This window comes from Trachurus japonicus, chromosome 12 (assembly GCF_045865225.1).
Source record: "Trachurus japonicus isolate A0001 chromosome 12, Traja_1.0".
Taxonomy (NCBI): domain Eukaryota; kingdom Metazoa; phylum Chordata; class Actinopteri; order Carangiformes; family Carangidae; genus Trachurus; species Trachurus japonicus.
In genome coordinates, this window is record NC_140918.1 from 9,080,498 (window position 1) to 9,152,586 (window position 72,089).

Consider the following 72,089-nt stretch of genomic DNA (forward strand, 5'->3'; position numbering starts at 1 on the left):
GTGATAAGAAAAACAAATAATATTGCAGCAAAATGAGAGTAATGAGTTGTCACAGACAGTTACAGAGCTGGAATAGCACTTAGAAGATTAAGGTGTAACTATATTTTTCTATATAACTGTCTTGTCACGACATATTTGTCTCAGGTGGATAGTAAGCAATAATGTTGCAAAAAAAAAAAAAGTTTATCAAAACTCTTTTTGAGAAAACTTGCTAAGTGGATGTTTAAGCCGTTTAAATGAAAATATTAAAGTATTTCTACTGAGCCCCGGAGGAAAAGCTAAGAGGACCATGAGCTGGGATTGTTTAGTCACAAGTTAGACAGGAATAGAGCTGAACAATTAATCACAATGTGATCAAAATTGCAATGCAATATTCAAATGACAGAAGCTGATTTTGTTTGAGATAAGCTCTAGGCAACAAATGATTTTTTTTATAAGATGCAATACAACATGTTTGTTTGGTACAAGACCCAATTGCATATCACAATATCTGCCTATATAATGCAAATATGATGTTTTTGTGTAGCCCCAGAAGGGAATAATGTAAAAGTAGCATTGGTCATGCTCACAAACACCCACATGCCACAATAATACACAGCCTTACAAAGAAAGATGTCATCATGCAGGACATTTGATGCCGAAATGTGATCAGCTCCACAAGATGAAGGGTTAAATCTGATTAGGATTCAATGAAATTATGGTAAATAATCTCATTTAAGATGGAGTGGATAAGGCTATATAATGAAGCAGATAGGGGACGTATAATATTCACATCATATAGTGCCGCAGTGAGACAGACTCTGCATCGTCATTTGCTCTAGACAATTAAACGCGAGAGTGAATAATGAGTAGATAACAAGGAGATGGTTAAAAATACAGTCCGTATTCAAGTGGGATTACGGCTGCCCGCAGTAATATCAGTGTGAAAACATTGCTCCCATTCTCTCTCTCGGCGTCGAGGCCCAGATGTATAAGACCATGAAGCATTGAGTCATGAAGAAAAGGATAGTCTGGGGGCGGCGGATGGAGAAATATTTCGTAAGAGCTGACTCGCTTTCAGAAAAACAGACTCCCCGAGCTGAATTAGTCACACCAATACATCAGTTACAAAACATTAAGAGTCACATTTGAAGCGAGCCCCATCTAAAAAAACCTGACATTACAGTCCTGCATCAGCCTCCTGCGAGCCCCCAGTCCGGGGCCCCATCTGTCATAATCACTCACATATGTTTTGGGAAAGAGCCTGGGGGCCGTCCTCTAACGGCACCCAAACACACCCAGCCTCCCCTGATTAATCCCTCACACACACACACACACACACACACACACACACACACACACATACACACTCACTCTTTGCCATGACACTTCTGATTGGTCTGAGTTGAAGAAACAGCTCTAACCCGCTCCCACACCCCCACTACCATATGCCCCATTCATAAAAATTAACATGTGAGAAAATGCACTGTAATCATGCACACAGACGCAGACAGTGTTGATTTCTCACAGGGGTCGACTTGTGTGTTGCTGTTGTTGTGCAAACTAAGTGACGGAGTTTTAATCCTGAAGCTTCTCGTCGTACCGTACGACTCCGCCGGCTCCTTCGGTGACACCTGCTGCCTGTTAATTGGAAGAGGTTGAGTGTTTTGTGGAGACGCTGCTGTTCTCTCACCTCTGCTCTCCTCTCGGTGACACACCCTCTCCCCTCCTCCGGCTCGGCGGCTGCTCGTGTCACCTGCTGCTGCTGCTGCTGCTGCGGCGGCCGACTGTCATCGACTTGTTAGCTCCCCCGCCGGGCGCCCATTTGGAGGCGACACATGGACGTCACGACGGTGGAGGCTGGAGACGCGTTAGCAATTTAGAAAACCCTGGAAGGAGGTAGATGAGTATCAGTAAAGGTGCGAGCTGTGATTTGCACTTGTTTTATTTCTTGGCCGTTGATCCTCCTTAAATCTGCTGTGTGAAATCTATCCAGGCTGGTTTTGACACACTCATAAGGATTCAACTCAACTCAGCTTTCAGTTCCAGTGCATCTGGACGACTGACACTCAAGTTTCAAAGTAATAAACTTCTCTAGTTGAGCTTTGACCTTCTGCACTTCCTGTAGCTCTGTGAACGCTGATGGCGCAATGAGGAGTTTCTGAAAACATTTCAGGTGCATACATTCAGCTTTTTACCATGAAATAAAGTGTCTCGAGGCTTTTCTTTCCAAGCAGTTTGTGTCTCAAAATAAATTAACCAAAGAGCTGCAGTCGTAAATGCAGAGTTTAACTGGACAACAGCTGCTGGCAAAGACAACAAGGTCAGTAACATTATCCAAGACCTAATCAGAGGCTGTGGGCGTCGACATCAGGTTTTCTTGAGGGGAGAAAACAAATTTTGAGTTTTTTCTTGCAAATCTTTGACTTAATAACATGTACAATATCAGACTTTTTTTTCTCATACATTTTTAACTTGCTTGTTTGTTTGCTTTTTTAACCTCTTCCACTTCACCCGAAATTAATAATTCACCATTCATCATTTTCTACTCACCGTCATGCCAAGGAAGGGTTCGGAGAACTTTCGGAGTTATCAAAACGCCTTTTCATATAATGGCGGCAGATAGAGCTCACTTTTGAATGGTCCAAAACACACACTATGAAACATCCAGATACCTCCATACTGCTCGTCCGTACTGACCCAAGTGTCCTGAAGCCGCCACATGAAAAAGTTGTTCGGAAAAAATGTATTTGACCTCTGTTTTTATCCTTGTTGTAGCAGTAGCTCTCAGTGGCTCTGTTGATGTTTGTGCGCATGCCCGAGATTTGCTTCAAGATGTTCGTTTGTCGTTGTAAACCATTGGATGTATGATGTAAACACGGAAGAACATCTCGCAGCAAATCTGCCAAATCCATCGCCATTATATGAACATCAACAGAGCCACTGGGAGCTACTGCTACAACGAGGCTAAAAACAGAGATCAAATTAATTTTGTCCAAACAACTTCTTCATGTGGCGGCTTCAGGACACTTGGGTCAGTACGGACGAGCAGTATGGAGGTATTTGGATGTTTCATAGTGTGTGTTTTGGACGATTCAAAAGTGAACTCTAGCCACCGCCATTATATGAAAATGCGTTTCCAGCCGGACCCCCCCCCCGGAAGTCCAAAAGCGTTTTGATGACTCAGAAAGTTCTCCAAACCCTTCCTTGGCATGACGGTGAGTAGAAAATTGGTGAATTATCGATTGTGGGTGAAGTATCCCTTTAAAAGACCCTAATATATCAATGTACAGACTTATTTTTTCATCTAGTTTATGTCAGTGATGTTGCTGTGTTCAGGTCTCAGCAGTAACCGTGTGAGTACAGTATAATTATTACTACTAAAACTGAAGCCTCTATTGTTTCGGTATAAATATACAGGTATTCCTGACTCCTGCTTTCACCCATTACACTGTACTGTAGCTCTGATTACCTAACCTGCCTGTGGGTGTGCGACGGCGTCAGTGGTTTTAAATGTATAGTTGCTGGGGAGTTTCAATAATTCACTTGGCCCTATGTGTCAGAGTTGTGTTGTGAGCGGGGAGGACTCGTGGGCGTAAATATTTGATGTCCTCCTTTCTATCTGTGAGCCGGTGCGAAGCTGATGGATAACCCCTGATGTTTGTGTGTGTCAGTGTTATTCATCAAACTAATGTGGGAGTCAGAGAGAAAGACGCAGAGACTCATCCAGGCCGTCTCGGGTCAGACAAGTTTTTCTTGCATTTTTGTTTTGTTTGTTTTCTTTTTTTTTTTTTACTTGAGCAGTAAGTAATCAATTCCCCACAGATAAATCATGAATAATTTATCGAAAACCTTTCCTCTCACCTGTAAGGGTTTATCTGTCACTCAGGAGAAGCTACACAGCTTGTAAATGGAAACAATGGGAACAAAAACAACAAATAATACATAGGATTAAACTTTAATGAAACCAAGCACGTGAAGCAACACCGGCGAAAAACCAGAAGCTGTCAGTTCAGGATCAGGATCAGGGGGAAGTTTGGGCTCTGTTTCATTGCCTCCGCATTAAAAGGTAGTTTAACGATCGATGCAACACAAATCTGCTCTTCTGCTCTTCTCCAGCCAGCGCTCTGTGTGGGGTGTTACTCCGGCTACGGCTCTGCAAAGCCCTCGGTATCAGATGATATGAGGGTCGTATTTCGCTCTGACAGGCGTGAACTCCCGATGTGGTCCGCTGTGACCCAGGGCAGCTCCCGTCTGCTAGCCCAGTTTAGGTTTCAAACATGAGGGAAGAGGAGGGGAGGGCGCCGGGCGGTGGGGATCCTCTCTTGAACTTATGAGGAAAAAGAGCCACTGGGAGTAAAAGTCGCACGTTTTATCTCTGTACACACACATCTTCTCCTCATGAGTGCTGCTGCTGCTGGTGGTGGTGGTGGTGGTGGAGCTTCCCCCCCTGAAATCATTAAGATTTTCATGGAAATTTCCAGTACAACAGTGTAAAATCACAACGTTTTGTCACATTACCTCCACACACGCACACACACACACTTTCACACTCCAGCCTGTGATCTGCTGGTGTTGTAGCACTGTTGAGTGTCAATACCAGAACTGACTGAGGCTTCTTATAAGCACACATCTTCTTCTTCTTCTTCTTTCCCCTCAGGATGTGTGTGGTTGGAAAGTGTTGATGATGACTGTTTAGGTTTTTTTTTTCTCCTCCAAAATGTTTTCATTTCCCAATTTAAGCTTAAAGATGCTAATCAGGGCAGCTCCCCGGGAACGAGGTCACACACACTTCACTCCAGATGAGTGTGTATATGTAGTACGAGCCACTGGGAGAAAGGCAGAGGACACGAGATGTGTGTGTAGAGGACATGAAAAAACAGCCTGTTCCAAAAACCTTAATGTGAGTATTAGACAAAGTCTGCTGGTTTCCTGCTCTGGTCTGGCTGCGATGTTTCATGCAGAAGAGAAAATCCTCCCAGCTGGAGCTCGAAATCCTCCTTCCTGCCCGTGTCCACCGCCCGACTGTCTGTCTGTCTGTCTGTCTGTCTGTCTGTCTGTCTGTCTGTCTGTCTGTCTGTCAGCAAAACAACTACGTGACTGGACGAACGTAATCAGGGAAATCAGTGCGTTTCAGCCATATAGGCCACTGATGAATCATAGGAATGGATAATAGAGTCTGATTGTGGTCGGCAAGGAATGACTTTCTATTAAGTTCCCTTATGGCTCGTATTAAATCTCTGGCTGGATGTTGCTCTTGAGTTTGACATTGTCCCTTATTTTCAGCAGCTTTTTCCCTGAGCTCCATCCTCCATCCTCCTCCTCCTCCTCCTCCTTCTCCTCCTCCTCCTCCAGTATGTGACTCAAATAAACAACAAACAGAGACAATGATTTTCTTGTCCAGCCTCCTCCTCCCTTGGCCACACACAGTTTGACCCGTCTGACCACTTCTTCTCCCCAGATTGCATAAAAAAAAAAAGAAGTTGGCAAGTAAAATGTTATCAGGATCAACAGGACCGCGGCCAAAACTGTCAAAGTACAACAAGAGGCCTAAGAGAAACAAAAGCCAAACAAAAAAAATCTGATTTTCATCTCATGAAAAGTCTAAACTGGGAGCTGTCTCTCTGTTAATGCAGGTTTCGAGTCCGAGGCTCCTTTTTTACTTCAAAACACATCAGAGCGTCTGGCTGAGACTCGCTGCTGCCTCGGTAAATACAGTCCGCATCGCTGCAAATGAGACCATTACGATATTTCCTGCAAAAAGAAACACATACCTCCGCAATCACCGTAGATGTCAACATCGGCTCCCACAGACTCGACGGTGTGGAGATCACTGACGGCCTTCTCTGCAATATAAAAGAGAAAAAAATGTTTCCATTAGATGCAGAACCGGGATCAGTCTTTGTGGAACTGATCGATCTCTTTTCATCAGTGAGTCTCTCAGCCTTTCCTTTTACGTTTTGACTGTCAGCAGCCGAGCCGAGGCAGCAGCAGCAGCAGCAGCACAGACAGCAGGAGCGTCTGAAAACATCAGGAGCTTTTTGTACTAAAGTAAAACTCCACTTTTGGCTTCCTCATAAAAAGCACTGCAGGTATTTTGTTCTTCGTTTTGAGTTGTTGTGTCCTCATCAGGATAAACAGGAACATGAGAGTGATTACAGTCGCATGAATGATTATTTGGTCTGGAAAACTGAAACTCAACAACAACCACAACCAAAGCATCCTAAGTTAAACTGTCAAGATGGTTAGGGCAATATTGTAACGAACGACAGACGGCAAGTATTGACCTTTCATTATGTTAAAGGGATAGTTCAAGATTTTGGCAAATTGGCCCATTGCCATAATCCCTATAGGAGTAGGTTCGATACCTTTAATTGTCAGTGCAAGCTATTTTTAGAACGGCGGAGCAGAGCCGCAAGCTGCTCAGACCTACGCTACGGAGGCTAATGGGATTTCTTGGTTTCCCTCATCCAACTCATCAAATACACAATCCAACAACTCCAAAACGCTCTGGTGGACAAGTTGTGACCTGCACATTCACCACACTATAAGATAATAACAGAACGTTACCAGACAGAGTTGTTTTAGAGGTCCATGAGAGCGTTTTGGAGTTGTTGGATTGTGTATTTGATGAGGGAAACCAAGAAATCCCATCAGCCTCCGTAGCTTAGCTCTGAGCAGCTCGCGGCTCCGCTCCGCTGTTCTGAAAACAGCTTGCACCGACAATTAAAGGTAACGAACCTACTCCTAAAACTATAGGGATTATGGCAATGGGCCAATTTGCCAAAATCTTGAACTATCCCTTTACAGTAACTGCAGATATGAATTAAAGGTTTTAGTATTAGTACTAGAATACTACTTACAATAATAATTGTGTTGATCAGTCTTTCTGCTTGATTGCATAAATAAAAGTGATCTAAGATAAACAGACAAACTTTATCTTTACATTGCAGTTGCAAAAAGGTGATGTATCGCAAAAGGATACCAAAGCAACAGAATATCACAAAATGTTTAAAATTGCAATAATATTGTGTCATGAGTAATGGTAATAATATCATATTGTGGGTCCTAGTCACAAAAACAACTAATTATACACTGTCGCCCATAAAGTTGGAATAATTTTGTTTCCAGACTCTTTTTATTTCCACTTATACACATCAGTAATCACCTTTGACGAGATGCAGTGATTACATACTGAGTCCCAGTTACCAGTTCTGATAAGATACACATTTTATTTTATCTATCAAGATTAAATCACATTGTCACAGTCATTAAAAAAAATATATTTTATTCAAACTTAATGGGCAACAGTGTATGTTAAAGTTTAATGTTTTACTCTGCACTACCCTTATGTGCAGTAACCTAATTATGACACTGCCATGATTCAACCTGTGCATAATTCATGTTATAAGTATTAATTATGAATATATGTGTAGAGTATATCTGAATTTTTGAATATGGGAGGTTATGTTTTTCTTTTTTCTTTAGTATTATCGTTGTTTATTTTGAATGGAGCTATGTAAGAAAACAAGTTCCCTCTCTGGATTAATAAAGCACTTGTGATTCTGACGCCCACTCATTATTAGGAAATTACAGAAGCATGACCCTGCGAGGAGTGTGAATGTTTTTGTTTTTAGTGTGTCTTTGTTGTTTGAAAGAGGGAGGAAGAGATTTCTTGCTTCTTGACACCCCATTAAGTTTTAACTTTGTGTTTACTCTCATTTCACGAGGCCCATGCGAGATAGCGCAGTCTAATTAAGCATTGCTAATTCATCATTTAAGACAAAAACTCCCCCCAGCCCCCCCAACACAAACAAGCACTTGTACACTTGGCTTCATTGAGTCTCACAGACTTGGAAGTTTTACTTATGTGTTGTTTGATTTTTCTTTTTTCCCCCCCAGTGGTCCTGTGAGTAGCTGCTGCCTCACATGTCGATCACATGTGTCCGACCTTCAGCTCTGACGCAGTTTTTTCACTTTCATGCACAAAAAGCAAGTTGTTTCTGAATGTCAGTGAACGTCAGCAGAAACAGCACCGAGTATCCCAGTGTACTGGAAGTGAGGCAGGTTTACAAGGTTGGAAAAAAAGAAGGGACAAGGAATAAAAAAAAGTGGCAAAATTTGTGAAGCATCTCTGCTTATTATTTTGTTAACAGAAAATATCTTTCTGTCAAAACGTCTGGAACATGTTTAATAAAAACATCTGTTCAGTCACAGAGCTGGATGTATCTGCAAAACATTCACTGACATATTTAATTTGTTTTCCCACACAATATCCACTCTAGGAATAACATTGACTCATAGCAACTAAAGGTTGATTAATGTTGTCATGGTTACGTTAAGAGACACTTGCAGGTTTAGGTTCATCTCAGCCACAAGTTCACTATAGTAAAATGATGCTGAATAATATTTTATATAACATTTCTTTATGTGCATTATGTTGCACTAATGCTTATTGATTGCACCTTATGTTGTTTATTTGTTCATTTATCCATTTTATCTTTTTTTTTTAATATATTCTGTTGGTTTCATTAAAGTTTTGCCAAATCATTTTTTGTTGTTTTTCTCTCTCCCCCGACATGTTTTTACCCTATTAATCATCAACTATTCAATATAATGCTTCATAATAAGAATATCTGAGATAATTACAGACTTGTTCTTTAGGAGATGTCAGTGGTTCATACAATCATTTATAAAGTGTACATGAATAATTAAGTATTTAGTTAAGTCATTTATACTTCACTCACACATACAATGATTTAGACATGTATTAATGGTCAGTGAGTGTGTTAATACATGGTTTATTATAGATGAGCTTATGAATCAAGGGTTAAAAATGTATAACTGTTTATAATTTATATACCAATTTGTTTATCTATTTGTTTATTTGAAAAGGACAGAGAATGAGAGGCATCAGTATAAATAGCAGTTATCATGATTGCTAATTCCCATCCAATTAGTAAGAGTGTAGGAATAATGGTTCACAAATCAAGTATTCACTAATGCTTAACAGTGTGTGGTAAACACAAAACGCATTTGGCAAAAACAAATTTGTAACATTTACATATGATTTGTAGGAAAAGGGCTTTGAGATGTAAACACATGTAAATAATGAGTACATTTCATAAGCCAGTAGGAAAAAAACAACCTCAAGCTCAGACTCATTGTTCTCATGAAAAGATCAGAAACTGTGCTTCGCCGGCAGCCAGCGTGGTCTTAATTCTGTCTGTCATATTTTCCAAAGAAGTTTTCACATATTCTTCCAGCCGCCTGGATTTTTATTAAGTTTTTTTTTCTTCTTTTGTCGTTGCTGAAAGATAAATGGTAGATTACGAGGCCACTGACACTGCACAGAGAAAATCTAAATACAATCAGGCCATGGAAAATATTGCTCTTGTGCTATAGGCTCGCATGAATGTAGCGCTTTAGAGAAGTTAAAGTTGTAAAGTGTCTATGTTAAGAGTCACGCTGTGGCTGTGTTATATAGAGGCCCCGTTTTTTGATTGGTTTAAATGTTTAAAAGCCTCCCACTCAGAGTGAAACCGCTCTCAGGGACAAGGAGTCCAGATGCTTCTCGCTGTTTGATCAACCTACCAGCTTCATCTGGCTTCCAAGGCGGTGGATCAGCTCTTTTTCTAGCGTTTGGCCCTAGAGTGACTGTAACAGCAGCACCGCAGCTGTATAGCTTGACATAATGAGAGCAGTCTGAACCCCTACAGTAAACTGAGGGGGGGTGGGGGGGGTCTCCCCTCTCCCCTCTCCCCTCATTATGTTTCCTGCCGCCGCTGCAACAAGCTCATGAAGTTTGAAAGAGTCGATGTTTTAAACGCGACGCATGTGTAATAACGACTTGCCTTTATTTTCCCGGTGTCCTATACGTACAGGAAGACACAGTGATTGAACGTTGCTGCTGTCTCCACTCTGTTGTTGGCGGACAGGGGCGGCGTGGTGATTTAGGGGCCCTCCGCTGTGCTCGGGGCTTTAGGAAATTGATTGGAGGGGCCGAAGCCTACCGGTGGCACTTCATATATCAACCACATCCTCCTGACAGAAAATCACATGGGTTTAGGTTCAGACTCCTCTCTAGACGACGTTTAAAGGATGATCAACATTTTATTATACATCTTCATACACTCCTGTGTATCATCTCTTACACGTTCATTTAGATAATGATTTTTTTTTTTTTGGGGGGGGGACTTTAATCTTGTCTAAACTTATGCCAGACATATTTTTCACCTAAAATTTGAAGAGGCTTTATACATCACTGTGAATGTAACACCTATTATGAGATATGAGCTGCCCAATTTCAGTTAAAAAAATCACTATGGGTCATGTTTCACAAAGACATTATCAGTCAGAAGCTGACAGACAAGAGCTCAAGGCTCATATAGGAGGTGTTATCTCTGTGTTAACACATTCTCAGATTGTGAATGGAGCCAAGATAGAGATTTAAAAAAAAAACACAGACATACACACGTGATTCATAAACCGAGCACGGATACATGACTGCTGCTGTCGGTGTGTGCTTGATTCAAACAGTTGATAGAAGATATCTTTAGAGAAGACTGTCAGGAAGGGAAGATGACAAAGGACAGATAATGAGCGAGTGGGACAGGAAATGTTCATTCCAATGTCAAACAAAAGGAGAAAATCCCACTGGAAATTAGTTTCATTGGACAAATCACTTTAAATCACATTGTTTGAAGTAGTGGTGTAATTCTATATGATGAAACGGCTGCAGATTAAACAGGAGCCAGCAGAACTCCTTAATCTTGTTGACTGATGCCCTGTAGACCGTAGATACCTGCTTTAACCAATCATGGGCTTACATGGTCTTTGGTTTTCCCCACATGTTGATGCACAGAGCCCTATCAGACTGATAGAGAGAGTTTGGAGGATGGTGTCTCTTTCATTTGACTTTCCAAAACCAAAAACACTAAAGTAAAAGTCTGAGGAAACACCTTCTGTAGGAGGTCAACATAAACACTAACAATGTGCAAAATACAATAATATACCTCGTTGTTAAATTATGTTTTATGCCTATTTGCACGAGTATTGCATTGTTCCTTTTGCACTAGGAGAGTATATGTATTTCTATTGTTTTAGACATTATTGGATATATGGTCTAACACCCACGAGTCCTTCGCCCATATACTTCCACATCTGGGATGATTGCAGCTGTGTTGACTGACAGCTGTAGTATTTTCTGGCTACTGTCTGTATACCAAACTATAGACTAACAAACAGTTATCCTGTAGCCAAGTTGATGCTACAATATATTTCTGTGCATTTCATTTGCTAATCACACCGATCGACCTCTGTGTTTCAGGTCTGGAAGATAAAAATCTAAGCAAGGTTTTGTTAGCTCGTCAGCTCTTAAATTGGCCATCAAGTTCATTTGTAAGAGCTCTCTCAGGCACCTCTCGTTTCAAAATGAGAGACCCACACAGTGTTTTCATGGCTTAATTAGGTACTTCCTGCTAAAAAGCAGACAAAATGAAACGACTGCCTTGAAATGAGAAACCTGCCTCTGTGTAGCCTATTTTGGTCCGAAATAATAGACCAATTTGTTTGAAAAAATTACTGAAAAAAATATCCATTTGGGAACGGTGAAGGTTAGCAAACAATCAATTTGCGCTCCCGTCAGTCTGAGGGGTCAAAATCCAAATCTGTGGATGAATATATCCCAAATTATTGTCTGAACGTCAAGGTTATACTTCAGACTGCATGTGGCTCGGGCTAATGAAAACTATGTTTGTGCATTCTCACCACACCGTCTGCCCTTTTCGGTTCAAGCCCTGGGAGAGCGCAGCGGAAATGGATGAATGGATTACATGATCTGAATCAAAGCAGAGACAGAGCGAGACAGGGACAGAGAGAGAGAGAGAGTAGGGAGAGAGAGAGAGATGACAAGGTGAGAGAGGAGGGATGGTGAGAAATAAGAAGGAAGGAAATGTGAGGTGAGAAAGAGAGAAAGTGAACCTATGTAATCCCTCAGCTCGGCTGGGCGTTGTTGCCGAGTTGAATTCTCCTCTGGCCGGGGCCGTGGCATCCAAGAAGGATCATGCCATAAAAATGATACACAGTGGGGACTTTGGCCATGGCCAGGGGAATATACATTATACATACCCCTGCTTTCATTATGACTCAGACTGCACACAGCAGAGTCCTCTTCTCATCTACCTCCCCTTTATTGCCTCCATTTCTCACACGGAGAATTCATTAGAAATTGACTGCGTGACAAGTGTGCGGAGCTTAAACCACTTAATGGATGCAGTCAGAAGATAATAGACATTGCTCTTTGTGTGTGTATACTGTATGCATGTGTGTGGGGCAGTTGGGAGTGTCCTTACATGTGTGTTTTCCAGTGTTGACTCTTTTGTCTGCAACAGATTACGCGAGTTTGTCTTCTTTGTTTCACACATTAACACCCAACACTTCCTTGTTTAAAGTTGACTTTCTCCGCAAACAAGCTGAAGGTGCTTCACCTGCCTGTAATGGAAATATGGACAGATAAGAACAGTTTCTCACACATACACACACACACCTACACACACACACCTTATCACAAGGCTTCCAGGTAACTGTGTGCTCATCGTGTTTCCCCCCACAGTAGAAACACTGATCTTTGGTTGCAGATTGCAAGCTGTGTTTACATTGTGCTCTCAGGTTTGAATGGAACGATTGTTGGACAAAGGAAACTCCTCCTCATGCACTAGTTGGCATTAAAGGGGCAGTGGCATGAAAAAACACAATTAAAGCAGGAAACCAGGTAATGGCAGATGACAATCAGACATCTGATGCACCTCAATCTTGAACAATGTCACGATGCCTGGAGATTAAGTGCGAGTCAGTTGCTGCTGGTGAACAATAAACGTACATATTTTATTCTTATTGTCACCTAAAGCAAGAAATAACAGGAAGGCATTAAATCTACTTATATATGACATAACGCCACCAACCAGCAACAAAAGAAAACGTGTCTTTCTGTTTTCATAGACACCTCTCGGGTGAACACTCATAAATCTTTACACGCCGACAGAAAGAAAAATGACTAAGCACTTATTTACAATGTGTTTATTTACTGGGTTGTACCTACTTATACCTATTATAAGCTTACAGGAGCTGTTTGTACATTTTGCAACTGCTACATAGACAATGCTAGTATTACCTGTTGCTTACTTAGCAGTCTCGCCAAGAGCTTCAGCCATGTTTGCGTTTATGAGGTTATTATATGCCATCTGAGAAGCGATATGTCTGCACGCTACAGTGACTCGGTATCGGAAAATGAAAAGACTAGCTGGTTAGCATACTTACTAAAAAACTTTAAATACTGAATTAATCATTTACAACACATTAATACTGATTACCGTAGTATGTAGTTTATAAACACAGTTAAAAATGTTTTACTCATCATTGATAAGCACTAACTATATTTATAAACTACAATGTAATGAGTATTCATGCGTTATGAATGAAGAATTCAGTATTTATTACTGCTTAACTCATGCTTAATAGTGGTTACTTTTTATAAAGTGTTACCATAAATATAAATAAAAGAAGACGAAGAGACTTTGAGAAACGGATTTTGGTGCTGAACTCTTAGCAAAACGGATAAAATAAATAGATTATCTCAGGTATGCTATAAACTTGAGTGAATGTGTACCGGCCGTGGACTGAGACCGAGACCGAGAGTCATGGGGCTGCGAGAACAATGAGACGTCTGGAAGGTGAGCTCACTCCTTAAAAAGACAGGGTGGAGCTGGCGATAGGGATTGCAGATGGATTTAACCCAGACTGACAGGGTTACAACAATGTGGTCAGACTCTGGTATGTCACAGACTCATACACTTGCACAAACATACGAACCTACACAGGCACTCGCTCGGTTACATGGAAGCGGTTAGACGATCCTACTTGAATTGAGCGGGGGCCTCTTTTCAGAGATACTTATCACTGAGAACTCAGCACAGCTAGTTAAACACTCCTCGTTCTGTAGTGCTCGTCCCTTAGAGTAACCAGGGAGAGGAGGAGGAGAGACTGTGTCGTGTTTTCGTAGGCATGCCGCCCAGGCTGACCTCCCTCTGGCATCCAGCCAGGGTGGAGACACTTGACTTAATCCAGCATGATGAAGTGGTGAGGCTATGCAGTCATACTGGACTCCAGCGCTGGGTGGTTCGACAGAGATGACAGAACCTAAACAATCATGAACAATGACGTCTGACTCAGTGGAGCAGGGTCGCTGACTCTTATGGGACAGGACGGGTGTAGGAGGGCATGTCCACGTCTCCTTGGCTTCTACTACAAAGAAACCACTAGAGTATAAACCAAAGAGATTTGGAAAGTAGATTGAGTCGCTCTTTTCTCCTCTATCACAACAGTATGTTTCACATTTATACAATTAAGCCACATACTTGAGCTGCGACAGTGGGGTTTTGTTATCCAGAAATCAGAAAGGTACTCCGGGTTATAAAGGTTAATTACAGCAAATGTGGGTCGGATTTCACCAGACATTGCATTACACAGGCCCAAAACAATCAGGGAGAGTAGGTAAAGAGGGCCAAAAAAGTAATGATACATTAATTAGAAAAGACAACACAGCAATGATGGTAGAAGAATATGTAACTACGGTGTTATACAAGAGAAACTTCTTCATATTGTGAACCACATCCAAAGTAATTGTTACAAACCAGACTATACGCCCCTCACAAAAACATATGAAGTCTGTATAGTTGTGTGCACTGTGAGTAATAAATGTTTGTTGTCTGAATGATCTTAAGTGTTTTCCCAGATGGGAAGAAGTTCAAATAGTCCCTGGGAGGAGTTACTCACTGCAAACAGCTGAGTAGACAAAGCCGGAGCGAGAGCAGATCCATCAACCGAGCTGATCCTTCACCTCAGTGTGGGTTCACAACCCTGCAACCATAATTTACTATGTGCTATATACATTTATGTTTACTCTTGCGTTATAACAGACCGCAGCTTTAAATCATTCTTCAAAAGTTGCGTCGGGGTTTAATAAGTACGACATTGTGAGCAACATATTAGGATCGTATGGCTGTGATGGTGAGACATGGAGTACAAACCAAGAAATCCAGATTGAGTAACAGATCCATATGTTCATACGTGGACGTGGATCAGACACAAACACTCAAGAAAGCAAGGTTTCTGGGAAAACATCCAGAATTGCAATAATGGCTAAGTAAATAGCAGAAATACACTGATCTGATAAACTTTCGAGGATTTAAGTGCATTGATGGAAATAACTGCGTTATAGAATTACGGTGTAACTAACGGTGCTACTTTTTTCAGTTAACGAGTAATAAAAAAAGAAACAATTTCCCCTGTTTTAACGCCGTTACCGTTCTTGACAATAAAATCTGTCATTACTCGCTGTTACATGACTTAAGAAGTCTCGTCACAAAATAATACACCCGTTAAAGTATACGTTATATGCACATTGTTTTTCAGTCCATCAACTAGTCAGAAAAAATCTGTTTATCTGGAACCACTCAGTATTCCTCTGTACACGTCTGACGCAATAGTTACTTTTCTTGGTAATTAGTTACCTTTATAATGTAGTAATTCAGTTATTAACTCAGTTACTTTTTTGGCAAACAAACTAGTAACTACTGTATAACTTTTTTTTTTTAAAGGATCGTGCCCAACACTGATCACCACAGAAACACAGCAGCGTTTTGAGATTTTCCCACTCAAAAAAACAAACAAACAAAAAAACACCACTTCCATCTGGATGAAACTTCGAAACAATAAAAAATGGATGCAGATTCACTTAAATCCCTATGGACGGGCTCTAAATTTTGCTCTGAAGTCATTGCCATACCTCCAAAAAAGTTCTGAAACTTTGAGAGGTGCATTTTATTTCACCCACCACGTTAAAAAAAAAAAAGCCTGCAGCTGCAAGCCAACTGTTTAGTTTTGATTCAAGACTGTTTTCTTCTTTTCATCTAGTCCCAGAAGAAGAAGTGTGCGACAGATGGAGCGACAACAAGGTGCAGCCAGGCCTTGCTCAGCATTTATGTGGGAGATGATAAACAATGGCAATTGGAACCGGCGACCCACGATGAAAAGGTCTGAGCCAAAAATAACAATGAAGCAGCTTTTGACGCCATCAGCCTGAATAGTAAATAGTTCCTGGTACTTTTTTGGTCAAAATGCACCTATTGTGGTTCAGCTTTTTTTTCCCCTTTTTACTCGACAACCCTGCATCAGCAGCAACTCCATGGATTTTTCCCAAACAGCTCAAGCTGGCTTTACAAATTGTTCGGCATAGGCAGAGAAGTGACGCTTGTCCCTCAGCGTCCGTCAGCTCATCACCATTCAGACCGCGCTCTCAGCCCTGTCCACAATGTTTGCATCTGTCTCTTATGGATTCTGTTGCCACACAAATGTTTTTCTCAGTGGGAATCTGTGATGATGGATGGTGCAACTTCAGTCGTGGTCATTAATATAGAGGTTTTTTTTGTTTCTTTTGTTTTGTTTTAATTCCTCAGCTGCTCCCAGACAGTATGTGTGTGTGTGTGTGTGTCAGTGTGTGTTGCAGAGGTAAAACAAATCACGGCAATATGAAGAAAGCTGTGGTGAAAAGAAAAAAATCAATTGAACATCAACAAACAGCGTCATATGTGCTTGTGATATATCATCAGGCATATGAATGTGTTGTGATCACACCAAACCTCCACCTCCACCACTTCCACCACCACCAGTCAACAACACTCAAGTACAACCACCATGTGATTTATGAGGCCGGTGCTGGACGCTGCTCTGCAGGGTAATGCATTAAGCTCTTATCTGCCTCTCCTGTAGAAGGCAGCCCTCATATCATTTAGGAGAGGAGAACAGCCTTATAAACCACCACTACTAGAGATTCATACACCCACAGACCCGCAGAGAGAGAGAGAGAGAGGAGGAATCCAACAAAAAATACTTTCTTATTGATGGGAAGTCCATTTGGCTGGGAAGTACGGTACAGTAGGTGGGAAGTGAACGGCTTTTGAAAAGCGTGTGAAATGTGAAATGTAGAGTGAGGTCAGCGAACAGAGGGTGAGTTATTAGGGGAGAAATAAAAACACACACAGGTCTTTGAAGGAGATAAGATATGAAAGGTTATTGAAACTTTAAAAAGGTGGAGAAAAAAAAAAACTTGCCATATCTGCAGAGGGGAATCTTTGGAGATGCTTTGTGTCTTCAAAGACATATAGCAAAAACATAACCTGTTAAGTCTGATTCAATCTAACAAGCTCAAACATAATCCCTTCACTTTGGTCTTCCCAGAGCGAGGTGTTGGCTGAATACTAATGGAGCGGAAAAGGACACACATTAATGTTCTCTGAACATCTTACTATCAGTAAACAAGCTGAGCTTTACAATGGAGGTTATGTTGTGAGTTATACAAAGACCGACACAGGCAAAAAAAAAAAAAAAAACATGTCAGAAAAGATGCTACAGGTTTTTACGCTTTTCATGTCTGCAGCTGCTGCTTCTTGGTGAAACACATAAGGAGATACAAAAGCTCAGCAAAGCCAGTATTTGATGCTGCTGTGACAGTCAGAAGCCAACAGTTGGTCCAAAGAATTTATTTCCATTTATTTCCTCTCCAGTGATGACAAAGTAAGGGAGGTGATGAACCCTAGAGAGATATGGCTCCAGTTTAAGCCTTTACAGTAGTTTTAATTTTGTTCACTCTCACAGGTTTTCATCATGACGCTTTTGGACTGTCTGTCCACTGTCCATTAACTACTTTTGTCGCAGTTACTATAATAAGGGTTAGGGAAAATTGGGTTATACTGTAGTAATAACAATTTTATATTCAACTTGGTAATTATTAATTTTGTTGAACGATTGTGGATTACAAAAACAGCAAACTGCTTTAACTAAGCTAAACTCTCACATGGGAATCAAACACGGTTCTTCCGTGTCACATTCCTGTTTAACTGACCCATCCATTCGCCCCAACCTCCTCCTAACATCACACAATTCATTGCAACTGAAGTGAATTGAAGTGAACTGAATGCAACAAAACCACACTTACATCATAATTACCTCAACTATTAGACGCCACCTAACAACAAAACATGTTGCAGCTGGTGGAGACCAAAACAGAGGATGGACTTAATAGTGAAATGAATGATTACGTTGCTTAGTAACTGCAGAGTGTGTAAGACATGAAGAACTAAAGTTCACAGGAACATTACAAGGTGCGTTTAGTTTGTGGTTCTTCAAGCGAGTGAAACTGTCATGTCATCTATAGCCGTGTTTCCACTGCAGGAGCTTTGGGGTAATTTTACGGGGCCAGCCCCGTTGGTGCGTGTTTCCACTGCAGGAACCTCCCCCACAGGGCCATTTACAGGAACTTTTACGGGGGCCAACGGAGTACCTACTCCAGGGTAGGTACTCCGTTCGGCCCTGAAAAGCTCCTGGGTGGGGCTCGAGGTTAACCCGGCACTGATTGGCTAAAGCTAGAGCAGGCTCTGATGCTACCAGAAACCACCAAAACAACGGGCATTTTTAAAAAGGGGAGCAGAAGGGGAGCATTAGCCTAGCAGACACCGCTGTAAACAGCAGGAAGATGTACACAAATGGACCGACGGTGAGGTGCAGACATTGATTGCAGTCTACAGCACCGAGGAGATTCAGAGGGGGTTTGAGTCATCGCGGCGAAATGAAAATATCAGCGCACCTCGACACACTGGGGATCCATCACGCCGCAAAACAATGCCGTGAAACTTATGACGTCGCCGCGGGGTCCGACTCTGCAGTGGAAACACGGCCAGTGAGAGGGCCGAGTGAGAGGACGGTTCCTGTAGAAGTTCCTACCCCCTCCCTTTACCAGGAACTCCTGCAGTGGAAACACGGCTTATGTGGTATTTTGTGCCTAATGCTGTATTTTTTATAGGCTCTGGTTAATACAGAGACTAAACATGACCTGCAGGACAAAGATGCAGACAAATGAAAACTTTATAGATATGTCTGCTTTAACTCACCTTAAAGGAATAGTTCAACATTTTGGCAAATTGGCCCATTGCCATAATCCCTATGTCCAAAACAACTTTGTCTGGTAACGTTCTGTTATTATCTCATAGCGTGGTGAATGTGCAGGTCACAACTTGTCCACGTGAGTTTGATGAGGGAAACCAAGAAATCCCATGAGCCTCCATAGCATAGCTGTGAGCAGCTCGCGGCTCTGCTCTGCCGTTCTAAAAATAGCTTGCACCGACAAGTAAAAGTAACAAACCTACTGCTATGGCTATAGCGATTATGGCAATGGGCCAATTTGCCAAAATGTTGAACTATCCCTTTAAGTATTAACTTATGCTCAAAACTAAGGCTACTACGTTAGAGGTCAGATGACACAGCTACACATAACTCTCACATACATCTGGTTTGTTGTATTAAGATCGATGATTGATTCCCAACAGCAAAAGCTTTGCACTGCAAAACATCTCACTTGTGAGTGGCTATTCTTACACTGATCGTACACACTGTGCAGATGTCAGGGAGACTCACAGCTTTTTTCTTCAGCGTTCAGGGACTTACGAAGGTGACTGAAGTCAGATGCTTATAGTCTTTTTTTAGTCCCTGAACAAACTTCTTCTGCTGTCGTCTTCTAGCTCGAAGGAAACATCAAATATATAGTCGTACGGCTCAGAGAGAAGCCAGCAGCAAGAGCCACCACCTGCAGATGGGGATAATTGTATCCAAAATGGGATAGTGATATCATACTGGAAATAAATGCTTTAAATGTGGCGTTATTCTTTATCAGTTTGTATAGCTTTCCTCTCCAGTCTCCAGTGCTGTATTGAAGTGGATGTGCAAGAGACAGGAGGTAAATGGAGGTTTCCCACATTCATCTTTGTCAAGCGCCGCCCCTCCTTCATTTCCTGTCTCCATGTCTCTTCCCTCTCCTTAATTCTCCCTCTCACCCCGGTGCCTTTTTCTGGTCACCAAAACTACGTAGCAACATACTTAATGGTTAGTTCATCCACATTCCTCACACAGATAAAACCCATAATTAGAGTCGTCTGAGTTCCTCTAAATTCCCCCTTGTCTGTCTGTCCCTCAGGTGCAGGAGAGTATGGAGCTTGATCTGCTGATCCGAGGGCCCCAGCAGGTCTGGAGTGGCGTTTCCCTAGTGCTGACCCGATTGTGTTGTGGGCCTGGAAATGGAGCAGATGTCTCCAGATGGTTGACCGTACACCGTATACTCTTCAGCTCCGTCTGGGTAAACACAGACAGAGCAGATGCGCAAAGAAGCATGAGGTGTAATTGAAGTAAATCCAGGCTGAAGCGGGAGAGTCTCGTGGCAGACATACAGTACAGTATAGAGAGCGGGCAAGACGCTACATGAACTTCTACAAGTGGTGCATCGTTTTATGAAATCTAAATGATCTGGAGGACCAAAGAACGAAGTGGAAATCCTCTCTTTGTTCTCAGAATTTTAATTATAACATGAGATATAACTAATTATGAACCGTACCTGGACATTTCATCACCAAAGTCGACATTTTGGTGTCCTTAGTCACACGCCTTCAAAAGTAAAGAAATAATTAATAAAAAAGAAAAAACATTATCCCTGTTGGTTGGTGTGTTCAAGGACACTGTGACATCTGAGACTTGGCAAAGCAGGCTGCAGAAAAGTACTTCATGGATGAGTGAAAATGGATAATGAAAATTTGACCGTGTTATCATGAAGAGTGACTCAGGATAGAATTCAGTTGAGCAAAAAATAAATAAAAAAATCTGTGTTTAGATTTGATTTATCTGTGTACTTGCTTAACACCATTGAAAAAAGACATTTAAGTTGTGGCTATTTCTCTGCAGTAACAGCGACTCTTGGCTGAAGTGTAATTTGATTCAACAGCTGTGCTGAGAGTTTTTAAGGTCATTTCTAGAAGTTAACTAGCTGGGTTATAACGCTGTTAGCCACTCTGAACAGCCATTATTTCCATCCTGATGTTAATTCTTATGCCTAAACATTTATATTAGCCCATCCCAAGTCCCAAGTGATATGATTACTATAATCCTTGTATTAAACACTATGGAAATCCTGAACAAATACATGAATGCCACATGAATCTCTTTAGTGCTTATCTAATTGTGCTAACTGCTTCCAAAAATCTATTCTTTTTCTTTGACGCTCTTAGATAGTGGTTTCCCCGTGGCTGCACATCCATCTGCAGTGAAGAACTGATTTCCAGAAATCCTGATTATTTTATGCAGGTATAAAACTTTAAACTTTATTAATAAATTACGTGGCAGAGCCGATATCAGATCAAGTATCTTAAAAAGTATCAGAGACTTCCAAAAACAATGTCTACTGTGAATCATTACTTCAAGCTCTATGTCCAAAAAATAAGCTCAGTGGTTGTTTATATTTTTTTCTGGCATGAAGTTCAACTTCAATCACAGAAATCAAAATAATTTAACCCACAGAGACGGTACTTTATTCCAAAATAAATACACATTCAACGCTGCAGCTTAAGGGCCGATCACTGTGCAGAGGTTCCCTTTTGTTTGCAAGTGGTGCAAGGCGTTCAGATGCTTAGAAGAGCGGCGTTCAGGGATTTTGACTGTGGCCTTTAATGTGTGCGCACCCAGTGTGGTGACTCATGCTCACATGATTCAGCTATGCCTGGAATGTAGGTTTCATTTGTGTTTTTGTTTAGAGGCCTTTTCTCGCCCAGATCCACCTGATTCACAGCTTGAATGACCGTATAGAAAAGCATCTCACCATTCAGCAAAAGTCCGCTCGTCAAAGAAGAAGCACCGCGGGCGTTTTTCCTTTTTCCACCGCCGCTGCCAAAAATAATATCTCACACTCAGCCGTGCATATTCCTATTGACTCTGAATGTACACCCTCTGCACTTACAATAGAAATAGGTGTGGGAGCGCGGTATTTAAAAGGTCGGTGCAGCAGCCACATCGAGCCATGCAGAGGTCTTATTTTTCTAAGGAAGATAAGTTGCTACCACGTTAAAAGATTCTTTTCACTTTGAACACAAGTGGACACAGATAATTGTGAGTATGTAATCTAAAACTTGTGCAAAGAGGAAATATTTCACACTGCACTGACACGGTGTATATGACTAGATGGTGTCCGTATGCACTCATATATAATAAATCCACTGTTCGCTCCAGGAAACAACACACAGCAAAGTCAGAGCACGACCTTTCCACAGCGGCCTTAGAAACGGGTGAGCTGATACTTCTGCAATACAAGAGCTGATGAAATAAACATGAAGGACTCCCACAGGACACGTGAAGCAGACGAAGGCAACAGCATCTGTTCGACAGATACACACACACACACACACAGACACACAAATGAAACACCAACTTCAGCTGCTCATAAAACTTCCTGCTAATCTCTTACTCCAATAGTAACTGACTTAAGTATCTGTCATTGTAAATATTACGCTTCAGCTGCATTTCAGTGTTAGACGAGTGTTAAGGGAGGATGTGTGGCAATAAGACACTTTGTCAAAACAAGTAGGGCGGGAAGAATATTGTGCAGATTTAATCTAATTCCTGTTATTTTTTATTTTGGTTTTATGTTGACGCTTTGTTGTGTCTACCTGAGAGCTTAATGCCGTCGCTCCTAATGGGTCCCACAGGGAAACAGGAGAGACTCGCTACTATCACTTTACTATTGTTGTCACACACTGGAATACAGTGTCAGGCTTGAACAAACGCCTTACACCACTTTATAAAAGATTCAAACAGAGGCTGACTGCAAACTGGTTTTTAAGCTGACGAATGGCGTGTGCAACACGTTGACCAATCACTATTTTTTCATCTTTTATTTTCATGTTAAAGGAGACATATTATGCTGTTGCATATTTTAGAACATCATTATTATGTCATAATGTCATATGTCCATGCTGAACCCCTGCAAAGTTGCACAACATAAGCTATAGGGGTCCTGCTATAATCCACCAATGAGATTTCACATGGTTTCTAGAAACCTCCATGAGATTTGAGCAAAACCTGATGTCAGGTTTTACCGTCCAATCAGGAAACTGCAAGGTATCTGCCCAAAACATGCCCACGCCCATCTATATGGAAAATCGCAACTGTTTTCCTTCCCCAAAGAAGATGAAGAACCGTAGGTCAGACTCGGGGTCCAATACGTACTGACACAACTCCTAGAGCTGGCCATGTTTGTAAAGCCGACCATGTATTTAACAATGCAAGGTAAATAAGCACACGTGGGCCTCCACTGAGCAGGCCAATCAGAGGAGAGCAGGGGAGGGTAACAGCCAAAATGAAGCGTTTCACGAAGTGGCTGCATAGCTGTTGAAATTGGGATTTTTCTTGACATCTGTACGAGACAACTAAAGCCGGGTTCAGACTAGACAATTTCAGGCCGATTTTGAAACGATTTCGTCGTGGCCGACACATTTCCAGCGTCGGGAACGACAAACGGATGTGTAGTGTGACATAACTGACGACCAGCAATTTTACGTCTGCGACGCTGTATGACACCCCGACGGAAAGTCTAGCATGTTAAAATTTTATGAATTTCTTTGCCTAGTCTGACATCTCCTACGACGTAAACCTTGACGTTGACCAATAGGATGACAGGGCGCCCTGAAGCATTGTTTACACACAGTGAATATGTGCTTCATGTGCGCAATATAAGTGAATGGTTTTGTGGTGAACACATCCGTTAATATCGCCCACGTTCTCTGTGAAGAACAGTCATACTGTCTTCTTCACCAGACCCAGGAAAGGCTCCACGATAATTTTTTCCTCTTTTATTTTTCGTGTCTGAGCAAAAGGCCGCTATCACACACAGCGCTACAGTATCCATGATTGACAGTTTGTTGTTCGCCTCCCCGATGGCCTATGAACTCGCGCAGGGTTGTGATTGGTCGTGAACAATGATTGGTTGGGGTGATACTTGTAGTGTTGCCAGTCTCCCGACCAAGACACGGCAAGAATTTATACCACTATGATCATTTAGTCTGACATGGGGACCAAAAAGACAGAAGACAAAAAAATCTTGTCGCTGAACCTGGTTTAAGGAGTGTTTGGAGTTGAAAATCCTGCAAAACTGCTCTGTAGGTGTTCAAAACTCACACACTGGTAAGCAAAAGCAGTAAAATATGCACAACATGTCCCCTTTAAACTCATTTCTCCTGGTTGATTTTTGTCCACCCTCCCTCCAGCTCTTTAATGAAGTCCGGCTTTCTTCTCCATTGGCCGCATCTCGCATTAATCAACTTTCCGTCTAGCTTATATAATACGGCCATTGTACATGACAGGCCCCAGAATTTAATCTAGTAAATGAGACGCCCTTCACAGCCGATATGACAGGACCATCTATACTGTATGCGTCGCACTGCTTTTCCTTGAACCACTGAGCCTTGAGCGGCGGGTCACTCAGCTGGAATGGCTACGACGGGATAAGGTCGGGAGTTCAAACGCGCGGCGGCTCATCACACGTTACCGCGGCGTTGCGAGGGACGTGCTTTGAAGACGGCGCTTGTGTTTAATGGGGGGGAGGCTCCAACCCTGTCACTTGTCAGGTTAGGGAAAAGATATGAAAGAACGTATGCAAAAAAGAGGCGGCGGCCTGAGCCAGAGATGCACCAGCCGAGCCGCCGTTGCAGGTGACACCTCACTCACTCACTCACCCGGTCAGAGATGAAGCGAGGAGGACGGACAGACAGACACCGCAGGCTTCTCTCTGTAAACTTGCCCCTGAATGATACTGTCAGTCTCTGCGTTTACTTTTGTCAGCGTGGGCGTCAGGCTGCTCTGTAGGTGGATTAGTCTCTGTTTGAACATAACTCGCCCCCGGGAAGAAACTGCAATGAAGTGGATTTGGTTAATGGGAATCTGTCCATCACCATATCTCCACTTGCTGTACATTCAATTACCGCGCTGCCTGCCTGCCTGCCTGCCTGCCTGGCTGCCTGTAATTATTTACTGATCTGGCCGACAGAGCTTTCAAGTTCAAATGGGTGCATGAAGGAGGGTGGGTGGGTGGTGGTGGTGATGGTGGAGGTGGATCGGAGGGCAACCCCCTGAGCTCATTATAAGAGAGGACGGTCATGTGTCATTGGAGTTCATTGTGCTGCAGTGCCAGCGTCCCTTATGACTCCAGCTCCGAGAAGAGGAGGAGGAGGAGGAGGAGGAGGAGGAAGGGGGGAACTGCAGTGATTAACCAGGGTGATGAGCTCGCAAATTGAATCTCTGTTTGCTTTTGTAAACTGTTTTTTTTTCCCACTTTGTTGACGTAACCCCTAAACAAATATCAAGGATTTGTTGTTTTCTTGACAACAGGACGGAGAGTTGAGAGTTGGAGGTTGCGACTCGAGGCCCAAATGAAGACAGACACATTTTGCCCACACAGTCGCCGCCCTCTGGTCAGGCTGTCAGCATCAATCAGTGCACGTAATATTTTAATAGGCCGAGGTAACGTATAGCCACTCATCTGCAGACCGCTGACATCCCACTGGCGGGCGGCCAGGTGGGTTTCCCTCTCCCAAAGTCCGCCCCTCTTCTCTCGCAGTGTGTTTCCTCCATTCTTTCTCCCTCCACCCCTTCTTTCTTCCTCTTCTTCTTCTTCTTCATCCCACCCTCGGTCTCTCGTTACAGTCTTATCGCAACTATTAATCTCACACAAGTACTTCACTCAGCAGGTCTTATTGTGAGAGCCACCTGCCCAGAAGTGGAGATGGAGGAGGGGGCGGGTAATGAATACGAAGTTCGCTGCTCTCGCTGCATGAGTGACCGCCGTTTTCTTTTCTTTTTTCTTCGTCCTTATAGCTCATAATTTCTCATGCACGCTCACCCACTGACCTTAAAACTTGACTTGTTTAAACTTGACTTTGTTGGCAGCTGGATGGCGATGGCATCATTTTTTTTTTGCTTTTTTTTGTTTCCATTTCGAGGCACCGTGATGGTATGGAGTTTGAATAGCTGACGTAACTCTGCAATGTTTCTTGTCATAACAACCTGCGGCCCGGCCCGGGCCAGCTGGCAGCCGGCAGCGGGACCGGATGCCTGTAATCATTAAACAAACTATACTCGTAGAATTTCTCATAACAGTTTTTCTATTCAGACTTTTCATGTTACACATGAGTTGATTCTGCTTTTCATTTCACCCGTCTCTAAATCTCTTCTGGCAGAAACCATCAGGAATGACACTCCTACTACATGTGTCCCTCGGTCCGCTACTTTCAAAGAGCTTGTAAATAGCCCGTAGAGAAACACCCCCCACCCCCATTACAGTATTTCTAACTTTTTCAGGGGTTAGGGAAAAGATGTCTTGTTTTAAACATAACCGCCAAGCACATTTTTCAGTTTATCCAGTGGGATTTCAAAGCGTTTCATAAGACCACAAGCGGTGGAGGTTTCCCCGAGCCACAGAGCGTGAGTATATACTTCACTCAAGTGAAAACATGAAAAATCACCAAATCTGGAGTCGCTCCTCACGTCTCCATCTGCAAATATCATACACTTTAATAATCTCTGCTCTTCTTCGCCTACGCACTTTGTACACACAATCCCATTAATACATATGCGATGTGCAATTCACATGCAGAGATAATCAGAGAAATGTGTTGGTGTAGAGATGAATCCAGTGCTAAGGGGATATAAAAAAAACAACAACAACATGTAGGCCAGGGGAGCTTGTACATCTACACTACTCTGAATCCTCCAAAGTGGCAGAGGATAAAGCTTTTGATGCTCCTGGCACAGGAAAAAAAAAAAAGCTCCAAACCCACTCTTTGTTCACTCATGTGGAGGCTGAAGGTGCTTCAAAGCTGCATCATCGCCAACGTTTAGGAGGTGTAGCGGTGTAGCGGAGATCTTTCACCTGTGTGTCTGGATAACACCGCTGTGACCAGTTTTCCTTTGAGGTATCTCACAAATAACAGACTCGCTTGTCCTGTCTTGTCCAGAGGCTTTGTCTCATCAGTCCAGTCTGTCGCTCAGCTCTATTTCCTGCTCACTTTGACACTGCGACAGGAGTGAGTCACCTCCTCTCACGCTTTGCTCCTTTGCCTCCGTTATATCACGATCAGAATTAGATTGGCTGCATCACTCACGGATGTTGATGGGGCTTCATTATTAGTGAGTCCCTGTGACCCACAGGTAGTGACTTGAGTCGGAAATTCAATGAGTGGGTCCCCGAGGAAATTTCTCGAGAAACTGTAGTGTTAAATTCCTGTTTGATATTGGCACAGTGCGTTATGGCGATAATATGAATATGGATATATATGGTAACCCTTTAATTTACAGGCCGTTAATTACGTGATGAATAATGTCAAGAAATAGCCAAGAAATAACAATGAACTGCGTCATAATGGCTAGAAATAGCCAAGAAATAACGGTCAATTTCATAGAATATCGAGAAATATAGCCAAGAAATAACGATTGATTGCGTAGAAATAGCCAAGAAATAACGGTCCATTGCAAGGACTTGGTGGAGAAAAATTTTGGCCTTTCCCAAAAAAAGCATAAGAATCTTTTGCCTTTTTGAAAAACATGACATTACTATGAAGCTGACCGCCATTTCTAGGCTATTTCTTGACATTACTACGCAATTAATTGTTATTTCTTGGCTATTTCTTGACATTATCATGTAATTAAAGGGTTACCCCACTATCTTCTGCCTTATTTCCATTGCACTTTGCATATGCACCACAGCAGGTCACCCGTAGAAAACAAAACACCTGTGACCATACTCCTCATGTTTTAGCTTTAAAACTCTTTGCTGTGTTTAGACACTACTGTAGTTTTCAAACAGCTATACAGCAACACTACTGGTCCTATTAAAGTTAATAAACTCTGGAGTTGTGTGACCGGCAGAAACAGAGACAGTGATTCAGACACTCAGGGTCGCTCTGGGTTTGGAGCTCATAGCCCTCAAACAACATGGAAAACAAAACAAAAGACTTACTGCACTTGATGCGTCATTCAATTCTGTGTTTGTCCGTAACATTTTGTGCAGCTAGATTAGACAACCTGCTTCCTGTTCACACCATTCACACACACCCCCAGTGTTGCATTAATGACCATGTGTGTATGTGTGTGTGTTTTCAGGTGTGTTAGCATGGGAACATACTGCCATTTGTGTGGATGTAGCCACAGGGGATGTGGATGGATGCTAACAGCAGTAATTATTCCTGATATAGATTCAATGATGACGAAATCACTGGCGTCGAAACATCCTGAAGTCGTGATGCTAATTTATTTTTTGCTGTGGGAGATTTAGCAAATGTCGTGCTTCCCCCTGTAGGGTTTAGTTGCCTCCGCTGGTACAGTAGGTGGTGTTTGTGTGCAGGAGGTCAGGACGTAGGCAGGAACATCTGTTTGCCTCCACTTTATTTTGACAGTGTATTTAGTTTGGCCTGGAAACCTGTTGATAACGTCGACGTCCTTCCAACAGCATCAACCGGACGACCTTCATTCATTTTTTAACAGCGAATTCCTCAGTGTTTCCACTTTCTTGTTTTGATTACACCCTCATCTCTGACATTTGCTGTTATGAACGCCGCCACCCACTGATGACCTCCGGGGCAGAATGCATTATTGAGGAGTTTACAGTGAATCGACTGTGGTGAATTCAACCAGCCTTTAAGTCTGAATATGTTTGCCCTGTGGCTGAACGATCATGCCTCTTTTTTAATGAGAAAACAAAGAGCGAAATTTACTGGCACCTCCACATGCAGCTACTGTATCTGCTTACACATCCATCCACAGGCACTGTATGTGTCTATGTGTATGTGTTTGTGCTTCTTGAATCCACCGACACACATTTAAATCTGATCCTTGGACCTCTTGTCTGAGTGTACTCCATGACCCCAGCCCCCTGCTAAGGCACCCTGTCGGTGGGACAAAGAGCGTGTTGTTATGTGAGGGGCTTTAGATGTGTAATTACCCCCCAATCTACTCCGCAGGCTCCATAAACACACGACTACATACCTCGCACCTGAAATCCACACTGAGCCGAGGGAACCGAGAAATTCTTCAAACCCGGGACATAAACACGAGTGACAGCAAAGACTGAGCAAACAAATCTCCTCTCTCTCTTTCCCCTTCAGCTGCACTCTCATAAAAATGAGAAATCAGATCTTAGGAGGCAAAAACAAAGACTTTTTTTTTTTTTTTTTACAGTTGCATGCACATTATGTGCTTCATTAACTCTTAGCATTGGTATGTGAGAAGAAGACCTCCGCTCAGAAATTAAAGTAATTATCATTTCTCTCCAGCACCGCTCCCACTGAAGAAACTGGGTTATTTAATTGTGTGCCTGCTGGCTGCAAGATCCTGATATTTGCCTTGTAATTTGCATATTGAGCATTGCAGGAAAATGGGTGACCTTTTCCTTTTTGACCCCGAGGCTGATCGTTTACATTCCAGATTCACATGTGAGAGGACGGGCCGTGGAGGGTGAGAGGGGAGGCGAAAGGGTGCAGGAGTTAAAATGAAAGAATGGGAGGGAGGAGGGGGGGGTTGTGCAGTAAAACCGCCACCACAATAAATCACTGTCGTCCTGGAAATCATACACACAATTATGATGACGTTTGCTTTTTTTCCCACAGAGATTCACTCAGGAGGGTTTTAGCGCACCGTTGAAAGGATGAAGATTGTTGTGTGTTTTTGGCGTGAAAGATCATTTTCTGTTTACCAAAGAAAAACAACATCGACAGTAAATGAAGTGTGGGGGATGATGAAACCAAAACATTTGCACGAAGATGCTTTCCTCTGAATGAGCAGAGCTGAAAAAGCTGGATCAACCAGTCGGTGCTGGCACCCAACAAAATCTCAAATTGCATTCACACACGCAAGACTCACGCAAAGCACACAAACACCACGACAACCGCAGTCACACACCTGCAGCCACTCGCACACAAACACACCATGAGACATCTTCATTTTAAAGTCATTCAAAGTGGCTCATATTGAGGAGACACGCTCTCACATGCGTGAAAGACACATGACCTCCGGGGAGGATTTGCATTTAAGAGAGATCAAGGTTTTAAAGCCACGGCCTGACGTACAGGCATTTTCAAGGCTCTAAGATTTGATTCTTCTCTGATCATTTCCTCCACACTGCCGCGTGTGTGGGCAGCAGCTATGTAAATTATGCTATATATGTGTCTTATAGAGACAGAGGGAGCTGAAAGGAGGGAGATCACAGGTGGATATTGATCATGAGGCCGCAAACATGATGCAAAACGGAGGATTCAACTTTGCAACTGCCACATACCTTTCATTTAACAACTGTTTAAATGTTAAGGAGCAGTGACAGTGACCTTTAATGCAAAAAGAGCAAGACTGTATTTATATTTTCAATTGTAAATAAACGCATACTCATGACTCTGTGAGGCTGAGGTTTGAGCCAAATCCATTGTCCATTTTATATAACTTGTGATTGTTTCATATCCAACTTAATGTGTCGAAGTTAGGGAAAGTATTCACAAACTATAGACTCAATCAGTTTTCATTTTAGTGAAAAAGCAGCTATGAAAATCAGTAGCAGAAGTTGATGTAGAGATCCATTAAAACCATTATTTCAGTTCAGTTGAAGTCATTGGAATTACTTCAACTAGTAAATTACAGCATTTTACAAATTATGTAAAAAAAAAAAAACTTAACAAAACTTTTCCCACAAACATCCAGAGAAGATTTTTTTTTTTAAAAGAGCAATGCATTATGAAAAAAAATCCATTATAACTTGAGAGGAACAGAGACCTTTAGAAAACCGAGAGTCAAACTGACGGGATGTTTTTAAATTGTGGTAAAAGGAATCAGTTTATGGAACAATCTCAACAAAGAAACCAAAGAATCTAAAACGAACATTATGTAAGAAAAAACAATTATGTTGAAGTAATAAAATGAAATGTTAATGTGTCTTGTTCTGACAGGTAAATCATTTTGGTATCAGATGAATTATAACCCTGGAACAAACAGAGGGGTGTGAGTGACTCCTTTTGGCTGGCAGCTATTTTAGTTTTAATTTTATCTCTCTTTACTCTGTTAATTAATGACTAGTGAAAACGGTAGATTATAAAAGCTTATTCTTCTTTCTGCTCCTTTTCATTCACGATTTGAGATTTTCTTATTAGCATTAAAGTATACAGATGAGGTGAGAGTGACACATTGTGGTTTTGAAGGCATTTGTTGGTAAATCAAAGCATAGGAGGAATTAAAAAGGTGCTAAATAAAAAGTTAAGGGGTCGACCACAGTTGAAACAAACAGAGGAGACATTAATATCTACAAAACTTCATTTGCAATCGACCTGATTAATAAGATATCTAAATTCTGAAGGAACATCGCGTCCCACAAGCAACCTTCAAATTGTACCGAGACTGTATATCACTTGGATTTGCATTCATGTTTGCCATTAATAATGTTATATACAGTATATATAAATGTGTGTATTCATCAGTAACTCCGTGATAGATTGATTTGCCATAATTGAAAAAACACCTTGAGTGTGACGGGATTAATTTCTGTCTATTATGCCTGATTGATATTTTCATTTTCCTCCATCCTGCTTGCTTCTCCTCTCTCTCTCTCTGTGTTTTTACCTCCGGATGATAAATGGTCGCACTTCCCCGCTGCTTTTATTCCTGTCATTGCCTTTACAGCGCTGGCCCCTGACCTCCGAGATCAGTCATGTTTCAAGCAGAGTGTGACTGATCCCCCCCCCCTCCCCTCCTCCCTCGCTCCGCAGCCTCTCCGTCCTCAGGAGGAGGAGAGACGGGGGCTGACAGCATCGGCCCATCCCTCACGTCTTGATGTGGGGAGCCTCGACTTAGTTGAAGTGGTTCCTGTGTTAGCATTCCTCCGCATTCCTTGACTGGACTTGACATGGGTGTCACGCTTCTGAGCGCAAGTTCAACCATGTCCAAGGTGCTTATTTTCGCCCACGAGATAATTTTCCCTTCATAACAAAAATACACACAGCCGGCTTGCATTCCTAAATATGAGGTTAGAATATCACACCCACCAAATACCAAAAGCGCTCTCACTGTACTGTATCTCTGACAAGAAATACTCCACAGTGTGCAGCACCTACTGATGTCTAAATGATGGCAGCTATAAGCTTTTTCTTCTACTTTATAGGAGAGAAAGTGTGACAAATCAGTAGTTACAGTTTATGAGCCGTGGTTGTTTTATGAGAGGGGGGTATTTTAGTATATAATATAAGGTGGTGAGTGATGACTCACGCCTGCGAACGTGGGAATGCGGCGAGATATTTACTATACAGCAAAGTTGTCACTCGGCAGCGGCGAAGTTTATGAGAAGCCACCATTCTTTTGCTGAAAGTGGAGACGATGGGAAACATAAACAAAAGGAGAGGTGCAAATGTGCGACAGATAAACAGAGACGGGTCTTCTGGGAGAGTGAAGAGAGAGAGAGAGTGGATAGACAGATAGACAGACAGAGGTGATGAGAAACGAGGCCTGAGAGATATGGACGCTGCTAAAGGTGGTTACATGTGTGTTGACTTTCAGGAGAGGCGGGCGCCGCACAAGGCTCCACTGTTAGAGGGCCGGGACGAGGGGGGAAGCAGCAGCTGTCTGGCCGGGCAGGCGGGCAATGATACACAACAACCCCCCCCCCCCCCACCCCAACCTCCCCTACACACACACACATACACACACACAAACGCTGCTGCTGCTGCCATCCCCACCCCTCCCTCAGCTGTCAGAGCCTGGAGAAATGGTCAATTCACATACAGGACATTGGGTCAGTGTTCAAGGACTGATGGGACATGGATATACAGGAAGGTGTGTGTTCCTGACAACATGCGTGAGAGCAACACACACACACACACACAGAAGCACACTTGTGAGCAAATGCATGGGCATGCTGAGAAACCACATACAAGCACACTCGTTACATTTAACGCGCTTCAAAATGCACCTCGTTTTATTTCCTCTACAGCTCAACTCAATACAACAGTAAAACTTGATAATAATCAACTATTAGTTAAGCATTAAAGCTATTCTTCCTGAACTGATGTAATTTATGATCACAGTTATACATGTTTAACTCTCGATAAATAAACTTGTCTATAAAGTTTTTTGTGTTTCTATGACTGTAGTTTCAAACATAACTTATAAATGTTGAATCCATCACTTATAAAGTAATATATCGATTACAAACCAGTTCTTTAGGAGCTGTCAGTCTTTCACAAGATCCTTTATAAAGTGTAAGTAAATGATTAACAAACTATTAATGCATAATGTATTATACATGTAATGATTTAGACACATATTAATGGTTAGTAACTGTGTTAATAGATGTTTTATTAACAAGTATTAAGACTGCAATTTGTCATTAATTCAGTAAGTTACTATTTGTTAGTTGTATACTTTATAAAACAAAATGATGAATGAAGTATTTGTGACTGAACTATTACTTAGTTAATAGTGTGTAATTGTTGCCAATAATATAACTGTATGTATTATAAATCTTTATATGAAACGATCTGAAAGGAGATCGTGTGCCTTTACTCTTTAGGAAACACTGCAACATAATCGTCCAAGTCCCAGCTGCTGAAACTACAACCTGTGAGTTCACGTATATCCTGCACACTGTCAACACTGACTTTATTAAAGTCACTGTGTTTGGGTCGTGCACCTCACTCAGGCATCGGATTTGCAAATGTGAATCAACACATCTTTATACTGAAGCCGCAGGCTGCAACAGCCAATCAAGAGCAGAACCGCATCACAAAAACACCTGAGGCCCATCTCAAAACACCTGAGACGATTAAGATGAAATTAGATAAAAACATCTTTGAAATGACACAAACAAAGTATGTCAGACCCAGGAGAACACAAAGGAGAAAGAAACAGATGCTGGCTATGGGACTTTGGGTCCAGTACAGTTAGGGCTGCAGCTATCGAATATTTTAGTAATCGAGTACTCTACTGAAAATTACATCGATTAATCGAGTAATCGGATAAAACGTATTTTTGCTTGGTTAAAGAGCAATTATGAATACACAAGAGAAAATAACATATTTCACTCAATAATGAATGACCAATTGGTTTCCTTTTGTAGAATCAACTGTTTTTATTTCTTAAATTCACAAGCAAGTATTTTCTGGTCTTGAAACATTACTAAAGAGGCGACTGCTGCTAACATAAATAAGAATAAATAAAACACAAATAAAAATAAATTAAATTAAATTACTTTCAAGATATCAAAAATAAATAAAATAAAATTACTTTCAAGATATCAAAAATGTTTTCTGTGGAGATGCTGCAACATGGAAGACGTGCTGCTGAGACATTTTCTGTCTTTTTGTCGCCTTTTTCTCCCTCAGTCAAACACCCACGTCCGCCCCCCCGTTAAGGTTTCTACCTAATCAACGGTCTCACCGCAACAGATGGTTCACGTCATGATAACTTAAGTATTTTGGCCATTCAAGCTTCCACAGTCCATAGTCCTTTTCTTTGTTTGATATTTCAAGAGACTTTGGTTAAGTAGCCTAACCATGGATAGCTCCTAGGCAGGATTGTTCTGCTGTGTTGTCGCCACTCGCCACCGTCCCCCCGTCATCGCGGCCATCGCCTCGCCGCCGCCGCCGCCCCCCTCCCCATCTCCGCCGTCATCCGCGGCGAACGGCCGCGCGGGGGGGGGGGCGTGCACGGTTACGTTCATAGGTTACGTTACGGCGCACGTTGTGCCACATTGAAAGTCCGTGCGGCCGCTTGAACTACAATTAAATTAACGATTCCTCGAGGCAGAAAAAAATCCTCGGACCATTTTTTGTAATCGAGGTACTCGAATTACTCGAGGAATCGTTTCAGCCCTAAGTACAGTCATCAACTATGTTTCATAACAAGTGAGGATTTCTTCATAACCTGAAAGAAGAAGTCATACCTGCTCTTTAATTAACAGAGACGGACAAAAAGTATTAGTCAGTATTAAGGGGTAGTTCAACATTTTGACAGTGTAGGTTCGTTACCTATAATTGTCGGTGCAAGCTAGTCACAACTTATCCACGAGAGTGTTTTGGAGTTGTTGGATTGTGCATTTGATGAGTTTGATGAGGGAAACCAAGTAATCCCATTATCCTCCGTAGCGTAGCTCTGAGCAGCTCACGGCTCTGCTCCGCTGTTCTAAAAATAGCTTGCACCGACAATTAAAGGTAACAAACCTACTCCTAAAACTATAGGGATTATGGCAATGGGCCAATTTGCCAAAATGTTGAACTATCCCTTTAAGAAGCACATGGCAAATATGTGGCTCTATGTTAGCAGATGATACATATCTCACGGAAGCAAGTGAAAATAAAATTAAGTTTGGGTGAAACTCTTGACACACTGGCTGTTCCAGATAAATGAAATCCTTTCAGTCTGTGCTTTTCTTTTTTTTCCATTCTGACAGAACCGTCTGCAGGCCTGACTTCTTTGTCCACGACAGTTTTCAAGGCTCGACACTTGTTAGTTTTGACAGGAGGCATTGTGGCGATGTGAACAGTGATGGGGAGCAGAGGGCACGGGTGGCGTCTGCAGAGAATTCGCTGCTTAGTCTTGTCAAGATGGAGCCAGAGTTGCGGAGTGTGGACATCCAGCTGCGGAGGGGGGATGTAGCTCGGAGAAGCACGATGTGTCCGTCAAGGCAGCAATTTTTAGAAAGTAAAAAAAAAAGGAAGTGGAGTTGAGCTGAGTGTCATCAGCGTAACATTTATCAAAGAAGATGGTGGAGCTAACGTGTGCATAGCGGAGGAAAATTTAGAGGAACCCTGTGGAGACTGTGAATACAGAAATCTTCTCATAAGAAGGGGTCAGGGTAGATAAAAACAAGAAAAGATGTGGAGGCTGAAGATAACAGACTCTGTTTGATAATACAGCACAAGCCCCTACAGAAAATCAGTAGAAAACCCTGTGATGTACCATATCACCCACTTTCTGAATGCTACTTGGTCTATAGGCTGAAAAATTTGGACGTGAAAACATCTGGTGGGCGACTTTTATTGGGATGAAAGAGAGAAATAGATGATCTATCTCATGGGAAATGCGCATGGACCCAGGAGGGGTCCTTGAATACTTTTTTTGTTTGTTAAAAGGATAGAGAAAGGTCTGTTTACATTAAAGGAGGCTCATGTGAAAATATCATCGTGCAGTGTTGTGTAGGGAATGAATTGGTTGAAAAAGCAAGATATTTTCAATGTAAGCTGCAATTTCAATGGAAGAACCCTTGAGGCAGTCGGCAAATCTAACAGGAGAGTGATCTCAATACAGTATTGCGCTGTGTTGTGATTAACAAAGACAAATCTATGACCCTGAATCCTTGCGATACAGGGTTTTTGTAAAATCTGAGCATGAAATGAAGAAATTTAAAAAGCTTTAAAAAATGAAGAAGAGGCCATTGAGTGCTGTTGAATCAAGGTTATACAGAAACTCCTTGTCTGTTAGCAACTATGAGAAGAATTTGGTTTATCTTGTAAAAAATGGCGTAATTCAGACTTGGTGACGTCTGAACATTAGGGTTGTTCGGTATACCGGTACTAGAGTGGTACCGGGGTACTGACGCATTTAAAACGGTACCATACTGCGCTTAGATGGGACCGGTACTTTCATTTTGCGCCGCCGGCAGCGGTGACGTCGCCGCGTGAAGTCGCCGCATTGTAATTTGAGCCGCGGCGAGCGAGTGAGCAGCCACAAACGAAGCAAGGTGCTTTTTTTAATTACCGTTACAGCGCCACCTGTCTATGTGCTTGTGTTTATGTGTGTGTGTGCGCCGCGTGAGAGAGAGAGACGGGCCGCTACAGACTCGTTAATTAATGCAAACACTGTTTCGTTTCTACCACGCACCACCACTGGCAGGCATGCATGCTCTCTCTCTCTCTCTCTCTCTCTCTGTGAGTGAGTGAACACAGCGAAGGAGCGCTACGCGGAGGAGGAGGGAGGGGCGGGGGGGGGGGGGGGGGGGGGGGGGGGGGGGGGGGGGGGGGGGGGGGGGGTCAGAATCAATTTGGTCTACGTGAGGGAAACAATAGGTGTGTGTCTGAGTAAAAACGTTTGTGTTTCATTCTATAAACTACTGAGAACAATTGCTCCCAAAAATTACAACTGGTCAAAATAGTCAAAAAAAAAAGATGCAGTGTTTTGAGACCTCAAATAGTAATGCAAAGAAAACAAGTTGATATTCATTTTTAAACAGACCACTAATGTTTTAATTTAGGAAGAGTTCAGATTAATATAGATGGAAATTTAATCCTGCAGCAGCAGTAACTGTTTACTGATTTACTGATTATTTACTGATGCTTATGTTATAGTTCTAAGATTTTCTATTAAAATAAGGCCAATAATGACATTTCTCTTTTTATTTGGAAAAGTACCGAAAGTATCGAAAAGTATCGAAAAACATGTTGGTACCGATACCGGTACCAAAATGTTGGTATCGTGACAACACTACTGAACATTAAACTTTCGCGACTGAGTCGATGGCATCAGTGGAAGAGATCCAGCGGTCGAGGATGAGTGTTGTTTTCCTCAGCCGTTTCTCTGTGCTACATTTGATTCTCATTTATGATTTCTTTCACAGTCAGTAGCAGAGTGGTGTTTTATTTACATAATGATGGAGGGGGAGGGGGAGAGAGTGTGTGGCATCCAGTTCTCTACAGAGTTGGATGAATTGTTTGAATGGGGAAATGCAGGTGAAGCTATTTCTATTCAAGCGTCACCTACACACATACGCAGCTCTGTTAGAAAATCACAAAGACCTCATGAAAGCAAACAAATACTCATCTTAAAGGGATAGTTCAACATTTTGGCAAACTGGGCCATTGCCATAATCCCTGTAGTTTTAGGAGTAGGTTCGTTACCTTTAATTGTCGGTGCAAGCTGTTTTTAGAACGGCGGAGCAGAGTTGCGAGTCGCCCAGAGCTACGTTACGGAGGCTAATGGGATTTCTTGGTTTATCTCATCAAACTCATCAAATACACAATCCAACAACTCCACAACGCTCTGGTGGACAAGTTGTGACCTGCACATTCACCACGCTGTGAGATAATAACGTAACATTACGAGACAGAGTTGTTTTCGAGGCAAATGCAGAGACTGCTTGCCGAAAAACTGCCCCCGAGGGGAAAGCGCATCAGCGGTTTTGCATGAATTTACCTCCAAAACAACTCTGAGCTCTGAGCAGCTCCGCCGTTCTAAAAATAGCTTGCACCGACAATTAAAGGTAATGAACCTACTCCTAAAACTATAGGGATTATGGCAATGGGCCAATTTACTAAAATGTTGAATTATCCCTTTAAAAGTACTTTTTTCCCCCACATACATTAACCTTTTTTGTTAATTACTGTTTGCCAGATGACGGACTTCTTGTCATTACATCTATTTGCCACATTGGTCTTGTTCTATTTCAATTCAAGTGACATTTAATAATTTTTATCTTTATCTGTTGGCTTCTCAGTGGAAGCCGAGGCGATACTGCAGTTTCTTCTCCACAGTGATATCAATTATGTTATCAGTCTTCCCAGAGCACTGCAGATATGAAGATTAATGGTCTAATGATAATTGTGTAATGATTCTTGCAGCTATTATTATTATTATTAGCCATTTCTACTTTAGGAAATCTCTCTGGTTATCACTCGAATGGATCGCCCCTGGCAACACACACACAAAAAGTGATATCTATTGCAAAAATAAATGAGACCAATGTATCTTCACAAAGTAAACATTGATTTGTTGAAAAGACACATATTGGGTGTTCTAGGGGTATGTTTTTGTTTTAATGAGTTATCCTTATGAAGAATAAGACATATAGCTCAATAGTGAAGTGACAAGAATAAAATTGATCATAACTAATACGAGACAGAGTCTAAGAGGAGAAAAATCCTAGTAAATTCCTACTGCAGGTTTACAGGAAGTGAAACGTACAGGAGAGTGGGAAGAAAAAAAGCGAGGTCAGGCGAGTATGTGGAAAGGAAGAAATCAGCTGGCAGGAAGAGAAAGATAAATGACTGTGGTTTGGGAAAAAAGAGTGGAATTCTCCTTAACAGTTAAAATACCAGAGGAGGCCGAAGCTGGAGGAAACCTTGAAGTGGAGTGCAACATCTGTGCCGATGGAGCAGAAAGGTTCAGAGCGCATAAAGTCAGGAACTTCCTCCAACCCACGACAAAACACAGACGACGGGAACGAGGAGGCAAATGACTGCAAAAGGGTTTAACAAGAGACGGAGTTAAAATGTGGGTTCTGTTGTGTTCAAATTGGTATTCGGGACTGGAAATAAGAGTAAGACATGTTTTGGTAAATTAGGTTCAGACTCGATGCCTGCTGAGGTTTCATTCTTCTCTTTCCACTATATCTTGTATCACTATTTTCTTCTTTTTGAACCATCCTGAGGAAGATTCACAGCAAAATCTAAAACCTTGGTGCATTCTAATCTCTCCATTAAACTCTGTGTGTTTAATCTCAAGGTTTTCTGCAAATTTAGACTTTTTTTTCCTACGTTTATTCAGGAGGGTGACACATAAAGGCCAAGCTATCATTTTTAAATTCTCTCTATATATTTATATATATAACTGTGATTCACACATGGCTTATTTTTTTTGTATGTTGTACTCTTGTAGAGAGCTTATCTTCAGGTTTTATTGCAATCCCTGCAGAGTGCCTATTTCACTGCATTATACACTTAAAGCTGTTTACTGCAGCATCTTACAGGATACCTATGAACTGCTCTCGCTGCCTCTCAAAAGCTCCATTGATCAGAGAATAGCTACAGAATGTGGCCAAGCCTGTAATGTTTGCCATTCGAGTTTTCAGACGTTCTTTCTAAAGAAGTCTTTTAATATCTGCACTCACACTTTAATAGGTACACCTTGCTAGCACCAGGTTGGAGCCCAGAACTGCTTTCGTGGCACAGATTCAAGATATTAAGGTCAGCAGCAGATCAGCAGATCGTCTCGAACATGTCTACCCATACCTAAATACTTGCTTAAAAGTTGCTGTCATGTGATTGCCCTTTTTATTTAAGATACATTTTGTGTTTCATTACCCGTTACATGACGAAGCCAGGCAGTTTTTTGTTTCAGAAAATGCAAGTTGTGAAGCCTGAGTTGTTTTGGGTTGATGATGAGGTAAAGTTGGAATGGTTCTTCAGAAAAGAAGTCTTTACTATAGCTACTTTTATAAAAAGTGCTTGGTCAAAAAGAAAAAGTGAATTATTTATGTGAATTCCATGTGGTTTTGTTTGTTTGTCTGTGCTCTGATGATTTTGCTTGTTGTCTAAATATGAAATGTGTCTTGTAAGCCCTTATAGGCTGGGCGCCTTAATTGGTGCATGACACTTAAATATAAATTCATTCATTCATTCATTCATTCATTCATACAGTATGTGCCTTTACGAGCAGTTGAACAGCACCATACTGTACCTGATGGTGGCGTTGTCTCTTTTGCAAGCAGCTGCAAGAAAGTTGCCAGTGGCCAAATTGGTCTTTTCTGGGGTGTCAAAAGCACTAAATATATATATAAAAAAAGTTTTGAAAGCTCTCAAAAGTGTGAAGTGGACAGGCTGAACCAAACTGTTAGAGTTTGGTTCCTGAGCTTTTCTCATCTCACCTCTCCAAAGGACAGTGATGTGGTGAATTATGGAGAAAGTGGAGGTGTAGAAAACGACTTCTCAAGGTTGAAATTCAACATCAGGAGGCTGAAAAGCAGAAAGTGCTGCAACCCCCGAGTCTGCCGAGGTTCAGGTAAAGGTACAAAGAAGAACTGACAACGAGAGTGAAGTGAACAGTCAAGAGTTTCCCCCCATGAACTGTCTCCCAGTGAATCACTCATCACATGCCACTATACACACACTCCACTGTATAAATACTATGGATTTTTCCTCTCAGTCGACTGTAACTTCACCCAGGGCAAAAGCTGGAGTCCTCCGCCTCACAGCAGATAAAGCTTTTCCATAAAATCAAAGTGGACCAGCACTCCACAGATACACATGAAAATGATACTGTAGATAAACACCGCAGTACATTTTATATGATGATTTGAAATACACAGATTTTCAATATCATCTCTCATAGAGGTGATACTGTACAAAGCATTCTCTGAAGAGATAGATCTGTTATTTTTTTGTAATATATAAGTTTTAAAAATTGCCTTTCATCAATATGCATTAGAGAACTAATAACAAAATCTATCAATATTGCAATATCTCATGATGGAGGATTTTATATCAGTGGCTGCAACTGCCACAGGAGCATCTGCAGACAGCTGAAATCAGCTGTTTAGGCAGTGATAAATATTGGATTGAACATAAACAGATAATAAAATGTAAGTGCGCTTGCTGATTAAATACATTTCTTTCCGTTTCAATCAGGGTGACCAGGTGTCCCGCTCTGTACCAGACACCAGGACTGCACAGCATTTTCAACCAAGTGAAACATGGCCATTTTCCACTGCACAGTTACAGCTCGACTCAGCTCCGTCAGCTGCCAAACACAGTCGTCTGCACCTCATCGACTGACCGCGGCGTGGTTTTCCAGCAGCCATTTAACTCGAGTGAAAGAACAACAGTCTCAGTACAGATCAATGGTCACTGTTGCTGTTGTGTTTTTAAAAATAGCATTTGATTCTTGTGTCGGACGTCACGCTCGCAAGTCTTCCAGTGACGACAGTCTGGCCAGCTGGAAGACAGTCGGTTGACGTAATGTTTTAGTATCGGTTCGCCTGAGGTGTTACCAAAAAAACTAACAGGTACTATCCCTAGTGAAAAAGCAAAAACCCAAGTCGAGTAGCGCTAGTGGAAAGGCCGGGCCGTCTTTACACTACAAGGTTCAAGTCGCCCAAAAACGCATGATATCTGCTATTGTCAGATTGGATTCAGGCCCCTGTTACATGTGGAAACAAATCAGATACAAATCTGATATCTGCCAATGCATCTGCAGTCTAAACAGACAGATCGGATATTCCCTGGCAATGCGAGTTGTACGTCATCAATAATGCATCGATAGCGCATATTGATTGACAGTGTGTGTTGTTTACCTGCAGCTGGGCCATCTGACTTCCTCTTTAGCTTTGGTAGCCAACCGCGTCTACACATGCGGGTCGTTTCACGCACGCAAAGCAGGTGTAAATGCAGATATTAGATATGGGTCACTTCAACAGAACATGTAAAATCAGATAAGGGCAACAAATCGGAACCGGGCATCAAGGCCTGTAGTGTAAAGAGACAGCTACACTTCTCTAGGCAACTGAATCAGGTCAACTGCTTAGTTTTTGTCTTTGAAGACGTTTCGCCCCTTATCCAAGTGGCTTCATCAGTTCATGTAGACTAGACTGGTGGGACAACTGGTGGCCAGTCTAGTCTACACAAACTGATGAAGCCACTTGGATAAGGGGTGAAACTTCGTGACCTAATTCAATTGCCTAGAGATGCCTTTGAACTGGACAAATGAGAATTTCCACAGACATACAGCTACACTCAATGTTGCACTCATGCATTTGGAGGATGAAGGCACCAGTAATTGAAGCCTGCAGACTGTATTTTTTATTTTTCAGAGCTAAGATTGAAACTATTGGATGTCCAGGGTTTTCCAACATTAAAATTGTCTTTGTCCCACAACTGATTCACAGATGTGCCTTTCTCAGATCAACATCTTGTTGCTGGCAAAAGACAGTGTTTTCTCATCATTGTTTGCATGTAACAGTGTAATTTTACATCTATGGGAAAATCTCAGCCTGTGCCGAGGGTTGTGATCTCCAACTTTCCTTTGTACTTTTTTTTTTTTTTTTTTTTTTTAACAGTGACAAATCTTTCCGTTGTTTGCTCCGACTGCTACTGTTTCTGGCTGCTGCTGCTGCTGCACATCTGGGAAATTGGTGAGTGTTTGAGTTGTGAGTGTTGTGTTACTATGAAAACAGCAACCTCCAAGAGTTGTCACTAGTGTCTCAACTGCTTAATTAAAGTTGTGAACAGGATGATTTAGAGCTTCATTCTTCCGTTTTGATCTGTGTGAAATTTAATCTGTTGGTAATTAAGTTAATTTGGAGGTGAGCGAGAAGACTATGATTGTGTTTAGACATGTCACAACTGTCAAAAAATGATTAGCAAACAACATCAGAAGTGGAATAGAAACACAAAATAAGACGCTTTAATCTGTAGTTTCAACTCAATTGTTGCATCATTTGATTTAAATAAGCAGGTAAACTTTAGTTATCTTTAAATAGCACCTTGTGACCAGAGGACCTAGACTGGGTTAAAACGATTATGAAACAGGGGAGTTTTATTTCTAACAACTTCTTAAAAACATTGATGGACAGTTGATTTTTTTATAACTAAAGGAAGACTATTCCACACAGTGAAAGCCTGGTCACCTTTAGTTTTCAATCTCAATTTTAGGATTGCCAGTAGATTGCCCAAAAGATCTCAACGAGGTAATGATTCAGAAATATAATGAGGGGCCAGCCCGTTAAGTGACACTATATTACTGTATGGGGGGCCAATGTACTGTAGATCAGCCAATCTTGGCTAGTTAGGAGTCTGGTGGCCGCATTTCTGGAAGAACACAGGAAGTGTCATATAAGCAAATGACACTAATCGAGGCACGAAGAAATAAAAACATGAATCTTTTCATCTGTGGAGGCTCTTGAGATTCGGTTCAACTCTCCTGTGTAGGTTAAATGTTAAGTAGACCACAGTTATATAACATCTTTCTACCTTAAAGGTCAAGGAACTTAATATTTTTCCTCATTCACACATGTGTTTCCCCTGCTCACACCGGTGGTAGAAAAAGGTGTTGTATTGCGTAACTGCATTGCATCACAGTGTGTGCCCATATAACCACACGTTCACCCACTGGTATTTTTTGTGCTTACATGTACACAGGTATTTGCAGCACACACTGGCAGGCCTTCTTCGCACAAGCTGACAGAAGTATACACAGCTTGCGTTATGACCAAAGAATTCACCAGATGTTTTCCAAATGCAAGACAAGGCAGGCTTCATCGAGCTTATCAGTGAAGCTTGGGGAAATTCCCCCGTTACATGACTACATTCCTGGTTTGGCATCGATAAAGATACACTCTTTGGTGCTGGTGACAGGGGAAATTGCCGGTAAACAAACAAACCAAATCTTTGCCTGATAACAGGAGGAAGAGAAAGGGCCTTTGCACCAGCTCTGTTTGTGTGTGTGTGTGGGCAGACAGTATGTGTTCATACCTCTCTGCACTGCATTTGCTTCCCTTATCTCCCATCGGCACATGAGAGCGTTCCCGGCGAGCAGCCGTCCCTTTGAAATCCTCCCTGCGTGTTTGTTTATGTCAAGCACTCGCGTGTTTCGGGGATTACATCTTTTCTTTTCCTTTCCTGAACTCCCCTCCTCGTTCGCCTCAAAGGAATTCAGCAGCAAAACCCCAAACCTCCCCCCATCCCCAACCCCACCCACTACCTCCCAACACACACACACAGACTTGTTAGAATGCACACTTCTAACCCAAAGGCAGGATTATGAAAGGTTATTAGGAGAATTTCATGCATAACAATAAATGTAGTTTGGCATCTCAAAAAAAGAGAAAAAAACGGCAGGCAACATGATAAAACAGGGTTAAGATATATTATTAAAATCAAATCAAATACCCACATATTTTGGTTATGCCAGAAACTAAAACATTCTGGGAAGAAGCGTTTGAAACACTTAATGAAGAATTATTTGGTGGAAAAATTACAATGGACCCAACGGTGGCTCTACTAGGTCTATTACCAAAAGGCATTGAAAGAAGAGCCAAAAAATATCTTCTACTGATACTACTAGCAACAGCAATTAAATGCATTACAGTATGGTGGTTAAAGCCTGAGCCTCCAACATACAATATGTGGACTGGAAAAATAAAGGAAATGTATCAAATGGAACAAATAAGAGACTACTGTACAAAAAGATATTCATTAGGTGGAGCCCTGGCATGGATATACTGAGGCACCCATATACAATTTGAATCAAATCTATATTATTAATCTGATATTTGTTATTCTATTTTGTTTCATTTTTTCTTTCTGTTATAGTCACTTTCTCATTTGTTGGGTCATAATTGTTATCATGTTCCTATAAGCACTACATTGTATTGAAAATTTGAGAAAACAGCCAATAATATGATGAATATAATTCTGTATGTTATGATTGAAGTTCAAACACTTAAATAAAATCAGAATATTTAGATCCAGTCAGACAACAATCAAACTACCTTCCTCTTGCCAGTACACTATGTATTTGTTGCACCACCGTTTCCTCTTCTCCCTCAATCATCCTTTGGGCTTAATGGTCAGACTAATTAGGTCGTCAGAGAATACGGCTGTCAGACCAGTCAGAGCCGTCACTGGAGAGGAACCCAGAGAGACCATTAGAGCCTCAATTGATGTCCACTAGACAATCCCTGCAAGGGTTGTTCATTTCAGACTAAATGAGCCCCTGCAGCTATTCCCAAGTACACAGGCAGGATGCTCCAATCGCTGTTGGTTCATTTCGTATTTATTACTGGCCTGAAAAGCTCCCTCATGGCTGAGCATTCATATATAACTCATTTGCATCAGCAAATGCTGTATTTATTTTTCAGAGGAAATGTAATGTTAATTGAATTTTATATATTCTGTTTACTCTACTGAAGGTTTTTCTAAATAGTGTGTCTTTAATTATTGGTATTAATTGTATAAACATAACAAAAGGCATTGATCTTATAGTGATACAATGGGTACTTTCACACTGAAGCTTTAATGCATTACATATAGACTACAGTATACATGTCATCATAATCAGCTCATACCAACCAGTGTGCTTTGTGTACAGTTCCTGACTGATAATTGCAATCGTACTGAACAGGTCTCCATAGAGTTTAATCCACTATGAATCTCATAAACTACACATACAGTAATATCATGATAACAAGCTCAGTTAATCAGTGTGTAAATCTGAGCATTCATAAATATTATCAGTTAGTATTGGATTGACTGCAGTGAAATGTATATGTGTGGATTTTCCTTTTAAATTCAGCGCTCAGAATTTGGGATATGGGTTACCTTTGGTAATATTTAAAGTAAAGGATGCAACAAGATCAGAAAATTCATGTTTTCAGGGACGTCTCATTTTGAAAATGCAGGAAACATATTAATATGGCAGAGCAACATAACATATTAATAGCATGTAAATATATTTTGGAGGAGACAGGCTTCCTCAAAGGCTTGGATAGAAAAAATATTGCATGAATCCTTTAGCTCGGTCATGCAACTGCAGTGAATAATGAGTAGTCTTGATATGATGTTTACATAATTTCATTTCTGTAAAAATTTGCCCTGCTCAGACAAGTGGCTCAGTAGATTTGGTTCATCTCAGCTGCGGGCAACACAAACTGAAGGAGTCGTGCCAGAAATGTAACCATTAAGACCGGCGTGCAATGAAAATGTACACTGTGAATGATTGGAGAAAAAGTGCAAACAGAGTCTTGTGTTGTAGTTTTACTAATTAATGTGGCAAAATTATGAACGTTTGGGAGCAACCTTGAACACAGGATTAAAGTCTCTCCCCTGTCTGTCATTACTGGGGTTATGAATATGCATAATGAATATATTACAGCCAGTGTCAGACGCTGACTCTTTAAAGTGGTGTGCTTTTTCCATGGCCAGTCGTTCAGCTCGAGCGGTGACAGTGATAGCAGGGTTGTTTTTGGATCACCGTTTCAAGTTCAACCCACGCATTCATTTTCTAAGTTGTCGCTGGCGTGTGACTGAGCAGGAAGATGAGCAGATATCAGCACAATCACCTCTCCTCAGGGTGAGTGTGATACATATTTTACATGATGACAGTATCAACATTTCCCCTCCACTATGTCGGTGAGCCGAGAAATGTCAAGTCTCAACACGAGCCTCAGCTGTGAAATATCACACACACACAGTGTATGTATTGCTGTTCAACGCAGGTTCTGTGCTGACCTGGAAGCAGTCGGACGTAATTGATATAATGTTTGACAGACTCGTCATATGCACAATATCAGATCAGCAGTGACTCACTCACTCGTTTGAACCGATACGGTACCGATACTCGGTACACAACAGACCTGTTTTTGGTACTTTTTGTGTGTATGTGTGGTAATTAAAGTTATTTTGTGAAGAAGTCAAAACTTCTGAAATTGGAATATTTATTTCTCAACATCACAACTCCTTAGCCTTTACGAGTATTTTATGTTTTAGAGATGGGCAATGTTTTAAATAGTCATTCAATGAAATAAAATATTGAATAGTTTATGAGACTATCATTAAAAAACAAATGAAACTGAGGTGTAGCGTGAACTCTGCAAGGTGCGGACTTTAATGAGAAGCTACCAGAGAATATTTACGTATTGACGAGGAGACTTCATCCTTGTTTAGATGTGCTTTCATTACCTGACGAAGACTTAATTGAACGGTACGGCTGTGATGAGAAGCGGTACCGTTAACAATATTCTCCGGTACCGATTATTATAACAGTCTGTGATTTCATTTTTAAACGACGGACGGCCGTTCTTCAGTCACTGATTTAAAACCGCATCTCATTTCAAATGACAGACACCAGAGAGAGAGACTGGATCCACTCTCGCGACGCAAAGGTGCGTTCAGGTATCGAAATGTGGTACGGTTTGACTTCACGAGAATCGATACCCGGTACTTCAGTGGGAATTCGGTCGGTACCAATAAAAGTACCGAATTCGGTACCCATCTCTACTCACTCAGTCATGCAGCATGTGGTCAGAAAAGTAAAGTTTTGGAGATGAGAAATCCTGACTACATTGTAGAATAGTTTATGTATTTGCATTTCTCCCCTGCCTTCTGTTCTACCATGGATAATAACTCTGTCTAGGGTGATGAATGCTCTATGCAGATGTATCAAATGGCTCCGCATTTAGAAAACAAACTTTCCTGCTGACTCTCTGTGCTGCCGAAATGGTGAGTGAGCATCCTCATCCATTTCCTGTCTTCCTCCTCTCCTCTGTGCAGCTCTCAGACTTACTGTAACTATGGCTTTTGTGGCCGCAAACACTCTTGTATCGTTCATCCACTTTAAAGCGTACAGTACAGTACGTCATCAACAGCAGTTAAGGTCTCAGTGCCAGTGCGTGATTTTTGTTTCATTTTGACATTTCCTTTGAAACATCAAGCACCTTCGTATTTAAATCTCCTATTTGACATGATGAATCTCCTCTTTGATTTTTAGTCATAGTGGTTTGACACAGCAGCTTCAAAGCTAACTCTAGTCTTGACTGAGTGAGGTATGGTGTTGCCGCCCCGCTAATAGACGAGTGATCAAGTACCTGCCTGAACACGTGTCGCTCATTGTGATAAAATAACTACTTAAATAGTTTAGCTGGAGGTCTTGGCCACCTCAAAGTGTTGATGAAGCAGGAAGATTAATGAGGGATATCAACTGCCATGTTGAGCAATGTACTGTAGGCTAAAGGGTTTATAATCTTGAGAAATGTAACTCGTGCATTTACTTGTTTCGTGAAGATGATGATGATGCGTAACTAATATCGAAACTGTAACAATGATGTGGGAATGACTCTGCACCCAGTGGTTACCCAGAGAAGCTGATGGCCACAACTCGCAAAACTATACAAGTCTTATAGGAAATTAGTGATGCAAACGTTACTAAACAGCAAATATTTAAATGTGCATGCATAAAGGAAAGTCTTTGTCCTGAATTTATTGGTTTGTCATTGGAAAAAAATGCTTGATATGGACTGGAATTCATGTTTGAATCCACTCTGTTAACCATGAGGTTACATTCAGTTTAGCTCTGCACAGAGACTGGAAACTGCCAACCTGCCGACCAGAGCAATTGATAAATTGATGTTTACTAATTAACAAAAAAAATATCAAAAGTGTATTGGATTATCTAATGGCTGTCAACCAATAACATCCTTGAGTCCCTTCAGAAAACGGTGAGTAGTTTTTGTATGGATTGAAGTCAAATTAACTATGGATCTTGAGATTTCCAGCAGGTGGATTTTGTTGACTTCAGACCTCAGGCCTGAGTTGAGTCCCAACTCAGGGGCTCCATCCTTCAGAGGACACATTAGAAAGCCGATTACGTCACAGCACACACACAGAAGTGTAAAAAACAACAACACTTACAAATGTTTGATGTAAGGAATGCCCTGAAGGTCAGACCGTCCCGTTTACCAACGGTTGATGGGGCCTCCAAAGCTGTTGCCCCCGTAGACCGCGTACAGTAGGCTGGGTCCTCGGAAGGATGCAGCCTCTGAAATGGGAGCAGTGTTGGGAACGTTACTTTTAAAAAGAAATGACTTTTAGTTACTAGTTACTTTCCCCAAAAGTGACTGAGTTAGTTACTGAATTACTATGTTGTAAAAGTAACCAGGAAAAGTAACTATATATGTATATATATCAAATTACTTGGACTCGCCCCCCTGACCCCGTTTATCTGGAACTAACCAACTCACTCAGTATTATACGGCGAAAACTATAACAAATACTTTAATGGGTCAACTAAAGGCAAGTAACGGCGCATTTTATTGTCAGTAATGGTAATGGCGTTATAACAGGGGAAAAGTATAACTTTCTGATTACTCGTTAGTGGAAAAGTGGCGCTGTTAGTAATGGCGTTATTCCCATCACTGATTGGGTTACAGCTTGCCAGTTTATCTTAAAGATGACACTGGGTTTCTGTTGCTGTCGGGGCCAAAAAATCATGATAAAAATGCACTTCATATTGTTCCATTAACATCTCATTTAAAGACATTTTCCTACTTTCAATATAAGACTGAAACTGGCAAATACATTTTAAATGCGCACACATAATTTGTCTTGCTCCGAAACAATCCAAAGCAAATATATCATTTCTTTCCTCTCTTGACATTAAGTATGAGCTGTAGTGCTTCCAGCAAATTTCCCTCTCTCTCTCTTTTTTCCTTTCTTTAATTCAGCAGAATTAGATGTAGAGGCTTCTGTAATGGCCCCCCGGAGGCATGAAATTATGAGAGTCAGAGAGAGCAAGGTAATTACCATCAAGACTTTGGGCCTCAACCAAAAGCACATTACCCACTTCAAACGCCGAGAGAGAAATGCAAACACAGGAGCGAGATAGCTACATGGCTGCTTCAGTGAACCCTCTGACCACCCGTTTCTTGCCAGGCCTGTATCTATGGGAAATAATTATTCAAAGAGTTATTTCATTTTTGGTTTAAAGATGCATTTATATGGTGCTTGGACTTGCCGTTTTAATATATCTTATTCATTTATTTTAATCCTCCTGTGAAAAATGTTTTTTAAGACTGAGGTTACAGAGCAGCGAGGTTGGTAGTGAATCTGTAATGGGTCATTACAGCAGCAGAGATGGGGAAGTATTTGGAAATCAACTTTAAAGTTATATTTTACATAACATTCATGACACAGTGAACCTTGAGGCACAGCTGGCCAGACGAGGGGCAAATATGGCGCCTCTTTATAATTGCAAACCCATTGTTTTGTGCTTGTGCAAACACAGGCTAATCGATTTTTTTTTTTCTTACTGTATCTGGAATCTGTGCTTCCTGCCTTGAAAATGCTGCATAAAAACTAATAATACTCTCCATCTTTTTGAGCGGCTGTTTAATGGCTTATGTATTTTATGTTTTATTAGTTTTTCTTAAACTATCTGGGCGCCTCATTTGTACAGTTCAGAGTTGGCATTGATTCGGTGATGCAACCATTATGCTCTCGCCAATCAATAGTTATCAAAAAGGCACTAACTAGATGCAGTATATATGGAGATGATCCCCATGACTGGCCTCGGACACCCAGAACAGGCAGATGGGGGGGGGGGGAAATCTATAAACAATACAAACATGCCAAAGAATGATTATGTGAAGACTACTCAATCCTGACCCCAAAGGTATCCATTAAAAATGAAATAGTGCTTTGGTACTCTTAGTAAAACTGCTCTCACAAGGGAGCAGAAATTGTTGTAGTAAATAAAATGGTGCTGGGAGCCTAGAGACTACACACTGTGGTTATTAGACCGCCTGTGAACGAGAAACACTTTCCTCTCCTTCACCAATAACTGCAGGTCTTTGTGTGTGTGCGCTGAGAAGCTCATTACTGTACTGAGCAGCCTCTACATTTGAATACATATGAATATGGGACCGTGGCGGCGTCTCGAGATGGTCAAAAAAGAGCGAGCGGTCGGTAAGAATCTGCATTTAAAGCACTGACTGAACAGGCTTTAAATTTTTATAAGTAGCAGTTATATAAAATTCACATAAACTGCTGCTGTGTTGTTAATTATGAAAAATGAACCGGTCATATTCAGGAGCAGCTCCTTATATCACGCTGGATGCTGTTTTGTGGGGTGCAGTCTTTTTTATTTTTTTTTACTGCGGCTGCTAGGGAGCGCGGCGGTCTCTCCTGTCTCATCTCATCTGAGGTTGGGAGCCGTTCTGCTCTGAAGATTTAATTTTCAGCAGCGTGAAATTGAACCCCTGTCCAGCACTCGCACTCGCGGCGGAGCAGCGCCTTGACCCGCGGTTTTACCCACCGACAACACAAATCTGAGCCAGGGTCACGGAGCGCGGGGGCATAAACAACAGCAAACAGCCCAATCGAGCCCGGAGTGCTCTTAAGAGGCCGACCAAGTGACCCCAGTAAAACCCAGGGGCCGTTTATTGAGATATTGATCTCTTTCTAATATACTTGATTCAGCCACCAGGAAGAAACTTCTATTTCACCCTGCAGGGACAAGCATACTTGAGCAGGTCAGGACCAGGAGGACATAATCAGAACAATGCACCAGTAGGAATAATTGGATAAATGGTGTTGGTGCTTTAGGGGAATATTGTATTATGCACTATTGTATTGCACAGAAGCAATGGAAACATACTCCTTATATTATATAAAGAGGACTGGTATAAGTTGTCAGGAAATGTCTAAGACTATTTTGTATTGACATTTATTGCCCAAGAAATACTGTAATAGTTGATCCATGCACATAAATAAACATGATTTGTACATTTCTTCAGGTCTAGACAGAATCTAAACAAATGGTCTCGGACTAAAATGAGAGTAGTTAAAGTAATACAAGAAACTGAGAGCTTCAGACTTATATAGAAACAGTGGTTTGTGTAGATAATGGGTGAAAGCCCGGAAAAAAAGAAAGCTATCAAGAGAACTAACGAGCTGACTGATAAGTAAACAGCTCTTAATGTGGATGTGGGCTGTATAGCACAAGCAAAACTTTCTTTAAAAGAAGTTTGAGAGAAGATTTAAATAAGTTTTCTTTCCATGCACTACTGTAGGAGCAGATCAATAATATTAATTAAAATTTAAATTAGTTTCAAGAGTCAATAAAATATGAGAACGCTGTTGAATTAATAGAGACCTCTGCAAAGGTGTCTGTTGAATTGTGTGCCAGCCAAAGTGAAGTTATACAAAAGCTTTGTTTTCATCAAAATCAATCCGGTAAATGAAAACAAGATTTTGATGTTGACTGTTTGTTTGTGTCAACTGGTTTGTCTTCAAAAGATGGAAGATAAAGATAAATCTGAATTTAAAGCAAATACCAAATGCCACATGAAAGAAAAAGAGAACAATGGGTTCAAATGTGTACTGTATAGTATACCTAACTCTAGACTAGTCCTAATCCTGATCCTAGTTTGACCTTTTGCTTGGGAGAGACATGTAGGTGGGACCGGCAGGAGACCGGTGGGTACAAAAATTAATGTTCATTTATCTGTAATAATGTGGAGGATACTTATGGTCAGGGAGTGGCACAGTTGTCGCTGCCAAAGGACATAAGTGCTATTATTCATCTGCTCGATTTACACACACTTTCAAAGTAATCGTCATTACAAACTTGGCATTTCATAGTCCCCTAATATCAAGGCCACGCCATTAATTTTAGTTGCCTACCTTTTGGCCATCATTTGTGGACATCTGCTGTAAAATAACTAACATAAATTTTAATAAATTAAGGCCCCCAAGCCACCGGGGATGTTTTATTTACACAATACACTAAGTGTAACATGAGTTACAGTACTATCAGTATCAGCTGAGAATAAATTGCTGTGAACACAGTGATTAAACACTTTGAAACTCCTCGCCAGTTCTGAAAGTAATTGGCCTGAGGGAGCAAAAGCTCTTTGTTTTAATAAAGTAATGCTCCTGAATAATTTGCACTGATGGAGTTTTTGCTCCTGAACATTATTAAATGTCTAGCAGCAGTAGTGCTGCCGGTTATTTCATATGAGAGAAGTTAAAGAAAAAAAGTAAATGTTCGTGCTTCAGTCTCCAAAATCTCACGCCTATTTCCCTTTAATAAGCTCAGTCAAGATGTGGGGCACGTCCTGGGAGAGAGGGTTTTCAGATCATGGGGAAGTAGTTTGGGCGTATGTGTAGTGAGATAATTTATTTGTTCTCTGTCACACCGCGTTTATGGAAACATGAAAGTCGGAAATGACAGGACCTCAGCTCATTTCCATGGAGCTTTCAGGAAGATTATGAACTGAGACGGACAGATTTTCTGACTGATCCTCTGAGAAAGCACTTTACAGAGACGGAGGAGACAGAGCCGAAGCAGCACGACACCGGGCTGAAGGGAGTTCAGTCAGGTTTTCTCCAAATGTAATATGAAAAGTGTCAATCAAAGGTGAAAACAGCAGCTAACACACACACACACACACAGGTTACTTTCCAAGGTTCCGACTGTACACCGGTCGCCGGATGAACGTTACTGATATTTAATTCATGGAGGAAGAAAGAAAAAAAAAGTCCAAACACTTGTATGCCTGGACAGAATTAGTGTATATGGATACTGTGGGATAAAGACAAAGCCTAGGTTTGTTTCTCTTTAGCGCATACTGGTTCCATATGGGATGTTCGTGATGCTTCTAAATTATGTCGAGGAAAAATGGGCTCAGATTTCTGCAGCAGTAATCTCACATCAATAAACAGCTGCTCGCACTGACCTGCTCTGCTTGGGAGGTCAGAGAGGGATCCTTGATTTCTGTTGTCTTTCCCACTTTCATTTCCCACCCTGTGAAGAGCAACACATTCAAACGCGTGTGAACATTACACCGCCTTATCTGCAGCTCCTACAGCGGGGGAAAGAAGTTGAACAATAATAATGGGAGTGACTATACTTTTTGGCTAATCTGACATTCATAATGAGCGCGTTTCATAATGATATATTTTTGTTATTACTTCTGTTTGTTTGTCAGGTGTTTTGAAGGATTACTTTTCATTCCTTGCTGTGGGCGTCAGGTGATTGACAGTAAACAGAGCGTAACGTATTTGCGTGCAGTGACATGAAAACAGTTCAGGTACGATGAAATGGTACGAGAGCAGAAATAGAAAGCCCCAATTATGGCTTTGTGTTTATTGTGAGGGATTATCTCACTGTGGATGGTGTTTTTCCTACTGTGCAAAGAGCAGCAAACCCACAGGCCGTGTCCACACTAATGCGGATCAATCTGAGACAAGGTTCTGCTCACACTTCACAGACTTCAGATAAGTTATTTCTAAAAGAGTTCAACATCCGTGATAAATCATCAAAACACAAATCTCTTCTTCTTTTCCAACTAATTTCCACATGTCAGTGGGACTGATTTAAAGTTCCTCTCAGAGATGTTATAAACATGTAAATATGTGTAAAAAATACATCTGCTACTACTAATGTTTTATTTCATACAATTTCTCGACATAAAAAGTGAAGAAAATAAACACATTCTTCCAAATTTTCGGATGATTAAGCTTTATGCCCCGCCCACCACTATTGCTTGCACCGGATTGACAGATGAAAGTGCAGTGTAGGGTTGGGAATCACCAGAGGCCCTGTGATACCATATTATCACAATACTTGTGTCTCGACACAACATTATAGCGATATTATAAATATTGCAATATTCTGCGATATATTAGCTTTTTTCAACCGCAAATTCAGTCTCCAAATGAAAACTACTGTATGTTTACATCAGTTTTTTCTAATAAGATAAACTTCTTACTGTGCGTTCACACCAAAAGTGTCCAAAGCTTCAAAAATGCCGGAAGTCATTCATTTACAATGAAAGTCCGGTGACCTGAGTGACCAAAGCATCAACTGCCGTCAGCCGCGCTTCCAAAGCGTCACCAGACGAGAAGGTGAGTCTTGGTTAACTTTATGGTAATTAGTTTAACGCGGATTGGCAGCAACCAGTCAGAATAGAGGTGTCCTTCGGTTCCTTTAAATGAACATAAGTCAAGTGAAGAGCGACCAAGACGACTAAAAATATTTAGCCTCTTTGGAATCTTTTGGTGTGAACATACAGTTACAGGCATTTGTATATCGATACAAATATTGCCATGCGGGGTGGTGCGTGGCGGAGTCCCGCGTCGGGCAGACATTTCATGTCATTCCCCCTCTCTCTGCCTCCCCCTTTCCTGTCTATCTCTACTATGGCTATCAAATAAAGGCATAAAAGCCAAAAAATATACTTAAAAAAACAAAACAAAAACAAATATTGCCATGCAAAATATCGCAAAACTATGCTGCATCAATCTTTTCCCTCACCTCTAGTCCAATGCATATCAAGATGATAATGGCTGACAACATCAGCTAGGCTGGGAGAGGTTGTCTACACACTGCTCACTACAACAGATTACACTCTACACACAAGATTGTTTCCACAGTTGTAGACAAACTACCGTATTGACCCGAATATAAGACGATATTTTTTCCGTCAAAAAAAGTCTGAAAAAGACGGGTCGTCTTATATTCGGGGTCTAGATATTTATATATGCAAATCAGCGGGTGACATCAAACAACGTCTGTCCAAGCAAGTCAGGGCTTTTCTTCCTCTCACACTCACACACACCAGTGACCTGGAGAGATGCAGCTGCATCTGAGAGGATGATCGCATGTGTGTGTTGCCCCTTCGCCACACAGCAGAACGCTGCCACACAGTTACAGCTCAACTCGACTCGGTTTAGGTCATTTTAATCACAGCTGACTCCTTCGCAGCTCCTCCGGGGGCGGGGTCGTCATATCACAGCGGCTACGGCCGCGTTGTCGCCGGGGACAGGGACACACCGGACACACCGGAGGCGCCGAATAGCTGCGAAGCGCCGAGAAGCTGAGCCAGTTTCCTTTCGGGGCTCATGTTAAACGATTGTGTTGTTCACACCAGACGTCCTGCAGTGATCGTTTCGGTGTCTGGTCTATTTTGTGCGCGAGCTGCGAGTGATTGCGTCAAGCCGGGCAGGTCAAACAAAGAAACACGAGAGAATCCGCTCAACTTTCAAAATCAAAACAATTTTCAAAATAAAACACCGCAATTGATGCACGTGCCTTTTTGTGTAAACAGAGCGCAAGAGAGATGGACACACACCTACACACATTCAGAGAGATCAGTGGGCGCTACAATCTACCAGAACGTTATTTCACAGATACTGAAAACATGATTTTAAAAAGATTAATTTTTTCTTTGATTTTGTCTGAAAAAGGTATTTTTCCAAAGACAGGTCTTGAAAAAGGGGGGTTGTCTTATATTCAGGGTCGTCTTATATTCGGATCAATACGGTAATTGTCTTTGCAGAAAGACTTACAGAATTTAAATTAAGAGCCTCTGAGTGCAGCTAGTCCCATCCAGCTGCCCATTAACTCCAATAGAAGTGCCTAGTTCATGGTCTCTGATCCACTTACTAAACACTTAGTGTGTATTTTCATACATCTAAACATATACATGAGTTGCCACTGATATCGCTTCTTGTTTGTGCTTTTGAACGACTCCAAACACATTAAATAATTTGATTGAGGGTCGTACTATAAATGCTTCCCACTAACTGAGGTTAACAGTAACTCCTGAGCAACTGCACCGAGACCCTTGATCGATAGACGTGCAACGGTCTGCCAGCACGAACATAAAGATATGGCAGAAAATTGGCTTTTTAATGCTGCTGCCACGGGAAAGTATTAGACGGTGTCTGTGAAGATTGGCAATCGTAAGTCAGTGCTGTCAAAATATGATACTGTGAGACCAGGATTTTCAAATTGATCCACTCTTAGAGCTTTTTTTTTTTTTTTTCTCAAAGAGCTTGTTTTTTTCAGGGATGGAAAATGCTGGTGTTATGTGCACGAAATGGAAAGAAAGAGCATGTTTTCAAATATGACGGCATTCAAATGGAGAATTGGCAGCGATTTATGAAAACATGCTTAAAGCAGATTAAATCATATCTGAGTGGGAGCAAGTCAGAATTCAAATAGAGACTTTAGCATATAGAGGAATTTCAGAAACTCAAGGAGGAAAACAGAGCAGATGTAGGTCAAGGAGGCAAGTCACTGGTGTCCTAACCAAATACGTGCCCAACCTTATGTTATATAGACTATGCAGCCGGTTTCTTTCTTATTACCAGCACCCTGTAATTTACTGTCTCATTAGAAACCACATCTCCCCCTCCAGCTAATTCCCTCTGTGAGTAGCGGGGTACAAGATGCACAGCAGCAGAGAGCTCACAGCCTGAGACTCTTGTTCATGTGTTGGATATCGAGGCATAAAATGCTGCTCTGCATTTGCAATTCAAACACAATGATGCTTCCCCTGTTTTATTTATAAATCAATATTTCCTCTCAGCAGCAGTTTTTTGCTGACGAATCAGAAGACAAGATGCTGGACCAAAGCATCAGATAACTGTGCATACAGTATCTGTCAGATTAGTTTAAGTGTATTTTGTGCTGTTTCCTGTGATTATTAATATTTACTTGTTAGTTTTTTTTTGTTTATTTCCACCTAATCTTCCCACAGCAACTGGAGTGGCTGCTTCCCGAAACAAATGTTTGTTCCCATGGCAACAGCAGTTTAAACATCAGGCCCCTCTCGGCGGTCAGATGATGAGAGTTTTCATCACGCCAACATGGACTCTCCCATGTTTACATCAGGGAAACGTCACATCACACGTCTGTGGTAATGACAGGGAAGCCAGCTCGCTCCTTTTTTATGAGCCACAGCGACAGGCCTGTTACACAGAGCTGCATTAAATGGGACATGAAAATACTTTTTTTTTACGGTTTCCTGGCACAAAACAGACACAATGCCTGACAAGCTGGGCCGACCGCATTCACAGGTTGTTTTTACAGAAAATGAATAAACAAGTCAAAATGGATGCTTCTAGTAATTCGATAATACATACGTATATACACATAGTTCATTTTTTTTAAGAGAACTGAGATGTGGCAGGCAACAAATGTGCAACAAAAAAAGAAAATGAAAAACATAGATTAATCGAAAAGCAAAAATAAAAGAATATAACAACAATTATTGAATTACTGATAGAGATATTGTTAATAAATCAACACGTAACCATAACTACTTCTATGTCCATTATGTAAACAAATGAAGGCACAACACCTAAACAGAGTACTATATCAGAGGCACGGTGAAGTATTTAAGAGAAGAAATTACAATTTTTTAATCCGAATAATATGAATTTTTCAATAAAAGGTCTCAAACTAAACGAGTGTGTGTGTGTGTGTGTGTGGAGGTGTGAGCTGCACAAATGGACAGGAAGCAACTGAAGCTAAAAGTAGGGAGGAGGTGTCAAACCCCACAAGTCCGAGACATTCCCGAGGACCTAGCCGGGAGAGTGTGTGTCTTTTTGTGTGTTGGCTTGTTTGTACACATGTTCTTACAAGTGTCTCCAGCTAATTGTGTGTGTGTGTGTGTGTGTGTGTGTGTGTGTGTGTGTGAGTGAGCAAGTGAATCTGTGAATCTCTTTCTACCCCCCCAGCACTGTGGCATCCTGGGCCGTGTTTGTGTGTTTGGTTGTGTGGGCAGAAAGGAAGAGAGTGAGTGAACAGCGAGGATGTGGGGGTGGGTGTTTGTGTGTGTGGGTTTTGATGGAGGTGTCGAACCACCCAGGGTTTTGCAGCGATCCACCCAGACACCTTGGGTTGTTTCAGACCAATCCCCGAGGTGGATTACGAGGACGATGAGGATCAGGGGAGATGAGGGGAGATGAGGGAACAACAACTCCATCAAAAGCTGCAGAGGACATATTTCAGGCTTTTTCAGCATCTTTGTAAAAAAGAAAAGGTAAAAAAAAAAAAAAAAAGGCACTAGCCTTGGGTTGACTTCGTCTCTTCTATCTGTGTGGATCATTATCGTGTGCCTCCAACTCGTTTCAGGATGAAGTTAAGGAATTCAGAGCCTGGGTGTGATATTTAGTCAGGCCGCGTTAAACCAGCACAAAGTGATTCTCGCAGCACCTACGACAGGATGAGAGCCTCCCTTTGATTGAACAGGGCTGGTTTCAATTTGTTTGTTTAATCCTCACAAACATAGATGTTACATGTTTAAAGAGAACTATGCAAGTCCGGTTGTTTTTCAGCTGTTTTGCTAACCCTCCTCTCGGCTATGTGCATTTGTTTACAACGAAGCCGGTGAGAAATCAATAAATAGAGTGGTAGATAATGTTATATATCATATACAATGTTACAATGTGTATATTTGTGTAGTCTTATCCGTCATAAACAAGAGATTACAGGTTACGGAGCGTGTTTGTGTCGCGGTGCGCAGAGAACGAGAGCTGCGACACCGGGGCGGCGGTGGCGGCTCTGAGCTTACAAAACTTGTTTTCAGCCAAGAGACTCTAGGTGGAATGCAGAGAGCCTCCATTCTCCCTGTAACAAGTTACAAGTCATTCATTTAACCATCACAATTACTCCAAGCTGTTTAATTAAGGTAAAAATGTAGCATAGTTAAGCTAAAAACCCTGCATAGTTCCTCTTTAAGAGATTTTAGAATAGTTGTTACACTTATATGCTGTAAAGTAAAGCCATCAAAATAAAACATGTGCAGGTGGTGAGCTCTGGAGGTGTTGGTGTCTTTGGAGCCAGGCTAAAACAATGAACACACTGAAAAAACTTGTGTTGTGAAGATGGACAAAGCCACTTTGGCGTCATCCATAGGTTACTGAACTCTGCCTATCTCCTAAATCCAAAGGCGAAGAGGAACGAAGACTTTGTTGCACACTGGCTTGTGGCATATACTCCCTCAACTGGCACTCAAAGTGACCCGCCCTTAATTATGCAGAACTTTAAGCCTTAATAAAAGTTAAACGAGTGAGTTATATAGAAATTCAGTCATCAAGAAGGAGGAAATTAACCCTAGAGACCAAAACTGTTTTTGTGCCAGGCTGTAAACATGTTTATTTCTACTGTTAGGTTGGTCATTTTAGCATGGGAGTCAATGGGGGTTGACTCACTTATGGAGCCAGCCTAAAGTGGCCGTTGAAAGACGGCTCGGAGGTTTCTGCCTGCCTCGTACTCATTGCACAGACATCACAGTGGTTTCCATCTTTTCATCTAGGCGAATACTGTATGAGTAAGGCTTACTTCATAAAATGTTAAAACTATTCTTTTAACCATAACTGCATGAGAGATTTTACTATGAACAACACACACACAAAGAGAAATATTCTGGCCTATTATAATTTCAGTGCCATTTCCACTGCATATTTCACGCAACCACAATCACATCAAACCAGGTTCTGATTTCAGAGACAAAGCCACATCTGACACCAGCTGGTTCAAATCTTTTCCTCAAACTGAGCCACGAATATAACACGTGTGGATGGATGAAAGATAGTGTGCCAGCATCTGTCTGGATGTGTGTGTGTGTGCGGTGGTGACAGCTAAGTTGCAAATGATCATATTACTATATATTCCTCCCCTGACCCCATATTGACATAAACACTGCTTGAATTTTGTTATTGTTGATGTTTTTGGAGGTGATCAATGATGAATTAGTGTGTGCATGTGTCCATAATAAGAGACAGACTTTCACACCAAGCTGTAAACAGGTTGATTAAAACATGTACACAATCAACTCCAGATCAGACTCAAAAAAAAAGAAGTGATGCAATGTCTTAAAAAAAAAAAACAGGTCAATGACATTAAGCATAACAGGTTTTCAGATGTGGTGTATAAAGGGCTCGGAAACATTGGTCTTGAGTAAACAAAGGATATTGGTGTCTGCTCTCCAGCTTGGTTAAACGGTTGTACTACTTACAAACCCAGTAAACAAACTCCCACTCTCATTTTTCCTAATTTATTTTGCTTTATTTCCCAATCACATAACTGATTGTTATAAGAACAATTACCATTGCCCAGGCTACCTCCCAAGCAGCCGCAGTGCCATGGGCTGCACTAATGAAAGTAATTTAAGTGTTATAGAGGATGGGGTTTCATATTGGTGATGGATGATGGTGTTCAGAGGCCTATTTTGTATGGCAGTGGAGGTGTATTAATCATTATTAAAGACGGCTTAAATGCTTTCCCTATACGCCAAGGTAATTTAGACTCTTGGGTGGACAGTGTGTGTAACACTGAGGGACCTGCTGCCGGTGGTTTCCATAATGAAGCACTTACTCAACCTGCTGCCAAGAGACCGCAAGGTCACGATAAACTGTTACAGTCGGGAGTGCAGCAGTTTACGGGCACGCTCAAGGGCAAACACAAATATACACATCGCTGCATACACATGCTGGGACATATGACAACAGTGTGACGTGGGAATGTACATAAATATTGTAGAATTAAACAAAACGATGTCTGGATGATGATGATTTATGCAATGTTTACACACAAAAGTACAGGAAGTGCTGTGCATGTTGCATTTGTCTGGTGGATAAAGCTCATAAATTAACCTCATCAACATCCATGCAAAAACACCGATAATTTGCCCTTTTATGGTTTGTTATTAAGCGCCAACCTGAAAAATTAAGCCAACACAAAAGGCCACCAACCGCACTTCTCTGAATGGTCTCTGGTGGCAGGCTCCAAGAATGAGTCATCCAGATAGATTGACATGTTAAAATGTCCAATTTTACAGCAGAAATATTCATGTTAACAGCCTGGGACAAAAGGTTTTGGTCCTTGCTTAAAATTCTCCCTTTATCATAGCTCCAGCAGGTGAATTTTATGAAATGTACCCATTTAAAGTTTGAAATTCTGCATAATAATAAGACAGGTGTGGGGGGTAAATGTTTGCCATAAACTCGGAGGCCAATTTTTGGATGTAAGAAAGAAGTTGACTCCATTTCCATTGGATCCGTTTCTGCACTGTTCCAACTCTGTTGCGAACGCCACAGCAATTTGCTCCCATCAAAGTCAATCAGAGCATTTCCACCACATGCACTGCATCTCCAGTGCATTTCTGTTCTGTCACAACTACGGCAGTCCGGCAGAAATACACAACGGGTCTATACACAACGGGTCTATTGTGGAAAACCACAATATTTTACGATACAACACACCCGTTCTACAAGAACACAAACTTAAAGTAAACAAAAATACCACAGAGTACGTAGCCTAACAAAAACTCAACCTCAGAAAGACAAAGAGATCTGTTGTTTACATTTTAATCTCCCTTTATACACGGCTGTTATCATAGTATAGTTCATAGTTCTCCCGGGATCGCGGGTCTCCAGTTGCTCTAGGCTCCAGAGACAGATTGCAAGACAAGATGCAAGAGTTTGATGCGTCAAACGGAGCTAAACCGTATCAGAGTCATAACAGAGTGGAGACAGATCCAGTGGAAACTGGGGGTTAGCCACAAAACTGCTCTTCAGTAACCTATGGATGATGCTAAAGTGGCTGTGTCTATCTTTATCTTCAGCCTGTGGATGTTATGTATAAACACTGCACCTATTTTCCCTGATTTCAATATTGGTACTGGGCTGGAAATCAATTGATAGTTTGTGACACATACAGTTTAATGGTGCTGACTAGAGGGAGATATTGCTGTAATTTTCATGTACTGTGCCTGTTTTTGACATGAGGATTACAGAGGCATTCACAAAGCACTCGCATATAAGACATATTTCCACATGCGGATATGCAGACAGAGCGTGGAAGAGCAAGAGACGCAGTTATCCTAATAATAAGTTGGTGGAGTCTTCAAAGTGGGCGTTCACACAGACTGTCACTTTATTAGCTTCGCTCAAGTCAACGAAGCACACAGTTTCATGCACGCAGACACAAGCGCTGAACCCGAACACAGCCAGAGGCTTCATGAAAGACCGTTTGATTCGAACCCAATCAACAGACGCATCAGTGACTTCTTCCATCGCTTATCCTTAGCGAGACGATGGTGTGTTTGTGGGGAAAAATGTAATTACCTCCACTTGAAAGGAGTTCCTCTTTACAAGGACCAGCATGGGTTTGGTTTTGAAATGCCAAATCACCGCAGCACCTCTCTAACGTTTTGCATTTTTCATTTCACATAAGTAGAGACAGACGGAATTTAAAAAAAGGAAAATGGAAAAGACAGATTTACAGGTTAGCAGTCACACGCAGGGAAAGAAAAACTTTCAGGATTTAATGATCAGGAGAAAATTTATGTGATTTGGTTGGTTAGCGTTACGCAACCAGAGAGTGGTTGGTTAGGGTTGGTCGAATAGTTTATAGTTGACAATAAATGTTAGATCTAATAATCTGTGATCATATGAGTCAACAGTTGGTGTGTTATTAGTAGAAGAAAAAGCAGATGAATAATAAATACATATAAATCATTGCATACCAATTACATCAATCTTAGGCTTGATACCAGAATTTCAGTAGTCGATACCAATACCAGTGGATTTCCATTATTCTGGATACTCATTCGATACCACCGTGAATAAAGAAATAAATAAAAAACAGAACCCATGCACAAACCTGCTCGACTGTAGCCAGGCACCGAGCCGCACCGAGACTACGCGTGGCATTGACACGGCCCGCCGAGGGCAAAGTTGTATATCCGGTACTCACGGTACCGAAAAAAAGCTGGCATCTACATTTTTTGTTGTGTTGGCATCGACTTGGTGCCAAAAAATATTGGTTCTTATGACAGCCCTACTCAGTAGCATTCCTAGCTATGAAAGCTAATGCACACGTACCACTATAATCACAGTATTGCATCATAAACTCTCAACAACAAAGAGGAGTATGTTTGCCGTGACGACCTCCTGTCTATAACTGAAGCTACCTCTGTTCAGTTTGTGTCCAAATTTGTTGATCTTCCATGTTCTGACCTTTGGAGACTTGAGTAGTCTGATTGTCCTTTTTTTTTTTTTTCCTTTGCACAAACTTTTCCAGGAACCCATGGAAACGAAAACAGCAAAGTTAAAAAGAGGCTTTTTAAATTCCTGATATCAGCTCATAAATTTAGATCACGTGGCCGCGTAACTCCTAGAACTACTTTGTCGGGCCAGATAAATTTGAGCTGCGTCATCCTGCTATCAGACATGAAGGAGAAATGGAAGAGAAGATAAATGTATCAATAAGAAGGCTGAAAAACATCTTAAGGTGTTAGCAAACTTCACCATCAGGACTGTGTGTGTGTGTGTGTGTGTGTGTGTGTGTGTGTGTGTGTGTGTGTGTGTGTGTGTGTGTGTGTGTGTGTGTGAAGATTTGATTGACAGCGACCAAACAACTTTGACAGAGAGGAGTGTGTGTGTGTGTGTGTGTGTGTGTGTGTGTGTGAAAGATCTCATCACTCACAGCAAGAAGCTGATTTAAAGTTTGCAAAAATAATCTATCAAGCATTTATCATCATAGAAGAGACTCTTAATGCAGTGGATGAGGGCAGACAGGGTTTTATACAGCGCTACCAGGAGCAGAGTGTGCTCAGTGTTTAGTGTGTCTCTTTTTATTATGGGAAAAGATGCTTTATTCTGGTTTTTTGTGCACAGAACTCATTCATCACACTAATATATTTCTCCCAGAAGTGACCAAAAGAGAGTAAAGTGGATGCTCTGCTGCGAGGGCTGAGCAGCAGAGCCGAACTGTAATTTGTGATTTTTGTAGACTGGTATTGATTTGAAGCTCCTCTTGTGCACTTTCTGTATTACAAAAACTTGCTATCAACAAATCTTAAAACTTCAGAAACAGATAAATAATCAATAGTAAGATATGAATGTGAGGTTCAGCTCTTCTTTCATGCACTTACTGTGCTATATACTTTGAGTTGCCGTCTTGTCAGCATCGCTGCGGCCCTTCATCCATCAGGCCTCTCTCCCCCCACAACGCTGTGTGCCGCCACCATCTGCCTCCTGAAATGAATTACATTTCCTGATAAACAAAGAGTCTCGGCGTGGAGGGTGGAGACGGCCCCGCGGGTGCATAGCAACAGGGGTGAGAGAGGGGAGACCGATAAATAGCTGTTGCACGTACAGCCACTTCTCGGCGACCCCGGGAGGTCACGGGGTGAGACCCTATTTAACACCGACTGTATTTGGAAATGTTACACTGACTGCGGTGCGCCTTCAGTCAGAGTGGAAGTGGATACCGAGGGCTGATTGAAATGGGAATATAGATTAGGTAGTTAAATTAAAAAAATAAAAAACCCACTGGAAACTGATTTTTCTGAAAGCTGTAACTTGGTGCTCAACAGTACTTACAGCTACCCTGCAGAGCACAGAGCTTTTTTAAGTGAGGGGTTCTTGTTTGGCTTCTATTGTTCACACACAAAATATATCTATGCTACCAGTTTCATTAAGCTTCAAGCTCGCCAACAGAAGAGGGTAAACACTGGACAATTTCAAGCCTCGAAAACAACACAAAACAGAACAAAGAAAATCTGTTTTTCTAACAATTGAGGAGAAAGGAAATTAATTCAGCGGGATTTGTTAGACTGAGGACAAATGACACACACAGCGCACTGAATATACAACATCATTCTTTCTTTGATTGGAGAAAAATCAACAGGGCGTCTTTCAGGACCTGAAAATGAACAATGATGTGATCAACTATACAAGGCCACTGAATGCAGGTCCATTCACCAACTACTTTCTACCAAGGGTTTACTATTATTTATAAATTGATTGAGTGGTGGTTCATGTACAATTTCGTAAATCATTACAGACCATTTATCAACTTCCAGGCTGCCAGAAACTTGTCACTCACTCATTTACTCTTTCACTGGCAGCCATTTTCACACCAGCTCAGTGTTGCCAACTTTCTTGCAAAATCTGCCGACTTTCCAAACCCTCTTGGCGACAAGCGACTGGCAACTAGCAACTAGCGATCAACGGTGTTGTTGTTACTGGCACTTCTGGTTTGTATCACTGCTGTCTTCAACGAGCTGCCGGAAGCCCCGCCCCCGTCACAAAGCACTCACCGGCGATCAGCAGTGTCACGGAGCGGTCCCAGCTGCAGTCGGAGACCCGTACCACTCCACGAAGGGGGGGTAAATACATTATACTTTTATATCTCTCGATCCAAATGCGTTTTTCTGCACTATTTTTGACGATGCAAGTCTGATCTTCACAGAGGAGTCGGGCAAGCAGCATAACTTCTCGTCCTTGGCAATCTAAGTTCTCAAATACGAGATACCTCGTCTTTGGCAGTCAAAGAGTTAAACACTGGGTAGGTCTTCATGATGTATTCAGGCCTTTTTTCTTGTTAGTTTTGAAAAAAATCTCTGTAAACAAAAGATTTTAGCTCAAAGAAAACTATCTGAAAACCCCCCCAACAGCTTTATAAGCCTGGTGTCAATGGTTTGACACTGTTTTGGGAAGAACTTGACCTTCCAGTGGTGTCAGATATCATGTGTTGCTCTGGAGGGTAAATACTTTCTTAATCTCTGGTAACAAATGAAAGCAGCCATGTCAGGTGGATCAGGGACGTTATGTTTCACCTTGAGTTGGAGAAGATCAAATTCACTCAGAGGTAATAAAGACAAATTCAACAAGGTTTGGATGTCTTTCCTGACTTATTTCAACAACATTACTGATGTGACAAATTGACTAGTAGAGTATATTTCTGCATATTTGGTTGAAGACTGGTAACCATTGCTGTTTTTTAATATTTTTTATTATTCTATTCAGTTATTTTTCCTTGTTCCATTTCTTCTTAATCACAATCTTCACTTTCGTATTTTCTTTTTCCTTAGACGATCTGGGAACATGGGTGGGTGGGAGGTTTATTGTGTAGATTTACTGAATTTGTGATTTTTGTATGCGTTTAACTAAAAAATGCCAATAAAGAGATTTTTCAAAAACAAAAAAACAAATTAAAAGCAGAAGCACTACAAGAAGTTGCCATAGAAAGTTTGTGTAAATCATCAAAATGCATGAAAAGCCAAAACAACAACAACAACATCCTACTGGAAATGTGTATTTTGATTCTGAAACAGTTCAATAACTGAGCTCCTTTGCGTTGTCATGTTGTCCTTTCAAAGTAAAACAAGCTTTGTGTCCCTGACATCTTCCTCCATAAACCTTCAGGATGAGCGGAAAGGTTTCTTCAGCACACATGGGCTATTTATTCATCTCACCTGTCAAACAGAGAAGGTGACCAGGCCCGGCCCTCTATGCCGGCAGTGAAACCACAGACAAAGAAAAGAGATAAAGATGGATGAATGAAGCACGGCACAGCTTGAAGGTCAGTCAGACTCAGCCGGGTCCTTCACTCCCCTCCAGACATCGGCTCTATAGAAAAGGTCATCTCTGTGTCTGAGCCTCCTTATACCTGCAGGTCTTACTCCTCCCCCCGCCTCTCTCTGTTTGAATGACAATCCATTACACAGCTCTCTGCCGTCTTATCATGACCAGCTCCACCTCTGACCCTGGGTTTTTACAAGTTCCCCCGACGCTGAAGGCGCTGATGTGGAAACCCCAACGCCGTCGACATCCATCCATATTTCATGAGACTTTCAGAAGAAGTGAAAGTGCGAAATAAACTCAGAGTATGATTCATTTACTGATTCTGATTCAGCTTCGGCGACTAACTGGCAGCGATAAGTGAGTCACCCCGAGAGAGAGCTGACGGATCTGGTGACATCATGAGCTGACCCGTCGGTTCGAACCCTGCGGTATCTGCTTCGCTCTCTTGTGTAAGTGTGACAGTCTCGCTGGGAACGGTCGACTGTTCACCGCTAATAATCCGGCAGCAAATAAAAGCCATATTGCAGCAAATTACCTCACTGCAGTCAGTGTACACCCTTATTGCTAGAGACCTGATAATGAAGTCATGGGCTAGATCAGTTAGACAGAGCGTGACTGTATTAAAAAAACATTACATCATCAATTAAAGGGCTTGTGGTTGATATTACACACTTTTTCCCCTATAAATGAGTTTGACTAGCTTCTGGCATGTACAGTAAATACAACGGCCCCAACACCTCACATCAAAGTTCACTTGTTTAATGTAATTGCAAACCGAATCTCTAATAAGCGTGAAAAGCTGGATTTGCTGTAAATGCAGCGGGCGGGAGAATTTATATATGTTATTGCAGAGGAGCTTATTTCAGGCAAGTTTCATAGCGCTCAATTTGAAATCCACTCCCTGTGTGAACTGCACACAAGGCTGTTTTATTAGCGAACCGCAGTGACAACCATGATAAATAAAAAAGAACCCACACCGTGGCCCCGTTGGAACATGTGGAACAACCTTCAGAAGAAAACAAGGGGATCATTTCTCGCGCTTTTTCCCGAGACCCCTGGCCACATGGGCAGAATGGAGTTGTCAGGAGCTAATACAAAAGTAGAATTAAATAGATAAATCTCTCGTTTCTGCCATTACTGATCGTGCGAGATGCTCCGAGCTGTGCGGCGGCGGAGGTCGATAATAGCCTGAACTACCGCTGTGATACCTCTGCTCCGGAGTGATTGTTGTCTCTCGGAGAGACACAGAGTGTGGGTTTTCTGAAAAAGTGCTGTGAAGTTTGTGAAAGCATCATTTTATCCATTTAACCTCCCTCTGGTCACCAAAGCCCCCTTAATGCAATGCACAGGTTTTTTCTTTTTTTTTCCTTTTCTCAAAAGCAATTATAACTCCCTCCAAAAAAAAAAAAAATCGCTCAAATACATACACAGCCTCTCTCCCTCTCTGTCCGTCACTGTGGCTGCAGTGCAGACGCGTGGGCGGTTATTGTTGTTTGATGGAGCTAAATTAAATATGTGGCCGGCTGCTTTTGGATTCATGTAATTTATCCAAACAATAACAGGGAGCATTTGTTTGTGCCTGAGCCAAAATGACTTTGTGCAATCAAACTGACAGGAGACTGTTTGTTTTATGTTGTTTCACAGCAGATAATGAACATTCAAGACTACAACAAAACCTGTTCCTGCTGAATGCCTACTAATGACCTGCACTGGCTTCCTTCACTGTGAGGCTGCAGACCTACTGTACAGTACATTACATTGCAGGGTGTAACAGTGTGCTGCATTGTGCTCTCTTGATTAGCCTGGACTTACAAAGCTTTCTGCTTGTTTACTCAAACTGTTGAACAATACAATGACCTGGTTCTTTTGTATTGTACAGCACAGGTTTTGTTTTGTCATTTTGTTTCCTTCTGAGAAACTATTCCACACAGGTGGCGACAGAGAACCTCTTCCAATCCCAGGTCACAAATAAACTTTTATGAGGCGAAATGTTACAGTAAATTGAAACATGGAAATGCAAGGCACACTCTGTTATTGTTGCCGTAATGACCATGTATAATCATAAAACTGCAATATATTCGGTCGACTGTGCACCCTGTGAATCATTAGAACCTGAGAATATTGTTAATGTGGGAAAGTAAACAGCTTATGTAAATGTCTTATGTAAATGTAACATTTAAACTTTATTTGAGATGTACTGTGGGACTTTGTGTGCATCTGTGAGTGTGTGTGTCATTCCTTATCAACAGTCAGGTTAGAAAAGTGGCTGTGTAACATTAGTTACTGTAGATGAGATGGGGAAAACAGTTTTCAGTATTTACACAGGGTTCACACACTATTACAATACCGCCATTAATGCTCTTGTATTGTGCTATTTAGAACAAACAGGGGCTCTTGATTGATTGTACGCTGGTTTGATTTAGCCGCTGAAACTGTTTAGGTGGTGATTTCTGCAGATTCTTATTTTTACAACAAGACACAAGTTTATCAGAGACTTCTGTCAAAGGTGACTTTGCATTTTCCATTTGAGCTCCCAGACTTCAGAGATCAGACGAGCTGAGTCACAGCCCCACTTTAAATCACTGCTCAAAGCTGCTTTAGATTCTTCACTTCAGTGCTTTTATCCTTGGTTTTAACCTACTTTCTTTGTTGTCTGTTTGTTTTATTGAGTGTGGTGTTTTCACATAGATAATTCCCCCTGTCGTATTTGCCTTGCTAATTGACACTTTGTCTTTTTTCCCTTGTGTCTTTTAATGCTTTGTTTTGTTTTGTATGTACAGCCCTTGTTATGAAAAGCACATAGGCGACATGAATAAAGTCATAATTCTGCTGATTGTTTTATCATTTATGACCATATTTATAAGTGATAGAACATCAAAGTATAACGCAATCTGTTTTATCAAAGTTTACTTTACATACATGGAAAAAAGATAATGTACAACTTTGTCTCTAGCTGATGAGAGAGGTGTGTGTGTTGTAGTTCGTCTCATATCTGCTGGAGGCGACATGATATGCCACAGACTGAATTGTATTATGGGTAATGTAGGTGCCAGGTTTTTAGACGGTAGTTGTGCAATTTCCCTAAAACTAGTTTTTTGTTTGTTTACTCATTGAGTTCTTTCTATCTTATTGGTATTTACATATTTTAATGGTTTATCTCTTTGTGTGGCTTCCCATCCCAATGATAATTTTTCTTTAAATTATTATTTATTTATATCTGATGTTCATTTGTATGTTCTGTTTTTTTGGATGACATTTATTTCATTGTTAACCTCTTTGAGTTTTTGCCTCTTCCAGCTGTGTAAATGATCAAATTGTTACTTTTAACTTTAACTTTTAACTGTATTTTTATATCTAGGTTTCTGCTGCATTGATGTAAGTAGAGAGGTTGTTGCAAAAAAAGTGTTAGTGTTGACTGATCAAATCTGTAATCAGGTGGTGGAACAGGATTCTGGTGTGTAACCATAAAAACGTGACGAAGCACCTGAAACCTGTGAGAAAGTTTATCCCAAAGACGCTTCGATTGACATGTTTGTTGGATATTGATGCCTATCAGCAGCAGCAGGGCCAATCAATCACATGAGTCACTCACGCAGGTACAATCCAGGTGCATTCCTTAACCCGGCGCCATCCGTGTGCCAGCCCAACAGGTTTGACTTTCCTTTCAGCCTTTTCTGAGCAGCAGCAACGGTGGGAGCCATCTGCCCTGGAGGCTTAATGAGAAAGCCCATTATGTTTTATTCAATAGTCAGGTGTATTGTTACAAACTTAGAGAGGGGGGGAAAAAAAGTATTACAGTAAACCACAAGGGCTGCTGTGCTATTTGATATAGAGTAGAGCCTTAACATCAGTGCTCTGCTCTTAAGCATGGGGGGGGGGGGTTTACACGATCAGTTGCAGATCACCAGAGCCGGCGTGAGCTTAGTGTGTCTGGTTTCCTGTGTGTGTATTGACTCCTGACCTGCAGACTTGTGTAAGCGTGATTTTAAATGTGTGTTTTACCGTGTGTGTGCGTGTGTTTTGTTAAGATCATAGATCGGCTTTGATGTTGCTATTTGCCGCCGCATGGATTTGTGTTTCATTTCAATAAAAAAAAAAAAGACAAGGGCATCCTTTAAAAGATAAGCCTAACCCAGAGCAGGCGTGTGTGTACATATGTGTGTGTTTCAGTGTCAGTTTATGTGTGTGTTAGTACTGTGTGGTGATTTGCACATAAGTATGCAGCTGCAGTCACATGTGCCAGCTTTGTAAAACGGCTGCATAATCAAGTGGAGCCTCACTCACTCGCTCGCTGGTTTGGGATCAGAATGAGCTTTGACAGTGAAGCATCTTGTAAACAACAAAGCCTCATATTAATTTGCTAGTGTTTTTTTAATTTATACGCTTAGAAGAAAGGAAAAAAAACATCTACACCAAGCACACATACACACACACACAGTCGCACATTCAGAGTGAAGGTTAGCCAAGGACTTGGAAGCTATCTGATGCTGTGCTGTGATTTCTCTAACCTCCTTGTTGATTTACAGCAGCTGAAGTGGGCACAAACACTCCTCCACGGAGCGGCGCGATAAACTTATGACCATATCTCATCGCGCCGCCCGGGCTCAGCAAATGAAATGGATTTATCTCTAAATCAGTGACATATACTTCTAATGCATCTTTGTATCGGGCCAAGGCAAAGTATCTCCATCTCATCACTCATACGTTTATGCAACCTCCCCAGAAGGGCAACGC

At 41.5% G+C, this 72,089-nt stretch overlaps 1 long non-coding RNA gene across 1 annotated transcript; it reads right to left on the reverse strand.

Moving 5' to 3' along the window:
* Nucleotides 1-1,588: 1,588 nt before the first annotated feature.
* On the reverse strand, nucleotides 1,589-49,192 carry LOC146977081 (uncharacterized). The gene is made up of 3 exons (XR_015037197.1): nucleotides 49,098-49,192; nucleotides 5,754-5,823; nucleotides 1,589-1,868 (listed from the first exon to the last, which is right to left on the reverse strand). It is a non-coding gene; the product is annotated as an uncharacterized LOC146977081 (long non-coding RNA).
* Between the last annotated feature and the right edge of the window lie 22,897 nt (nucleotides 49,193-72,089).